The 72,089-nt window shown below is 47.2% G+C and overlaps 1 protein-coding gene across 2 annotated transcripts; it reads left to right on the forward strand.

Moving 5' to 3' along the window:
- The first annotated feature begins 8,537 nt into the window (after positions 1–8,537).
- On the forward strand, positions 8,538–60,160 carry YDJC (YdjC chitooligosaccharide deacetylase homolog). Of its 2 annotated transcripts, XM_069756692.1 has the most exons (7): positions 8,538–8,618; positions 14,121–14,306; positions 15,746–15,905; positions 18,037–18,136; positions 24,375–24,552; positions 25,201–25,235; positions 60,058–60,160. In XM_069756692.1, exons 2-7 carry the CDS (start codon positions 14,140–14,142, stop codon positions 60,117–60,119), a joined length of 702 nt encoding a protein of 233 aa, XP_069612793.1. In that variant the 5' UTR covers positions 8,538–8,618; positions 14,121–14,139; the 3' UTR covers positions 60,120–60,160. The 2 variants fall into 2 exon arrangements, with proteins under 2 accessions (XP_069612793.1, XP_069612782.1); XM_069756681.1 differs by lacking the exon at positions 60,058–60,160 and having other exon boundaries at positions 25,201–25,941.
- Positions 60,161–72,089: the final 11,929 nt, after the last annotated feature.

Here is a 72,089-nt window from a genome sequence, read left to right on the forward strand (position 1 = left end):
CTGAGGATCTGCCTATAGGAGAGGGAGTGCTGCCTTATATACAGGATCTGCCTATAGGGGGGAGTGCTGCCTTATTCTACAGGATCTGCCTATAGGGGGGAGTGCTGCCTTATTCTACAGGATCTGCCTATTGGGGGGGGGGAGTGCTGCCTTATTCTACAGGATCTGCCTATGGGGGGTGCTGCCTTATTCTACAGGATCTGCCTATGGGGGGTGCTGCCTTATTCTACAGGATCTGCCTATGGGGAGTGCTGCCTTATACTACAGGGTCTGCCTTAGGGGGGTGCTTTAAACTACAGGGTCTGCCTATAGGGGTGCTGCCTTATGCTATATTGAGGACTATCTGGCACATTATACTATATGACGGTTATCTATGGAGCCATCATACAGTGTGGGGATTAACAAACAGTCAAACAGTTTGAAGGCTACTAAGGGGTCAGTATACTGTGTGGGTGGTACTATACAGTTAGGGGGCATTATACTGTGTATAGGGGAGCTGTACGGGGGGGGAGACTCGGGACATTATTAAATGTAAAGTGGGCACTTATTGTAATAGGGGAACTCAGGTTACTGTGACTATCAAAGGGGCACACAGAGGGCATTATTACTTTCTAGGGGGCAAAATGTGGGCTCTGCTTTCTAGGGCACTTGCACCCGGCATTACTATATTAGGCTACGTTCACACTAGCGTTCTGCGTCGGCGACGCGACGCACAATGCACCGAAAAACGCGTGCAAACGCATGCAAAAACGCTGCGTTTTTCGACGCGTGCGTCGTTTTTTGACGAAAATCGGACGCAAGAAAAGTGCAACTTGTTGCATTTTCTTGGTCCGACGCTAGCGTCAAAAAAGACGCACGTGTCGGAAAACGCAACAAGCAAAAACGCATGCGTCCCCCATGTTAAACATAGGGGCGCATGACGCGTGCGTCGCCGCTGCGTCGCCCGACGCTAAGGCGACGCACACTAGCAGAACGCTAGTGTGAACGTAGCCTTATAGAGGGGTGCTTAAGAATTTAGAGAGTACAGAGAACCACAGAGTAGGTGCAATAATAGGGTCACATACGGCAGCATAGGCTCAGTATCGGGGTATCAGGTGGAGTAATAGGGACACATACAGCAACAGCGGCTCAGTATCGGGGTATCAGGTGCAGTAATGGGATCACATATGGCAGCAGCAGCTCAGTATTGGGGTATCAGGTGCAGTAATAGGGATACATACGGCAGCAGCGGCTCAGTATTGGGATATCAAGGGCAGTAATAGGGACACATACGGCAGCAGCGGCTCAGTATTGGGTATCAGGGGCAGTAATAGGGACACATACGGCAGCAGGGGCTCAGTATTGGGGTATCAAGGGCAGTAATAGGGACATATACGGCAGCAGTGGCTCAGTATTGGGGTATCAGGTGCAGTAATAGGGATACATACGGCAGCAGCAGCTCAGTATTGGGGTATCAGGGGCAGTAATAGGGACACATACGGCAGCAGGGGCTCAGTATTGGGGTATCAAGGGCAGTAATAGGGAAACATACAGCAGCAGTGGCTCAGTATTGGGGTATCAGGGGCAGTAATGGGGTCACATACGGCAGCAGGGGCTCAGTATTGGGGTATCAGGTGCAGTAATAGGGATACATACGGCAGCAGCGGCTCAGTATTGGGGTATCGGGCAGTAATAGGGACACATACGGCAGCAGCGGCTCAGTATTGGGGTATCAAGGGCAGTAATAGGGACACATACGGCAGCAGCGGCTCAGTATTGGGGTATCAGGTGCAGTAATAGGGACACATACGGCAGCAGTGGCTCAGTATTGGTGTATCAGGTGCAGTAATAGGGACACATACGGCAGCAACGGCTCAGTATTGGGGTATCAGGGGCAGTAATAGGGACACATACGGCAGCAGTGGCTCAGTATTGGTGTATCAGGTGCAGTAATAGGGACACATACGGCAGCAACGGCTCAGTATTGGGGTATCAGGGGCAGTAATAGGGACACATACGGCAGCAGCGGCTTAGTATTGGGATATCAGGTGCAGTAATAGGGACACATACGGCAGCAGCGGCCCAGTATTGGGGTATCAGGTGCAGTAATAGGGACACATACGGCAGCAACGGCTCAGTATTGGGATATCAGTTGCAGTAATAGGGACACATACGCCAGCAGCGGCTCAGTATTGGGGTATCAGGTGCAGTAATAGGGACACATGCGGCAGCAGCGGCTCAGTATTGGGGAATCAGGTGTAGTAATAGGGACACATACGGCAGCGGCTCAGTATTGGGGTGTCAGGTGCAGTAATAGGGACACATACGGCAGCAGCGGCTCAGTATCGGGGTATCAGGTGCAGTAATAGGGACACATACGGCAGCAGCGGCTCAGTATTGGGGTATCAGGTGTAGTAATAGGGACACATACGGCAGCAGCGGCTCAGTATTGGGGTATCAGGTGCAGTAATAGGGACACATACGGCAGCAGAGGCTCAGTATTGGGGTATCAGGTGCAGTAATAGGGGCACATACGGCAGCGGCTCAGTATTGGGGTGTCAGGTGCAGTAATAGGGACACATACGGCAGCAGCGGCTCAGTATTGGGGTATCAGGTGTAGTAATAGGGACACATACGGCAGCGGCTCCGTATTGGGGTGTCAGCTGCAGTAATAGGGACACATACGGCAGCAGCGGCTCGGTATTGGGATATCAGGGGCAGTAATAGGGACACATACGGCAGCAGTGGCTCAGTATTGGGGTATCAGGTGCAGTAATAGTGACACATACGGCAGCAGCGGCTCAGTATTGGGGTATCAGGTGCAGTAATAGGGACACATACGGCAGCAGCGGCTCAGTATTGGGATATCAGGGGTAGTAATAGGGACACATACGGCAGCAGTGGCTCAGTATTGGGGTATCAGGTGCAGTAATAGTGACACATACGGCAGCAGCGGCTCAGTATTGGGGTATCAGGTGCAGTAAAAGCGACACATACGGCAGCAGCGGCTCAGTATTGGGGTGTCAGGTGCAGTAATAGGGAGACATATACGGCAGCAGCGGCTCAGTATCGGGGTATCAGATGCAGTAATAGGGACACATACGGCAGCATAAGCTCAGTATTGGGGTATCAGGTGCAGTAATAAGGACACATACGGCAGCAGCGGCTCAGTATTGGGGTATCAGGTGTAGTAATAGGGATACATATGGCAGCAGCGGCTCAGTATTGGGGTATCAGGGGCAGTAATAGGGTCACATACGGCAGCATCGGCTCAGTATTGGGGTATCAGGAGCAGTAATAGGGACACATACGGCAGCAGTGGCTCAGTATTGGGGTATCAGGTGTAGTAATAGATATACATATGGCAGCAGCGGCTCAGTATTGGGGTATCAGGGGCAGTAATAGGGTCACATACGGCAGCATTGGCTCAGTGTTGGGATATCAGGGGCAGTAATAGGGACACATACGGCAGCAGGGGCTCAGTATTGGGGTATCAGGGGCAGTAATAGGGACACATACGGCAGCAGGGGCTCAGTATTGGGGTATCAGGGGCAGTAATAGGGACACATACGGCAGCAGCGGCTCAGTATTGGGGTATCAGGTGCAGTAATAGGGACACATACGGCAGCAGCAGCTCAGTATTGGGATATCAGGTGCAGTAATAGGGACACATACAGCAGCAGCAGCTCAGTATTGGGATATCAGGTGCAGTAATAGGGACACATACGGCAGCAGCAGCTCAGTATTGGGATATCAGGTGCAGTAATAGGGACACATACGGCAGCAGCAGCTCAGTATTGGGATATCAGGGGCAGTAATAGGGACACATACGGCAGCAGCGGCTCAGTATTGGGGCATCAGTTGCAGTAATAGGGACACATAAGGCAGCAGCGGCTCAGTACTGGGGTATCAGGGGCAGTAATAGGGACACATATGGCAGCAGCGGCTCAGTATTGGGGTATCAGGGGTAGTAATAGGGACACATACGGCAGCAGCGGCTCAGTATTGGGGGATCAGCAGGATGAGGAGTTTGTGCAGGTTGGGAATAGATGGTGATGGGGCTGGAATGTGAGAAGTGAAACGTGTCTTTGCTGTAATCTCTGCAGACGAGTTGTAGCTGGAAGAAGTTGTCATGTCGGTCTGGGCCAGATGGAAAAGACGTGAAAAGTGAACGATTCCATCATAAAGAACGTCAGCGGTAAGTTATTATCTGTAACTGTGCTGTGATCTCTTATATGTTCTGTAGGACTGGTATCTACCACTGACCATATGGCGGTAATATCCATGTTGGTCGTTACATAGAGATTATCTTCAGTAACAGCGCTGTTATCTGCTGAGATTCTCCTCCACTATTAGGGGGCGTCAGCGAGTTGTAATCAAGGTTACCTGGTTAGGGGCCCACTCAGAAGCTTCGTCCCCATTGGACCTAAACCCTAGCTACGCCTCTGATATGAAGGTATAGCACCAGCAAACCGAATAAGATTTCTGAAATTTTATGCACATTCTGCCTATTTTCTCCTTTCTGATTTGAACCGTCAAAGCCTGTTTTCACATCTTCAGTATGTAAATTCTTTCAGCGTTTTTGCAAATGAATGACAAAAAAATGTGCATATGTTGGCATGTTTCCCACTAATACTCTAGTTTTTGGTGCAGAAAAATCTGCTACAAATACTCAATATGTGCACATACTGTAAGGTCACGTTCACACGTTCAGTATATGGTCAGTATTTTACATCAGTATTTGTAAGCCAAAACCAGGAGTGGGTGATAAATACAGAAGTGGTGCATATGTTTCTATTATACTTTTCCTCTGATTGTTCCACTCCTGATTTTGGCTTACAAATATTGAATGTGTGCACATACCGGACGCGTACGCTCCCATGATGAGCTTTTGATGAGTTTTTCTGCACCCATTAAGTAAAGGTTACTACCATTTTATTTAAAAGACGCAGTGTGCAAAACTCACCAAAAATTAATCGGGGGAACGTAGGCTTTGAGCTCATTCACACTGGCGTGTTGCCAGCGTATAAATCGGATGAGTGCTGTCCGAAGTTTCAGGCTGTTATACTATGGAGCAGTGCCGAGTAGCGTTTAATTTCTCATGCTGAGTCGACATGAGAAAAAAATTGCTGCATGTTGTGATTGGCATCATATAATGGAGAGTGCGCACCTGTACAAGTCTGTGGGTGCGTGCAAAAGATTGGACTGCACTCTGATGTCATCTGAATGCAGTCCAATATACGCTGACTCACAGTATGGAGAAATTCAGTTATCCATCTTCTCCGCACCTGTGATCTGATTTTTGCATGCGAGGAATCGGATCACAGTATAATGACACCCGGCTCACGCTCACTGCAGAGTTGGAGCCGAGGGTCATTTGCATATAGTATCCAATTCTCTCAAATCAGGGAATCATCGGATGCTACTCGCCAGTGTGAACGAGCCCTAAGTGTGATATTCAGTTTATATGTCAGGTTTTCTCAGGGCGGCCACCAGGAATTTCAGGGCCCCACACTGGCAAAATTTTCGGGCCCCCTTGAGACTCCACCCAGGCTCCACCCCTTCCCCAGTCCCACTGTTTTCTCATGGAAAAACTCCACTTCTGCACCACGTCCTCAACAGTCACACAGTAAAAGTTCCCATTGAACACCAGATTATATACAGAGCCATCAGCTTTTGTTGTGGCCAAACGATTATTTAAGCCTCCACCACGACAAAGTAGACTCTTCTGGCCAGGCCCTACTCTACTCTAACCTATAGATATGGACATTAGACGTGTGCATGTACTGTATCATAAGACATTATAGGGGACTCTATGTATTTCCTTGGGAGAGTTTTCTATACATGTTCTCATGTTTAGCGAAATGCAGATGTCATTTTGCAGAAAGGGGGAAAAGGTGAGCTGTGACACTACCTACTGTGAATGGTGGATTCGGAAAATCTCTCATTTCAATCCCGCTTGTTATGATAATATAATGAGGTGACTGCTGAAAAGAAGTCTTTTCTGGACGTGTCAGTCTCTTAGAAAAGCAGTTTATTATTTTATGATAATGGCAATGGGAGGTCGGACGGATGAGTGGACCTGCACGTGCACCTCATCACTTTTTGCGCCCTCAACTCCAGCATATAATATGCTGCAAGGGCCGCAGCTTAGGGACAGAGGGCGGGCCAGCAGCATCTGACGTCACTGATGTCAGACGCCGTCGGTCCCCTCTCCTGCTGCCATATAATGTAAGTAGCTGTGGCTTTGAGTGAATGGGGCCCCGGGGCTTATTAAAGTAAAGCAAAGTAATTAGTACGGGCTCCAACCTGCTACGCAGTCTGCCTGGCTGTTTTTACAGTGGCTCGGCTGTGCTGCCTCAACGCAAGCTGCACAGTGTGTCTCACCCAATCCGGGCCCCCCTCTTTGCTTCTGCTCACTGGGCCCCATACACCAGTAATAGCAGTAATGCCCTGATGGGAGCCCTAGGTAGGCTAGGTTCACACTTCATCTGTGTGCTGACATTTACTGTAATATGACACCTGACACTGTAACCTATCATTATTTAGTTATATAGCACCACTAATTCCATGGTGCTGTACATGAGAAGGGGTTAGATACAAAGTAATAGATATCGTTTACAGTAAACAAATTTACAATGACAGACTGGTACAGAGGGGAGAGGACCCTGTCCTTGCGGGCTTACATTCTACGGTACCCTGACATATAATGTAACCTGACATCAGGTACGGACTGGGGCTGAATTTCAGCCCTGGCATTGAAGTCACACAGGCCCATGCTGTCCCTGTCCCCAATAACCAGATGGGATATATTACTCATATTACCCTGGATGAGGAAAGCAGGATTTACTACAAGACCAATATTTCTAATGATCCCCATGGCTGCCGGGGCAAGTGAGTTTGTGCAGTCACAACTCTTAACAGTATGGGGGTCTTGAGAACACGGATTCAGCTAACAACGTAGCAGACAGGCGGCCCGTGACCAGACCGGCCCTGCCTGACATATATATGTAGCCTGACCAGAAGCTCCACACAGCTGAGCTAGAATGTTCTCTCGGCCTCTGGCAGGTCGCTCTGCGGCAGCGTACATTATTACTATGTAGGATGTGCCGCAGACTGTGCTTTCCTAAAGAGGGCCGCTGCTAGGAACCTCGAACGTGTGCTACACGCTGCTTGATAACATTGCTCTACGGCTGACAGAGCCATCCTGATAGTGGCACCGATGGGCACATGCACCCGACACTGGGCACAAACACAGCCCAACTGGGACAGCAATGGCAGAATCATGCCCTCACATACAGGTGCAACTCACAAGATTAGAATAGCATCAAAAAGGTCATTTATTTCTGTTCTTCAATACAAAAAGTGAATCTCATATATTATTTAGAGTCATTACAGAGTGATCTATATCACGTGTTTATTTCTGTTAAAGGGAACCTGTCACCCCGTTTTTTGAGATTGAGCTATAAATACTGTTAAATAGGGCCTGCGCTGTGTGTTCCTATAGTGTATGTAGTGTACCCCGATTCCCTATGTATGCTGAGAAATAACTTACCAAAGTCGCCGTTTTCGCCTGTCAATCAGGCTGGTCAGGTCGGGAGGGCGTGGTGACATCGGTGGTTCTTCCTCAGCTTTACGTTGGTGGCGTAGTGGTGAAGACACAGCGCGCGATCTGCGCTGTAATCCCTTGCATCGGTGGGGGCGGCCATCTTCCTGGGGCCGCGCGTGCGCAGATCGAGTGCTCTGCTGCACGGGGCTTCAGGAAAATGGCCGCGGGATGCCGCGCGTGCGCATTAGAGATCGCGGCGGCCATTTTCCCAAAGCCGAGATGCAAACTCGGCTTTGGGAAAATGGCCGCCGCGATCTCTAATGCGCACGCGCGGCATCCCGCGGCCATTTTCCTGAAGCCCCGTGCAGCAGAGCACTCGATCTGCGCACGCGCGGCCCCAGGAAGATGGCCGCCCCCACCGATGCAAGGGATTACAGCGCAGATCGCGCGCTGTGTCTTCACCACTACACCACTACACCACCAACGTAAAGCTGAGGAAGAACCACCGATGTCACCACGCCCTCCCGACCTGACCAGCCTGATTGACAGGCGAAAACGGCGACTTTGGTAAGTTATTTCTCAGCATACATAGGGAATCAGGGTACACTACATACACTATAGGAACACACAGCGCAGGCCCTATTTAACAGTATTTATAGCTCAATCTCAAAAAACGGGGTGACAGGTTCCCTTTAATGTTGATGATTATTGCTTACAGCCAATGAAAACCTAAAGTCATGATCTCAGTAAATTAGAATACTTTATAGCAGCAGCTTGTGCTCCGCCCTCTCCCGTCAGGCACGGACCGCCATATCGCTGTCATCCCAGCACTGACATTGTGATCGGAACCTTTGCTGTTCTGTGTAGGTTACATGGCTGGGTACAGACCGCGACCTCAGCAAGGAGATCACTGACTGCGCGCACTGCCGCCCGGGAGCTGACAGCACAGAACGTCGGCGTGCCGAGGGCGGGGCAACGGGTGACGTCAGCGACAGGGGCGGGCCCTATACAGATACAGTCCTGTCGTGAAGGAAATGAAGCATTCGAAGAGAGCGGACCAAGTGCCGGCAGCGCGGTAGTGCACCGGGAGGTGAGCAGCGGCGGGGACAGCGGGCGGGAGGCTCCAATCTCACTCCCTGATCTCCCCCTTGTGTTTTGGTATCTTCCACCCTCACTACATTACATGCCGCTATCTCCTGGGCTTCTGCGCCCGCGCTGCTGCCTCCCTATAGCAGCTCTGTGCTACATTGCACCACTGTGCGCCCGTACGTATGGCATGCTGTGTGCCACTGGCCCCAGGGTCATGCCTGGCACTGCCCTGCTGGGTGTGCAACTTCAGCCATGAACATTGCTCTCTGGCATGGATACATGTGCAGGCTGTTATGTAACTTGTTATAAGTGGCCCAGCTGCTGGGTCCCACCTTATTTACCAGCCAAGTAACTGTGCCAGCCTGTGAGAGGATTAATAAATCCACCCTGTGTGCTATACAACTGCCCTGTATAATATACAACCGCTATACTGTACAACCACCCTGTATACTATACAACCGCAATACTATACTACCACCCTGTGTAATATACAACCGCTATACTATAAAACAGCCCTATATAACATACAACCGCCCTGTATAATATACAACCGCCCTGTATAATATACAACCGCTATACAATACAACCGCCCTGTATAATATACAACCGCTATACAATACAACCGCCCTGTATAATATACAACCGCTATACTATACTACCGCCCTGTGTAATATACAACCGCCCTGTATAATATACAACCGCCCTGTATAATATACAACCGCTATACTATACAACCGCCCTGTATAGTATACAACCGCTATACTGTACAACCGCCCTGTATAATATACAACCGCTATACTGTACAACCGCCCTGTATAATATACAACCGCTATACTGTACAACCGCCCTGTATAATATACAACCGCTATACAATACAACCGCCCTGTATAATATACAACCGCTATACTGTACAACCGCCCTGTATAATATACAACCGCTATACAGTACAACCGCCCTGTATAATATACAACCGCTATACTGTACAACCGCCCTGTATAATATACAACCGCTATACTGTACAACCGCCCTGTATAATATACAACCGCTATACTGTACAACCGCCCTGTATAATATACAACCGCTATACTGTACAACCGCCCTGTATAATATACAACCGCTATACAATACAACCGCCCTGTATAATATACAACCGCTATACTGTACAACCGCCCTGTATAATATACAACCGCTATACAGTACAACCGCCCTGTATAATATACAACCGCTATACTGTACAACCGCCCTGTATAATATACAACCGCTATACTGTACAACCGCCCTGTATAATATACAACCGCTATACTGTACAACCGCCCTGTATAATATACAACCGCTATACTGTACAACCGCCCTGTATAATATACAACCGCTATACTGTACAACCGCCCTGTATAATATACAACCGCTATACTGTACAACCGCCCTGTATAATATACAACCGCTATACTGTACAACCGCCCTGTATAATATACAACCGCTATACTGTACAACCGCCCTGTATAATATACAACCGCTATACTGTACAACCGCCCTGTATAATATACAACCGCTATACTGTACAACCGCCCTGTATAATATACAACCGCTAAACTGTACAACCGCCCTGTATACTATACAACCGCTATACTATACAACCGCCCTGTATAATATACAACCGCCCTGTATAATATACAACCGCCCTGTATAATATACAACCGCTATACTATAAAACAGCCCTATATAATATACAACCGCCCTGTATACTATACAACCGCTATACTGTACAACCGCCCTGTATAGTATACAACCGCTATACTGTACAACCGCCCTGTATACTATACAACCACTATACTATACAACCGCCCTGTATAATATACAACCGCTATACTATAAAACAGCCCTATATAATATACAACCGCCCTGTATAATATACAACCGCTATACTATAAAACAGCTCTGAATAATATACAACCGCCCTGTATAATATACAACCGCTATACTATAAAACAGCTCTGAATAATATACAACGGTTATAATGTAGAACAGCCCTGTATAATATACAACCGCTATACTACCGCCCTTGTACTATACAACCGCTATAATATAGAACCCCCCTGTGTAATATACAACCGCAATACTATAGAACTGCCCTGTGTCATAGAGAACCGCCGTGTCATATACAACCGCTATACTATACAACTGCCCTGTACTATCGGTCTATTACCAGCCGTGTAACATTGTGCCTATAAGAGGATTAATAAATCCGCCCTGTATAATATAGAACTGCTATACTATAGAACCGCCTTAACTTTGAATATTGACTTAGAGTTTTCCCAATTCAGAAATAACTTGCTGATTGCGGGGAGATTGACCAAGTACAGTTCCTGGCTATTTCCGGCAGTCCCGTTGACCCTATGGAAAGGGAATAACTTGAAAACCCCTTTAAGTAAAATGTAGAATATCATTTCAGATCTCGCTATTGTCGTCACATTTCAGAGGATAACTGTCCTCAGACGTCCTCAGCATACGCCTGTGGTGACTGCTGGTGTAATGTCGCACTGATGGAGAGCGCACAAGAAGGACACGTCTGGCCTCAGATTTCCCACAGTTACTTATCTGCTGTTGTGTGTAATCAGCTGTCAGAGAAGAACCCGTGTGATGCAGAGCACGTGAATGATGCGTAACAGCGGGTTCCACACTGGTCTCTGCCCAGTATGTGAGCGTTGTCCCTGCCATTACACTGTGTAATGTAAAGTATAGGAATGCTGCCAGATCCAGACAGGTCTGCCGCTGGCTACAGTACAGTAATGGTTAAATTCTGTGTAGTTTAATGTGATAATTATAGGGCGGTCTATCTGCAGCTTTCCGGGGTCAAGCGCTAGACAGGGAGCTGTAAAGGCGAATAAACATGCCGTACTGTACTGTTAGCCGCAACATTAGTAAAAAAAAAAAATTAAAAAAAATCAGTTTGATATTTGGTTGGCCGCTCTCACAAGCGCTCTAGATAGTCCTTTAAAGGGGAAATGCCACCAGCTTTTGCTCTCACTTTAGATCTTCTGGTCCCGAGTGTTCCATTTTTTTTATCTGTTTTTTTTTTTTGTTTGTTTGTGTTTTTTAAATCTGCTCCACAATGTCAGAGATATGGGCCTTTCTATTTTGTGCTAATTTTTATTTTTTACCAAGGGGTCGTTACTCACAGGGTAATACAGAGTAGCCTAAATGCATGCCCCCTTGGTAAAGACATGTAAAATTAACACTAAATTAAAAGGCCCATATTGGTGGAACCGTATGGCGGAATTAAATAAATATACTGAATGCTAACTTGAGAAATGGGAATAAAATAAGAATAGAAAAAAACTGATCAGTTTTGAACTCGTTACAGGTCCCCTTTTAAATAGCTGTTGACTAATACACTTTTGGCTGACCGCTATGTTTCCCAGCTCCCCCATACACATGAATGCTAGACTTGACCTTAATGGAGAGAAAGTTGGAATATATTCACAGAGTACAAAAGGATCAGGCAGTTAAATTCTAATTGTCTTCTCCTTGTATCCCCCAATATCATCTGACAGGTAAGAGTTGTGAAGCCCCCATACAGATGGCCAGCTGGTCCTGCAGAACTTGGTTGGTTTTGCTGTAGTGTCCCAGCAGGAACCTTCTACAGCCAGAGGGAAGGGAGCACTCCAGAGTTAGCGATATTCATTGCAAAAACATTGCACAGCAGAATCCACATTCATTTTCTTGTGTATGAGGTCTTTCCATCCCGGCCATGCATGACTGAGGTGGGACAGTCTCCCTACAGCCTGAGGTGGGTGGGATTGCAGAAACCAGCAGATCAGGCTACGTTGTTTCCATAACTCCAAGAAGAGTAAATATTTCAAGTGACTTAAGATGTTTGCATAATTGGGTCCTTTCTGTAACTCTTGATCACCCTCCACTCGGCTGTTCCCATAGTCCTGGCCACCACATATAAAGGTATTTGCATTTAACCTTCAGTAAACTGTGTGAAAACCATTACTTATTTGATCCTGAAAACTGCTGAACAACTTGGATCTTTATTTCTATTTTATAGAGCTCAAAATCCACCTGCTTCCTTTTGCCTGTTGAGAAAGCTCCGTCATCTCTACGTGTGTAACTACTGTTTCTGCCCCATTAATGTTGTCTCTTGTCACTTCTGCCCTGGTGCCTCACGACTGGTATCTGCCCTATAAAAATCTTCTCCTGTCACCTCTGTCCTTATTTGTCATAATTCTGATATCTTTTTTATGGGACAAATAGTGATTTAAAGGGAATCTGTCAGTAGGATCAACCCTCCTAAGTGGTCTGTATGGGCATGTAGGCCATAGGAAGCGGAATAACATGATACCTTGATAACTGCTATCCAATGTCTGATTCTAGAGAAATCCACATTTTTCTTAATATGTAAATGATCTGTTAAGCTCTATTGGCTCGACATAGATTTCCCTGAGACTTTTCCTCCAGAGCTTATTTTAAATGAAAGGGGGCATTGCCAGTGTGAGACATGTAACGACTGACAGTCTGCTCTCCTGATCTACAGGTCTGACACTGGTGACTCCCCCTTTCATTTAAAGCAAGCTCTGGAGGCAGATTCCCATCCCGATCCGTGTCGCCCATACATCTTATCTGCTCATTTACATATAAGAAACCCATGGATTTATCTGGAATAAGACATTGGATCACAGATAGCAGGTCTCATTTTATTCCTCTTCCTATGACCTACATGCCCATATAGACGGCTTAGGAGGGTTAGTCCTGGAGCTACTGTAAATGTGCATCTTTTGATCATATTAGTTCCCACAATCCCTGCTGTACCCGTGGGTCTGACGACCCACACTAACTGTATAGGGTCCTGGTACTAAGTCTGCAGCTTGAGATAAAGGGGACAATCAACTTAAGGTACCGTCACACTCAGCAACTTTGCAACGAGAACGACAACGATCCGTGACGTTGCAGCGTCCTGGATAGCGATATCGTTGTGTTTGACACGCAGCAACGATCAGGATCCTGCTGTGCCATCGCTGGTCGGAGCTAGAAGTCCAGAACTTTATTTGGTCGTCAGGTCGGCGTGTATCGTCAGGTTTGACATCAAAAGCAACGACGCCAGCATCGTTTTACATGGAGCTAACAACCAGCGAGAACGAGAAGTGAGTCGCCGTTACGTCACTGGATCGCTCCAGCATCGTTCTGATGTTGCCGTGTTTGACGTCTCTACAGCGACCTAGACAGCGACGCTCCAGCGATCGGCTCGTTGTCTATATCGCTGCAGTGTCGCTGAGTGTGACGGTACCTTAAGTGTCTGTAACATATCTGCATTGACTTTACCCTTTGTCTTTCCCATTAACCCCATCTGCGGTAGGACATAAACCTGGTGACTTGTGCTTGTGGGCTCCATTGATGGTCTGTCAGCAGGTTATATTGTGGAGCAGGCCCATGACACAACCTGCTGCAGGGTAAAGATGAGTGATGTTAATGCACAGTCTCCACTTTTCTCTCCTCTTTCCAGTCACGCCGGGCTGCAGGTAATGTCTGTGAACACCAGGATCAAGCTGGTGGTGACAGGAGATGACTTTGGTTACTGCCCTCGCAGAGATGTTGGCATTGTCGAATGTTTCCACACTGGCGCCATAACGAATGTTTCTCTGCTGGTGAATGGCGTCTCGGCAGCTTGTGCGGCAGAACTAGCTCGTAGGTAAGAGACCTGGACGCGAAGTGTGATGGGAGGCACACCCTTAGAGGCCAACGAGTTCATATGTTTACACGTCTGCAGGTCACTTTGTCATCCGCAAACGTGTGCCACTGGTGACGATACTTGTATGCTCGCAGTGATCCCACGCCCTGCTCATCATAGTTTCCAGCGTCTTATTCGACTGCATGTATTTCGGGTGTGAACTGCACATTTTGAGTCCTTTATTTGTTAATGGAGCCAAAATGTAAACTAGTTTTCTCTCATTGCTCCGTGTGACATAATTTCTGACTGTAAGGCTATGTGCACACGTTCAGGTTTTTTCGCGTCCTATCATTTAGAATGCATTCTGCATGTTTTGTGCACATGATGCGTTTTTTTCTGTGAAAAAAACGCATCGCGGTAAAAAAAAAGCAGCATGTTCATTAATTTTGCGGATTTTCTGCATTTTTCCCGCTATTCTATGCATTTGGGAAAAACGCATAAAAAACGCGGTAAAAACGCATGCGGATTTCTGGCAGAAATGTCCGGTTTTTGTCAGGAAAATTTCTGCAAGAAATCCTGAACGTGTGCATATACCTTAAGGCTTCATTCACACTGCCATATTATGTCTCTATGCTGTATGGAGGCATAACAAGACTCCTGTTCTACTGCATGGAGCCATTACTGTGCCTTCAAATGCTCCCCCGTATACCTTCTAGTGGAGAACGGCCCTCTACACCTGAAGCCTGTGCGGCAGTATGTGGGGGCTTTATGGACTTTATACTCTGCTGTGTGGGCTCTGCTTTAGGGGTTATTCTACTCTCAGCCATTTATGAGATGGGAATTCTCTTATTTAGGCTATGTGCACACGTTCAAGATTTCTTGCAGAAATTTCATGAGCAAAACCGGACATTTTCTGCAAGAAATCTGCATGCCTTTTTATCGTGTTTTTGGTGCGTTTTTTTTTTCTTTCAGATTTTTCCAGAGGTTCCCAATGCAATAATATAGTGGGAAATCCGCATAAAATCTGCAAAATTAATGAACATGCTGCATTTTTTACCGCGCAAAAATGTTCACAAAAATTGCGGAATGCATTCTAAATGATGGGATGCATAATGTATGCGTTTTTATAGCGAAAAATCGCACACAGCTTTATTCTCGCGACAAAGAAGGGCAAGTTCTGAATTGTGGAAACGGCATGTTGTGCAGTCTCCATAACTGCCATCCACTTCTATGGGGATTTTAGAAATCACACAATGCAGACCACGTGGCTGTTTCTGGAGTCCTGACCTCTTCCGGCCATCACATAGATGCTTAGATTCTTATATTCCCATGAATGGCTGAGAAGGGAATAACCCTTTAAAGGCATGAAGTGTAAATTTGGTATATGGCTTGTCTTTACAGCTCTGAATGTGAAATGTGCTCAGTAGTTCTCACTGTTTTGGATTTATTTTGTTTGAAAGGTACAATATCCCAATTGGCTTGCATGCGAACCTCTCAGAAGGAATACCAGTATGTAGAGAACTTCGGCAGAACTCCACTCTAACAAATGACCGAGGAGTGTTTCTTGGGAAAATGGGTATCCGAAAAGCACTCGCACAAGGACTGCTTAGCATGTCGGAGGTGAGTCCATGACCGGATGCAACATCAGTCAGGATTTACAGACCAGACCTAACATTTAGTAATAATTTACAACTGCAAATTATCATGTTTATTAGACTAATGTGTACTTTATTGATGAATATATTCTTCGCTCATACATGTTTATAAAGCACATGACATCACAGGATGTTTAGAAGGAATGGCCGACCGTGTAATGTATGGATGACAAGGGTCCACCACAGCACCCTGCATTCTGTCCTTAGGTCTCCCCATTGTTTTATGGGTTTACTCTGGTTTCCGCCCATACAGCAAAAACAAGTTTGAATGAAATGGGGCTTGTTGTGTATAGATGTGTCGAAGATAGGAAATTAGATCTTCGAGTCTGATATTTCCCTTTACAATATGGGTGTAGTATTTTTACTTCTGCAATTGTGGTGAAGAAATATGACCAGTTTTTGCCCTCTGAATTCAAGGCGGCAACAGATATTTCCCAGGACACCCTCCTAGACATGCTCACTTAGGCTGATTGCTCCTATGTGCCTTTAGGTGAGAGTGACTGTGTCCTGCATGTGTGACCATGGCTCCATCCACTGTCTATGGGAGCGATGGTCGCACACGTGCAATATTGCTTCTGCACTCCGATAGAAGTGAATAGCACAAAGGCCATGCGTGCGCACTACCACGTCTGTAGACCCATAGAAGTGAATAGAGTGGCAATCTTGCATGCCCTCCACCACTCTCTTCACATGGCTTTGGGACCTCTTATCAGGATCAATGAAGGTCCCAGCAGTTAGATCCCTAACAAGCATACTTGTATCGCCTATCTTTTTTAATAGCTGAGGAAAGTATTTAGTCCACCACCTTTTTAACTTGACTTTTTTTAAGGCAGATGTTTTTTTTTTTCTTTTTTCTTTTTTCTCTTCATGGTTGATCTATGGCCCCTAATAATTGTAGAGAGAGTATGGACATAACCGCAAACCTGCACATAGGAAGAGCTGATGTTTCAGTGTGAAATTGTTTTCCATTGCACAACAAAGTCCCCATGTAGCACTATCCTGGAGCAATATCTGTACTCAGATGTAAATTATGCACACATGCGATTACGCATGCAAAGTAAACTAGAAGCCAATTCTATATTTTACTGTTGACTTAAACACGTGGGAAGTCCAATTGAAGAACTAAGCAGATCTTCCTGCTAAGTGTGCAGTTTATTAGGAGATTCTGCTTTTTTATTTATCGAGCTACAGGTGTATGGCGCCATCTTTTATAACATATGTATGCTGCTTGTGACCTCTGTTCAGAGATCCTTGTAGCTGCAGCTTTGTTGTTTTGTGTTGGAAGGGTTTGTTCGGCCTTCGGCTACAAGTCAACAATCACTCTGACTAAAGAATTGCGAATCCTCACCACGCAGGTTAGGATTCTTGGGTGCCAGCGCATGACTGCAAGTACGCGATTTGCATACATGCGGTCATGTGCTGACTAGACGTGCGCAGCCTCACTCAATGCAAGAGTATTGAGCAAGGCCTGACACGTCTATTCGGAATGTGGCCAGAAGTATGTAAATCGCATATTTGCCATTACATGACCACCTGGCGCCAGCACCGGAGAATCCTCACAGCATGCAGTGCGCACGCTGTGAGGATTCACAAGTCTGCAGTCACATTGTGACTTCAGACTTGTAGTCTAAGTCCAGACGAACCCTTTAATTAGGTGTAAGGAGGAAGACCGGACAGGCTGTTCTCCTCTTAGCATGCGGCTGGCTGCAGTGCCCAGGAGGGGAATATGGGAAGGGAGACCAGGTCTTTCTGCCACATGGAGTCCAGAAAATGACAGGTTCCGTTCAGGGTGGGGAACGTATGTTACGGCAATTAAGGCTGTATTCTTTTCAGAATATCGGGAGCTCTGTTCCAGTGCGACCGCTCGGCCCAGCTGCATAGCCATAAATGACAATTGTTAAACTATAATTTAGATAGCTGGTGCCATATTATGCTGAGGAGTTTCTGCATGTAAATATGCAACATGTGAACACGCCCTGAGCGGCCTAGCACCAGCCATACAGATGAGCTATTCATTCTGCTTAGTAACTTATCCTAATTATGTGTATTCAAAGACTGAAGCAACATGTACAAAACATTGCCCATCTGATCATTAGGTTCGCCAAGAATTGAATGCCCAGGTTGAGCGGTTTCGTGAGTTGACTGGACAGAACCCCCAACACATGGATGGACATCAGCATGTTCATGTTCTACCAAGTAAGATTGCTTTTTTTTTTTTATTATCATTATTATTTTTTATTTTTGTCCTTCTCAGTTTTTGCAGGTTTTCTCCCACACTCCATAGAAATACTGATTGGGGCTTCCAATCTAAATTCCCTATTAAGCGCTGTGGTATATGTGAATGCTGCATAAGAAGAATACAAGGCTTGAAATAATAGTGTACATGTTATAGCGGCATATTCTATGAAAAACACTAATCTGTCATTTAACTTGACCTCTTTATTCTAATATGAAAGCTTATGAAAGATGTATAGTTTTCTAACATAAGGTAAGGTATGGAAAAAGTACTAGCGCACAGCAGCCAATCTGAACAAGCTGAGCTGTAGTGTAAAGCAGGGAGAACGGCTACCAAAATGAAACCAGATTGAGACATTCTGAATCTGGTCCACTGTTCTTACTTCTACAGAAAAAAACAAGTTACAGATTAGAAATGTGTCCTAATGGAGCAGAGATGAAAGAATTGTTGTTTTGGTAAAGACTGAAGAGAAAAAAAAAAAAAAGAATATTGGATAATCGACATCTGATTGAATTATAGATATTGTAAAAGTTCTCATACAACCCCTGAGGGTAACTTTAGATGAGCGGAGGATGCTGAGCTCATACATGAATGCCAGCCTGTTACATATGCAAACCCATACTGGAAAAGTTGTCACTATGTACAAAATATTGATTTCAACAATGCAAAACTATGTATAACCCCACTTACCGCCTCCTCTGCCACAAATGGGGTAGTTTAGGAGACATTGCAATTTTTAAAGGTAATCTGTAAGCAGATTTGTTTTAGTCAATCTGAAATTAGCATAATGTAGAGGCAGAGAACTGGATTACATTGATGTGTCACTTGCTCAGTAAAATCAGTGTTTTATCAGCAGGAGATTATCACTGCAGGCTAGGTGTCTTGTGTCACAGTCCTGCTAATCTGTCACTCCGCCCCCACTACTGATTGGCAGCTTCCAGTGTACATAATCAGTGGTGTGGACAGGGTTATACACAGCTCAGCATTCATAGCACTTCTACATCTAAAATAGGGATTTTTGTGTACTCACCGTAAAATCCTTTTCTCCGAGCCATTCATTGGGGGACACAGACCGTGGGTGTATGCTGCTGCCAATAGGAGGCTGACACTAAGTGATACAAAAAAAAAAGTTAGCTCCTCCCCTGCAGTATACACCTTCCTGCTGGCTCTCAGCTAACCAGTTCGGTGCAAAAGCAGTAGGAGATCAAAATATATGAGCGTATAGCATGTCATATTCTAAAAAACAAGCATAAGCTTCCTCGGGGAAAAGAATTTTACGGTGAGTACACAAAAATCCCTCTTTCTCCTTCGCCTCATTGGGGGACACAGACCGTGGGACGTCCCAAAGCAGTCCCTGGGTGGGGACAACAATAGATCAGGCCCTGTGTAACCGCTACTTACAAGTGCGCCACCGCGGCCTGCAGAGTCCGCCTGCCCAGACTCACATCTGTGGAAGTGTGGGAATTATAGTGCTTCAAGAATGCATGCGGACTGGACGAATCCGCAAGCTTGCAGGCGTGCCTTGCTGACGCCTGGTACCTAGAACTCTTGATAGACAGGGAGATAGGCTGACATCTAGCACGGAAGGACTCCTGGATGGTGAAAAGAATTCACCATGTTATCATGGTCGATGAAACGGCTAAACCCTTCCTGAAAATGTCAGGAAGCCTTCCTCTACCGTCAGGAAGCCCAAATAAAACGTCCAACCTTCAGAAGGACGCCGTCCTCAAGATGTACCTACTCAGAGCACTCACTTCGTCCAGAATATGGGGGATCTTATTCCATTTTGTGGACTGGAGCCAAAAGAGATGAGGGAAGAACTATGCCCTCATAACAGTGGTAATACAGTACCACCTTGGTAACAAGGGATGGAGATGGCCTGAGGACAACCTTGCCTCGAAGGTAATAAGGGAAAAAAGTCTGAAAGAGCAGAGAAGCTAGCTCCGAAGACTCGTCAGAGTGAGAATATCGCAGAGGAGAACGGGATGACTTTCCCTGATAGTAAAGTCTGCCCGGATGAAAAAGGAGCCTACTGTAAGGCTCCTAGGAATAATAAGGTCCCAATGATCTAACGGTATGCGATAGGGAAGAACTACGTGTGAAAACTCCCTGTGAGAAAGTCCCTACTTGCAGTTGTGCTGCGATAAGGCGAGAAGATACTAGCTCCGCAAACAAAAAACGGACGTGGTCAGTGCGGATCTCTGAGGATTACTGGGGCCCCTTTCAGCTTCCGAAAGGCTTTCGGAAGCAATGGAAGGGGAGTTATGGAAACTGGTACCACGGCAGAACCAGAGCATGGAGAGCGATGGCTCTTGGATCTCGAGGCCGAACCACAAACTCGAGTACATTGGCCTTCAGTCTGGATGTCATCCCACCTACAACTGGAGAGCTCCAGTAAGGACAGATCTGATGGAAGACTTCGGGGTGAAGTTCCCACTGACTTGAGGCGGAACCCTGACGGCTGAATTTGTTTGCCGTTCAGAGTTCTACTTCTGGGATATATACTGCCGAGATCACCAAATAATAGACTTCGGCCCATCAGAGAAAGTGAGGTACCTCGTCATGGCGCCTGACCATGGGTACCTGCTAGATGACTGACGTAAGGCACCGCCGTGGCATTATCCAATTGAATTCGGATAGGGTGACCCGCCAGAAGGCAGTGGACCTGCTGTAAGACTACTGTTCGGATCTCCAGAACAATGATGGGGAGAAGAAGACTGGCATTGGTAGTTACTAATAACCATTGAACCGGGAGAAAGGCCCTGGATGAAGAAGGAGCTCAGAGACTATTGTCTGAAAGTCTGTATGACTTGCTGAAAACGAGCAGAGCGAAGGAAACCGCTTCCATTGTCGTCACCATTTTTCCTCAGAACTCTCTTAGCAAATCGAATGAAATGAGGGGGTGAGTAATCAAGTCCTCAGAACTCTCCTTGCGCGAGCTCCCTGTTGAAGGGCCATGACCTTGTCTCGAGGAAGAATTACCATCCTTCTAGATGTGTGCAGGATCAAAAAGGATATCTGCTGGGCTGGAAATTAGGAGAACTTGTCTAAGTGTAGCTGCCAGCCCAGGAGAGAAGGTATTGCAAGAGAAAGATGACTCAGCGTAGTCCTGGAAGGGCGGCTAGACAGACCAAACAGGGCAGGACGAGCACGCCTCTAGAGTGCAAGAGAAACATGACATCCGCCATGACCCGAGCGAACACTCTGGGTGCGGAAGCAAGGCCGAAGGACAAGGTTGTGACTTGAAAATGCTGCTGACGAATGGAAAGGCGAAGGAATTTTTGCAGAGGGCAAGCAACCAGAATGTCGATGGATGCCGGAAACTGCACCTTTTTCTGTTGAAGTAATGGCTGAGCGGAGGAACTCCATCCAAAGAAGGAGGACCATGTCAAAGGTTGTTAGAAGTTTGAGGTCCAGGGTCGATCTTACTTTTCGTTCCCCTGTTTGGAACCAAGATCCCTTAGATCTAGACTGTGCTGGACAATCCTTATACAATCCTTTGTCAGTCTCCCGCTCAAAGGATTTGATTGGCCAGTTGTTGCTGGTGTGAATCAAGGTAGCTAAGGTCTCCAGCCAGGAGACCATTGCTCTAGCAATCCATGCGGCCGCTAGGGAGGATAGAGCGCTGGACCCGAAGCCGCAAGACGGAACGAACCAGATTTGCTATCTGACAGTCCGTGGTATTTTTAATTGATGACCCATCAGGTAGGGATACTGGTAGGTATACCACAGGAGATTCTACCCGGTTAATCTGCCCCATGGCAGAATGTGTGGCTGCATCCAGCAGGTCATAGTCTCTTGCCATCTCCTCTTTTCACGGTGCAGAGATAAAAATTAGGAACCCTTGATCCATCAACCTCTTAACAGGGAAGTGGAGAGGAATTGTCCGCCTTCTTGCATCATCCACTAAATAGTGGTGATGCAGAGGGGGGAGCTCGTACGCCAAAAAGGGTGCCTCTATATGTCCACAGAGTTCAGGTCTCCAGGTGGACAGGACAGGTTGTCTGGCGTTAGGCCTGGATGCAGAAGAGGAAACATGGAGACGACACTCCGTGTGCTCGTCTGTTGATGGTGTGGGGAGATCGGTGCCCTTTAAAGGACCCGTCGCCCTTAAAAAACAGGCCAGGCATGGGATCCCACGTAGAGGCTTATCCGAATTGAATGGCAAATGCTCTCGAGGGAGTTTAGTCTCTGAAGCTCTGGCAAGCTCAGGCAATATCCAATCCATATTCAGAGCCTTGTTGTCATCAAATCATTGGTGAGGGAGCAGGAAACGAAAAACTTCCGTTTTCTAGATGCCTGTATGTTTCTAGACGCCTGCACGTTTCTAGAATACTTGCGGCCCCTGCTAGCCGACGGCTCCCATGTAGGATAGGGACCATGTATATTGGTCCTGCGAGCACTCCAAACACAGAGGGCACACAGAGGGATTCAATCTCTTGGTCAGAGAACCATGGATTGGTCAGTGAAGAAGTCCACTGAGGGGAACTAGAGGATAAAGCTGGGGTCAGCGGCGGAGGGCTCTTCGGACTGATCAAGCGCCTTTAAGACCAGGGAATACTGGTCATGCGCCTTTAAGACCAGGGAATACTGGTCGTGCGCCTTTAAGACCAGGAGGTACTTCCTTACCCGGGTACTGATGTAGAGTCGATGGGCCCCTTTAATGCAAAAATACTGTCACCCCAGTGTGAGCTGGCCGGGTGGACCGAGATGGCCACCGGGAGCTGCAGAGTTGCTAAAATCTCGCAGAGAGCGAGAAGCGCCAATTTGGGGGGCGGAGCCACAGACACGATATTGAATAGGCCTAAGCCGGGGCCTAAATTTCTGTAGCCGGCGGACGTCACCAGTGGGTCGTTCCAGGCAAGACTTCCAGGATGCGGCCTACAAATCGGCCGAAGCTGGGGACTAAATTTTTGCAGCCATCCAGAGCGTTACCTCAGAGAGGTGGGCCACAGGGAAGTGGCTGAGGCTGCCTGTCAGCATGTGACTATCCCTCTGAAGATGGATCCACTCACCATTGGTGCACGCCCCGGCATGGAGCCGCCACGGATGTGGGTTTCAGCGCTGTTCTGTGCAGCCTGGACGGTGCAGGGATAAGCCTCAATCCATCATCCGTTTGTTAGGGAGGTGGAGATGAACCGTCCGCCTCCTTGTGCCATCCGCTTTCACAGTGGTGGGACAGTGGGGGCTGCTTGGACGCCATAGAGAGGGGCCTCTGTACAGCCACGGAGTTCAGTCCGGGTGGACAGGGCCAGTTGTCCGGCATTAGGCCTGGCTCCAGGAGAGGATACATGGAGGCGACACTCCATGTGGTCGCCTGCTGCTGGTGTGGGGAGATCGTGACCATGAAAGGAACCGTCGCCCCTGAAGTGAGCTCAGGCATGGCTTCCCACGTCGCAGGAAAGGGTACGGGGAGGTATACTCGCCTGTTGATGGTTCGGGGGAGATCGGAACCTTGAAAGGAACCGTCGCCCCCTTCACTCCGTTAATTAAAAAATAAAAATTTACAGAAAAGTAAACAATAAAATAAAAACGTTGGGGTCTGAAACAGACCCATGTGCCTCCTACAGACACTAAGCAAGAACTGGTTAGCTGGGAGCCGGCAGGAGGGTGTATACTGCAGGGGAGGAGCCGAGAGCCGGCAGGAGGGTGTATACTGCAGGGGAGGAGCCGAGAGCCGGCAGGAGGGTGTATACTGCAGGGGAGGAGCCGAGAGCCGGCAGGAGGGTGTATACTGCAGGGGAGGAGCCGAGAGCCGGCAGGCGGGTGTATACTGCAGGGGAGGAGCCGAGAGCCGGCAGGATGGTGTATACTGCAGGGGAGGAGCTGAGAGCCGGCAGGAGGGTGTATACTGCAGGGGAGGAGCCGAGAGCCGGCAGGAGGGTGTATACTGCAGGGGAGGAGCTGAGAGCCAGCAGGAGGGTGTATACTGCAGGGGAGGAGAGAACTTTTTTTGTATCACTTAGTGTCAGCCTCCTATTGGCAGCAGCATACACCCACGGTCTGTGTCCCCCAATGAGGCGAAGGAGAAACAGAGAATTCAGGGAATTGCTGGAATCAGGATTTCTGCCTCTACATTATTGTCTATATCTGATTCCAGAGCAAAAACATGGAGACAGACTCCCTTTAGACTGCACAATTTGCTTTAAAATGCCGCTTAGTTATTTTATTTCCTTTTTTTTATTCTCCCCTTATCAGAAATTCGGGAGGAGTTTGCACAAGTGCTGAGAGAACATGGTATTTGTTACACACGTGTTCCAATAGAAGTAGGACTGCCCAGATGTACCTGGATCAAAGAGGAAGTAATGGCGTTTTATAGAAGTGTGGCGGAAGATGCTTTAAATACAGTGGAAATCTTCAGTAGCTATGGGATTCGGTGAGTTCATTAAACTTCGAGTAACATGGACTGACCAGCAGCACTAACCTATCGCTAATCAGTAAACCTTTACCGATCGGCAGTCGTGTGATCATTTTACACAGGCAGGCTACAGTAAGCCATGCACACCAAGGCTGCTTTCACACATCAGGTTTTCGCCGTCATGCCGATTCCATGTAAAATGTGAAAAACTGATTAAATGGATCCAGAAGCCAAGAGGTGGGTGGGGGGTGAGTGGTGTTCTCCTGAAGATGTGCTCTGATCATTAAAGGGATCTCGGGATACTAAATTTGGTCTTCATTCTGTGCCTGATGCCCAAAGCAGCAGCCAGGACATTGAGATTGTGGCTCCGTACACTGCAGTCTTCAGAAATGCTGGTGCATAAAGAAGTACCCTAACTGCTGCTGAAAAAAAAAAACAGTATACACGGACTGTAGAGGGGTTAATTGTAATTATTTACTGCCACGTTGACTTAGTAGTATCATCCATCAGGAGTGGGTCCAGGACATGAAACTTGTTCCAGTCTTTCTAGTACGCTCTTTCACTGTATAAGTTCCACTCCCAAATACTGATGTGAAATTGTAACACAATGACGAATTGTAAAATGGTCGCTTTTTATAATCGTTATTATTTTTGTGTTTTATACAGGTGGCCTGATGTATATATTGGTCTGAGTACCATGGGTGAGAACATGACCATAAAGAATATTCAGCGAGCAGTAGATTACAGCATTCAGTCTCTTCACAACTGCCTAACGCCCCAGCGCTCCCCACACAGTCCAGCTTCACATTCCAGTACCAGTATTGAACTTATGACCCACCCAGGCTACCCCAGTGTATTATCTGAAGGGGGCTGCGGTGAGGGTCCAGATGACTTTTCTCAGTCTTGGGAAAGAGTACATGAAATGAAAATTCTTAAAGACCCTTTATTACATAGTTATTACAATGAAAGAGGTATACAATTGTGTGCATTTCGTGATCTTTGATGAAGGTTAAAGGGGCTGTCCACCACGTGGACATCCTCTTCCTAAATACAACAGAGCCCTATGTAAAATAAAAACCTCATTCATCTCCCGACCCGGCACCATTCCAGCAATATTACCGTTGTCTGCCGGTGCTAACGTGATGGTGTTGATCACTGATGGGTAGCAGCGGTCACACTTTAATCATCTAAAACAGTTTGGGCTGAGGTAAGTAAGAGCCCGTTAGCAGCTGCAGTGCTTGCGTGACATAACATCATGTGAGCTCTGGCATCTCTGGAACTGCACCTGTTCATATATTGTGTTATTATTTTATATGGGGCACTGTGGTATATAAAAACGGGTTGTCCAAGGAGTGGGCAAACCCTTTTAACGATGTGCCTGCTGTTGAACAGGGAATGCTATCCTGTAAAAAAAAAAAAAAAAAAGTTTGGAATCCGAAAGAAATGTCTTATTGAACTTTTAAGGCACCATTGCAGAAATAATTTGTTAATTTTTGGCAGAAGTGCAAATATTCTGTACAGCATGCTTCCCAGTCACTACAGTGTAGCTTATCATACCAAAATTCCAATAGTTTGATATTTGCCAAGCCGTATGCCAACTAGTCCATCAACCTGTAATGATCTGGCTCCATGATGGAATAGATTTTATATATCCAGTATGGACCATGGCATGGTGTTGATATGACATATTTGTCACTAACTCTTACTCAAAAAGCCCATCCCTTTTAAAGCATATAGATGTCATGGAGAGGTGGAATAGGAGCAGAGACCCCTGTTTTGATACATCTTCCTCTTGCACCTTATTAAAAAATAAATAAATTAGTTGGGACCATTACATAGCAATAGATGACGGGAATGTGGGGGGGGGGTAAGCAGCTCATTTAATTTTAGTAAAAGCCTGAGGATTAGTATCAGCGCTCGACAGAAGACGTACGTATGCTTCAGTGCTGCTCAGCAGTGATATATAGAAAGTCCAGGGGATCATTGCAGAACATGTATTAAGAGATGAATTGGCAGCACACATGAGCTACCCGTCAGGGCAGTGGGGTTCTCGGTATCGGGTCCGGTGCTTAGTGACTTGTCACGGTGGCAGCGACCCGGTCCGTGTCCCTGGGCGCCCATGTTAAAGGAAATGTCTTTAAAGGGATTTGTTGAAATAAGGAAAGTTCGTGACGCCACCTGTGGTATTTAGTCAGGTATGACCAACGCTGCTTAAAGGGGTCTTCTGGTGTGATGTTATGGCAGCCAGATGGTATAACTTCACACAGGTGAAGTGGGTCCCCAGGGCTCCCGGTGAATAGATGGAAGATGGTGAGTGGTGCAGTAAAGAACAAAGGACACAGTTGTGCAGTCTTTTTACCTGGTTTACTGATGGTAGCAGGCAACCACAGTCCAGGGCACCAGATTACAGGTACAGGCAGGGTCCGGCTGGCTTGGAAACGTGTTCAGAATTCAGCTTTATCAGGTGGAGTTAAAAGCCTTCCTTCTAGAGCTGTGTTGTTATAGTCCCTTACTGCCTATAGCTTTGTAGCAAGGTCCTCTCCGTTATCTCTGTCCTTTGTTGAACTGGGACACAAACCGGTATGACACGTGACTCGAGCCTTTTTACAGGGCCTCTATCACGACCCAGGTTCTATGTGTTACTGTGTCTCCTGGGTGTTAGGGCGAACAGGTGATGTATAATCCAGCTGTCCTGACAGTTTCTGCTATGTGTCTTAGAGTCCCACAAAAGCCTCGGTCTTCCGGCTAGCGGTGTCTGTGCTCTATCAGGGATGTAGCCCAGTCGCAGCTACTCTCCCTTGTTGTCACTCTCCTGTGCTTCGCTCTCCGGCACTTTAGCTAAAGGCTGTTCTTCCTTCTGTATCGCCATCTAGGCGCTACAGCACCTCAGGCTGTACGGCCCCTCACCCGTCCTTCTGCCTCAGACTGCTCCAGTCTGCTGTCTGGCACCAACTGTCTAATTCTTCCCAACTGCCTAGCAACTCCTCCTCCTGACCAGAGAGAGCAGCTCCCCCAAAGTCTGGTGTAGAGCTCCCCCTTCTGGCCTGGAGTCAGAACTGTGTTGTATGTGCTAATTACCTGTTAAAAGGAATCCTCCAATGCTTCCAAGCGTGACATCACTCTCCCCGTGAGGAAAACAATGCCACTGTGACAACCAGGACCCTGGGGAGTCACACACACCAGTACGTTAAAATTTGGCAAACTTTATTCCAAATGCATTAAAATAAAGAGAGGAGGTATGTGGAACATTCAAAGTAGACGAACAATAGCCATTTCACGCGTGATACGCACTTACGCTAGTATTGAAATTCATCACTAAATATAGAGTTGAAACCAGAAGTTTATATACGCTATATAAAAAGACACATCTGCATGTTTTCTCAATATCTGAATAAACCTTTCCCATTTTTGGTCATTTAGGATTACCATAATTATTAATATTTGCCAAATGCTAGAATGAGAGAACACATCTTAAGGCATACTGGCTGATCCGGAAGAGGGAGACAGGAGCCCAGTGCTAAAAAAAAAAAAAATAAATATATATAATTTTTTTTTTTTTTTTTTATTCCCACATTTGTGCATGTTAGTGTGTGATTGATTAACCCCTTCATGACCCAGCCTATTTTGACCTTAATGACCTGGCCGTTTTTTGCAATTCTGACCAGTGTCCCTTTATGAGATAATAACTCAGGATCGCTTCAACGGATCCTAGCGGTTCTGAGATTGTTTTTTCGTGACATATTGGGCTTCATGTTAGTGGTAAATTTAGGTCAATAAATTCTGCGTTTATTTGTGATAAAAACGGAAATTTGGCGAAAATTTTGAAAATTTTGCAATTTTCACATTTTGAATTTTTATTCTGTTAAACCAGAGAGTTGTGTGACACAAAATAGTTAATAAATAACATTTCCCACATGTCTACTTTACATAAGCACAATTTTGGAAACAAAATTTTTTTTTTGCTAGGAAGTTATAAGGGTTAAAATTTGACCAGCGATTTCTCATTTTTACAACGAAATTTACAAAACCATTTTTTTAGGGACCACCTCACATTTTAAGTCAATTTGAGGGGTCTATATGGCTGAAAATACCCAAAAGTGACACCATTCTAAAAACTGCACCCCTCAAGCTGCACAAAACCACATTCAAGAAGTTTATTAACCCTTCAGGTGCTTCACAGCAGCAGAAGCAACATGGAAGGAAAAAATGAACATTTAACTTTTTAGTCACAAAAATGATCTTTTAGCAACAATATTTTTATTTTCCCAATGGTAAAAGGAGAAACTGAACCACGAAAGTTGTTGTCCTATTTGTCCTGAGTACGCTGATACCTCATATGTTGGGGGTAAACCACTGTTTGGGCGCACGGCAGGGCTTGGAAGGGAAGGAGCGCCATTTGACTTTTTGAATGAAAAATTGGCTCCACTCTTTAGCGGACACCATGTCACGTTTGGAGAGCCCCCGTGTGCCTAAAAATTGGGGCTCCCCCACAAGTGACCCCATTTTGGAAACTAGACGCCCCAAGGAACTTATCTAGATGCCTAGTGAGCACTTTAAACCCTCAGGTGCTTCACAAATTGATCCGTAAAAATGAAAATTCTTTTTTTCACAAATTTCTTTTCGCCTCAATTTTTTCATTTTCACATGGGCAATAGGATAAAATGGATCCTAAAATTTGTTGGGCAATTTCTCCTGAGTACGTCGATACCTCATATGTGGAGGTAAACCACTGTTCGGGCACACGGCAGGGCTCGGAAGGGAAGGCACGCCATTTGACTTTTTGAATGGAAAATTAGCTCCAATTGTTAGCGGACACCATGTCACCTTTGGAGAGCCCCTGTGTGCCTAAACATTGGAGCTCCCCCACAAATGACCCCATTTTGGAAACTAGACCCCCAAAGGAACTAATCTAGATGTGTGGTGAGCACTTTGAACCCCCAAGTGCTTCACAGAAGTTTATAACGCAGAGCCATGAAAAAAAAAAAAATTATTTTCTCAAAAATGATTTTTTAGCCCGCAATTTTTTATTTTCCCAAGGGTAACAGGAGAAATTTGACCCCAAAAGTTGTTGTCCAGTTTCTCCTGAGTACGCTGATACCCAATGTGTGGGGGTAAACCACTGTTTGGGCACACGTCGGGGCTCAGAAGGGAAGTAGTGACTTTTGAAATGCAGACTTTGATGGAATGGTCTGCGGGCGTCACATTGCGTTTGCAGAGCCCCTGGTGTGCCTAAACAGTAGAAACCCCCAAGTGCTTCACAGACGTTTACAACGCAGAGCCGTGAAAATAAATAATCATTTTTCTTTCCTCAAAAATGATGTTTTAGCAAGCAATTTTTTATTTTCACAAGGGTAACAGGAGAAATTGGACCCCAGTAATTGTTGCGCAGTTTGTCCTGAGTATGCTGGTACCCCATATGTGGGGGTAAACCACTGTTTGGGCACACGTCTGGGCTCGGAAGTGAGGGAGCACCATTTGACTTTTTGAATACAAGATTGGCTGGAATCAATGGTGGCGCCATGTTGCGTTTGGAGACCCCTGATGTGCCTAAACAGTGGAAGCCCCTCAATTCTACCTCCAACACTAACCCCAACACACCCCTAACCCTTATCCCAACCCTAACCATAATCCTAATCGCAACCCTAACCCCAACACACCCCTAACCACAACCCTAACCCCAACACACCCGTAACCCTAATCCCAACACACCCCTAACCACAACCCTAATTCCAACCCTAAGGCTATGTGCCCACGTTGCGGATACGTGGTGAGATTTTTCCGCACCATTTTTGAAAAATCCGCAGGTAAAAGGCACTGCGCTTTACCTGCGGATTTACCGCGGATTTCCAGTGTTTTTTGTGCGGATTTCACCTGCAGGTTCCTATTGAGGAACAGGTGTAAAACGCTGCGGAATCCGCACAAAGAATTGACATGCTGCGCTGTATTTTCCGCACCATGGGCACAGCGGATTTGGTTTTCCATAGGTTTACATGGTAAACCTGATAGAACACTGCTGCGCAGCCAAATCCGCACCGTGTGCACATAGCCTAGTTCTAAAGGTATGTGCACACGCTGCGGATCCGCAGCAGTTTCCCATGAGTTTACAATTCAATGTAAACCTATGGGAAACAAAAATCGCTGTACACATGCTGCAGAAAAACTGCACGGAAACGCAGCGGTTTACATTCCGCAGCATGTCACTTTCTGCGGATTCTGCAGCGGATTTACAACTGCTCCAATAGAAAATCGCAGTTGTAAAACCGCAGTGAAATGCGCAGAAAAACCGCGATAAATCCGCTGCGGAAAAATCCACAGAGGACCAGAATACGTGTGCACATACCGAAACCCTAACCCTAACGCACCCCAACCCCAACCTTAGTGGAAAAAAAAATTCTTTATTTCATTACTGTCCCTACCTATGGGGGTGATAAAGGGGGGGGGGGGGGTCATTTACTTTTTTTTTAGGTTTTATCACAGTGATCAAAATTATCACAGTGATCAAAATGCACATTGGAACGAATCTGCCTGCCGGCAGATTCGGCGGGCGCACTGCGCATGCGCCCGCCATTTTGGAAGATGGCGGCGCCCATGGAGAAGACGGACGGACCCCGGGAGGCTCGGTAAGTATGATGGGGTAGGGGGGAGCACGGGGGGTGGATCGGAGCATGGGGGAGTGGATTGGAGCGCGGGGTGGTGGATTGGAGCGCGGGGTGGTGGATTGGAGCGCGGGGGTGTGGATTGGAGCACCGGGGTGTGGATTGGAGCATGGGGGGTGGATCGGAGTGCAGGGGGGTTGGATTGGAGCACGGGGGGGGAGTGGACAAGAGCACGGGGGGGAACGGACAGGAGGACTGATCGGAGGACTGCTGGGGGGGATCGTGGGGGGGGGGGGGCAGACCAGTGTTTCCAGCCATGGCCGATGATATTGCAGCGTCGGCCATGGCTGGATTGTAATATTTCACCAATTTTAATAGGTGAAATATTACAAATCGCTCTGATTGCCTGTTGATAATAATAATCTTTATTTTTATATAGCGCTAACATATTCCGCAGCGCTTTACAGGTTGCACACATTATCATCACTGTCCCCGATGGGGCTCACAATCTAAATTAAGTGAAACTGCCAATCAGAGCAATCGTAGCCACGGAAGGGGGGGGGGGGGGGGTGAAGCCACCGCTCCCCCTGGGCTGTACTACCGCTCCCCTTGTCCCTGCAGATCGGATGAAATTGGAGTTAACCCTTTCACCCGATCTGCAGGGACGTGATCATTCTGTGACACAGCATATTCGTCACAGGTCGGATTGGCACCGACTTTCATGACGCATACGCTGTCACAGGTCGGGAAGGGGTTAATATGGACTGCAAATGCTGATGATTTAAACTAAATTATCTGCTTAAATATCTTAGATATTATTAAATGCCAAGCAAAATATTCAAAATCATAACTATTCCTTGTGTAATTCAGTATCTATGAAGTTTTGCATTTATCAATCTACATCATAGAAGTAAATTAAAAAAAAGGTTTTTCTATTCCAGATAAGTCCTTGTATATGTGGAATTAAAATTAACTGTGGTATGTCAGGTATGTAAAAAAAATAATCTAGGATCCAAAGCACCACTTTATTAATTAGAGTATACATGGAAAAAAACAACATGCAACATTTGTCACATAGGGCATTTATCAAGCGATAAATGAAAAGAAGTGTACACAATTTGGCAACACTGGAGAGTTGAACCAAGATTTCATGGACTACGGAGTAATGCACAGGCCCATACCATTTATGCGTGTCATACATGCGGTGCACAACGCATACCATATGTTTCGGACTACAAGACGCACTTTTTAGGAAGAAAATCTCTTGATAAGAAGTGTATGCGTCCTATAGCTCGGAGCGAGCTTCTTCTTATTGACAAAAACGCTGACACAGCGTCCTTCTTGATCAGAGAACTGCTCTCCTCCTGCCCGCTGTAGAGTTGGCTCTCTCCTTCACCCTGATTTATATGCAAAGCAGGAGAGGAAGCCACTGTGACCTGCACATAGACTGCACATCCTGTGCCGCTGAAGGACCTCTCCACCTGAATACCGCCAGGACCTTTCAGGTCATGTGATCAGGAAAAATATACAATAACTCTAAAATGTGTCCTCAGTATTGCAAGAGTCCAACAATAAACTCTTTATTTTAGGCTGGTTTCACATTTGCATTCGGGAGGGCTGCGGATGGCTGAGTACTTGCTCCCTGAAGCTCCGCCTACTTCTGTATGCGTCCTGTGTTTCCCTGTGTACCTATCTTTAGCATTGAGTATGCAGGGACATGCGATGTATGCGGTTGCATCCACATGCAACGATTTGACGTGTGCGGCGACCGCACGGAAAAGCAAAATTTTGCATTTTCGTGCGGTTGCTGCACACGTCAAATTGCCGCATGCTTACAACGCATGTCCCTGTGTACCCAATGTTAAAGATAGGTACACAGGGAAACACAGGACGCGTACAGCAGTAGGCGGAGCTTCAGGGAGGAAGTACTTCGCCAGCCGCAGCCCTCCTGAATGCAAATGTGAAACCAGCCTTTTTCATTTAGCACACAATCTAGACTTACTGGTTTTCTCATCCAATCTTTATTTGGTCAGAGCTGGCATGGGACTTTTAATACTGTGCCGACATCTTTCATGGTCTCTACATTAAGGCTATGTTCACATGCAGCATTTTTGCTGCAGATTTTTCTGCACCCAAAACTAGTGTTGGCAGGAAAAATGTTGCATACGATACATGTGTTTTTGTGAAAGTATTAACATGCTGCTGAATTAAAATTAAAAAAGAAAATAAACACATGTGAATGTGATTGTAGAAATCTCTTTGCTGCTACTATAAAAATGCATGAGTATTTTTCAAAAGGTGCGACGGGAGGGATATAAGGTGTACATGTAATAGAGATGACTGTGACAATAGTGTCTATTAGAAATAGAGTGTGTGTGTATATATAGGGTGGTAGTGATGAGCGAGTATACTTGTTGCTCGGGTTTTTATGACTGCTCGGAAATTTAGTTTTCATCGCGGCAGCTGAATGATTTACAGCTACTACCCAGCCTGAGTACATGTGGGGGTTGCCTGGTTGCTAGGGAATTCCCACATGTACTCAGCCTGGCTAGTAGTTGTAAATCATTCAGCTGCCATGATGAAAATTAAATCTCCGAACAGTCATAAATATTTGGAGGTCACCCGAGTGTGCTCGGGAAAATCCGATCAACGAGTGCACTCGCTCATCACTACTCTGTGGTCCTGCTGATAGCAGGATAAGTGCTATTCCGTGTGCTGAACTGTCTGCTGGCATCGTGGACAGAGATTCATAATGAAAGAAATCACTGTCCAAAATATGATGTGAATAAACAAAAACAGTCAGTTTACATGCTGTCAGAAAAACACCGCAGCGGACCACCTAGATGGTTAGTCAGGGTCCTGACAGCACGGAATGTAAGGCTGAGGCCAGAGACGTAGTTTGCGGGAGCCTTAGTGAGGTCTTATGGTCTGTTGGAGATATGCTACGGAGATCTCGTGGAATCCTAAAGTGTCTTATAACCCTCCAAAGGGAGGATAAATGACAGGTGCAGGAGTACCTGCTTCCAGGAGTATACAGACTGCCAGTGGTCCAAATCACTCCAAGGGGAGGGTAGGTATACGGGCTGATGTACCTGCTTCCAGGAATATGCAAACTGTTCGTTGGTCAAGAACACTCCCCATGCCGGTGGCACACATTGGAACAATCCCTGCCGCTTGAACTCCAGTTTCATAAAGTTAAAGGTGAACGGCTAGTTGACAGTTGTGAGGTGCTGTGAAGACCCTGTGTGGCGTCACTGTGCTCCAGAATAGAGCCAAATCCGACGCGTTTCAAAAGCTTTCTTCCTTGGAAGTTTTTGGACAGTCATTTCTTTCACTACAAATCTGTCCACTATCACAGCATACAGCGCCACACACCGAGTAGCACTGATCCTGCCCCACTGCCCACACTATCAGCAGGACCACAGAGGTGTTTGCGACTGGCTTCACAACACTTCTGAAATAAATTAGTTCATACTGCAAGTACACAAGCTATATATTGTTTCCCCCCTCTATATATACTATCTCTAAGGCCGGTTTCACACATCAGTGTCTCCGGTACGTGAGGTGACAGTTTCCCCATGTACCGGAGACACTGACACACGTAGACACATAAAAATCACTGCATCTGTTCAGATGTCTGATTTTTTGCGGACCGTATCTCCGTGTGCCAAACACGGAGACATGTCAGTGTTCGTGGGAGCGCACGTATTACACGGACCCATTAAAGTCAATGGGTCCGTGTAAAACACGTACCCCACACGGACGTTGTCCGTGTGCAGTCTGTGTGCCGTGCAGGGGACAGCGCTACATTAAGCGCTGTCCCCCCCACTGGTGTTGAATCCGCGATTCATATCTTCCCTGCAGCAGCGTTTGCTGCAGAGAAAATATGAATAATAGTGTTTAAAATAAAGATCTATGTGTCCCCCGCCCTCCCATCCCCTGTGCACCCCCAGTTGTTCTGAAAATACTCACCCGGCTCCCTCGCTGGCTGTCGCTGCTTCCTGGTCTGGCCGCATCTTCTCCTGTATGCGGTCACGTGGGGCCGCTCATTTACAGTAATGAATATGCGGCTCCACCTCCCATAGGGGTGGAGCCGCATATTCATTACTGTAATCGGCGGCCCCACGTGACTGCATACAGGAGAAGATGCGGCCAGACCAGGAACCAACACATAGATCTTTATTTTAAACACTATTATTCATATCTTCTCTGCAGCAAACGCTGCTGCAGGGAAGATATGAATCGCGGATTCAGCACGATGCAGGGGACAGCGCTAAACTTTAGCGCTGTCTCCTGCACGGTGCGTGTGGTACCCAGTGGGCACACGGGCGGCACACGTGTGCCGCACGTGTGCCACACTGATGTGTCACGTGAGTACACGGATAACTCCAGTACCGATTTTATACGGTACTGGAATTATCTGGACGTGTGAAACCGGCCTAATACAGACACTACTGTCGCAGTCCTCTCTATTACATGTACACCTTATATCCATGCCGTTTGAAAACTCATACATATATCACCATCTTATCCTTTGGCAACAAGTGGTAGCTGCCAATCAAACTAGGCAGCTGTGTGGGATAGTAGTACCAGGCGCCAGTGCACCCATCTTTGTTTTTAAAGTGTTTTTTACTTTAAAACCAAGGTTTTTTTGCACAGAACCCCCCCATCCCACATATGAACATACTCTAATAGCGCTTATGGGCACAGCAGGTCTCGTCATTCAGCAATATTGGCCCACTTTCTGTTTCCCAGGTTCAGTATACAGCAACAAATGGAATGATTGTTTTTCCCGTCTCCCATGACAGCACACATGAGAGAGGGGATCCGCCCAGTCAGGACAGGAAACCTACTGAAATAAAAGGGCGGTACCTCTCCCTCGCTTCAGTTGGGTTTCTGTCCTGAGGGAAACCCTTGTACTGAATGTACGGCGGTACGTTGATGGAAGATTCCACTCACCCACTCCTGTCCCGGCTCTGGAAGAACAGGCAGAATGCCTGTAGGCCGGCCTTCAGGGTGTGGAAGCGCCGTTCGCAGGTCCTGGGGCCTTAGCGCACGTGCGGGCGTTTGGCAGTGCAGTCCGGAGTCCTGTGGCTCTTCTGCGGCTGCCACGCCGCTCTCTTCCACCTCTGCGGCCGCCGGCTCTGGTTTCCGGGTGCGCGGCGGTGATGCGCGCGGGGCATGCTGGGAGTAGGCGCGGCCTCGTGACGTCGCCGCTGCGCGCCGGATCCAAGATGGCGGCGCCCACGAACAAGCGCTGCGGCGTCTCAGGAATCCCCTGGCGGTCTCCGGTGGGCGCAGAGGCGGGGGAGGGGCAGTAATTGGTACCGGAGGAGGCGGTGAGCAGAGTGGATCACCCTTTAACCCCTTCCCGACCTGTGACACAGCGTATGCGTCATGAAAGTCGGTGCCAATCCGACCTGTGACGCATATGCTGTGTCACAGAAAGATCGCGTCCCTGCAGATCGGGTGAAAGGGTTAACTCCCATTTCACCCGATCTGCAGGGACAGGGGGAGTGGTAGTTTAGCCCAGGGGGGGTGGCTTCACCCCCTCGTGGCTACGATCGCTCTGATTGGCTGTTGAAAGTGAAACTGCCAATCAGAGCGATTTGTAATATTTCACCTAAAAAAATGGTGAAATATTACAATCCAGCCATGGCCGATGCTGCAATATCATCGGCCATGGCTGGAAATACTAATGTGCCCCCACCCCACCCCTCCGATCGCCCCCCCAGCCCCCCGATCTGTGGCCCGCTCCCCTCCGTCCTGTGCTCCGCTCCCCCGTCCTCCTGTCCGCTCCCCCGTGCTCCAATCACACCCCCCCGTGCTCCAATCAAACCCCCCCGCACTCCGATCCCCCCCCGTGCTCCGAACCACCCCCCCTGCACACCGATCCCCCCCCCTGCACACCGATCCACCCGCCCGCACACCGATCACTCTCCCCCTTGCTCCGATCCCTCCCCCCCGTGCTCCGACGCCCCCCCGTGCCCTGATCTCCCCCCCCTGTGCCCTGATCTCCCCCCCTTATACTTACCGATCCTGGCGGGGTCCGTCAGTCTTCTTCCCCGAGCGCCGCCATGTTCCAAAATGGCGGGCGCATGCGCAGTGCGCCCGCCGAATCTGCCGGCCGGCAGATTCGTTCCAATGTGAATTTTGATCACTGTGATATAATCTATCACAGTGGTCAAAATAAAAAAACAGTAAATGACCCCCCCCCATTTGTCCCCCATAGATAGGGACAATAATAAAATAAAGAATTTTTTTTTTTTTTCACTAAGGTTGGAGTTAGAACTAGGGTTAGGGTTAGGGGTAGGGTTAGGGGTAGGGTTAGGGTTAGGGTTAGGGTTAGGGGTAGGGGTAGGGGTAGGGTTAGGGGTAGGGTTAGGGGTAGGGGTAGGGGTAGGGTTAGGGGTAGGGTTAGGGTTAGGGTTAGGGTTAGGGTTTCGGTATGTGCACACGTATTCTGGTCCTCTGCGGATTTTTCTGCAGCGGATTTGATAAATCCGCAGTGCTAAACCGCTGCGGATTTATGGCAGATTTACCGCGGTTTTTCTGCGCATTTCACTGCGGTTTTACAACTGCGATTTTCTATTGGAGCAGTTGTAAAACCGCTGTGGAATCCGCAGAAAGAAGTGACATGCTGCAGAATGTAAACCGCTGCGTTTCCGTGCAGTTTTTCGGCAGCATGTGTACAGCGATTTTTGTTTCCCATAGGTTTACATTGAAATGTAAACTCATGGGAAACTGCTGCGGATCCGCAGCGTTTTCCAAAGCGTGTGCACATACCTTTAGAATTAGGCTATGTGCACACGGTGCGGATTTGGCTGCGGATCCGCAGCGGATTGGTCGCTGCGGATCCGCAGCAGTGTTCCATCAGGTTTACAGTACCATGTAAACCTATGGAAAACCAAATCCGCTGTGCCCATGGTGCGGAAAATACCGCACGGAAACGCTGCGTTGTATTTTCCGCAGCATGTCAATTCTTTGTGCGGATTCCGCAGCGTTTTACACCTATTCCTCAATAGGAATCCGCAGGTGAAATCCGCAGGTAAAACGCAGTGCCTTTTACCCGCGGATTTTTCAAAAATGGTGCGGAAAAATCTCACACGAATCCGCAACGTGGGTACATAGCCTTAGGGTTAGGGTTGGGTTGGAATTAGGGTTGTGGTTAGGGTTAGGGGTGTGTTGGGGTTAGGGTTGTGGTTAGGGGTGTGTTGCGGTTAGGGTTGTGGTTAGGGTTACGGCTACAGTTGGGATAAGGGTTAGGGGTGTGTTGGCGTAAGAATTGAGGGGTTTCCACTGTTTAGGCACATCAGGGGGTCTCCAAACGCAACATGGCGCCACCATTGATTCCAGCCAATCTTTTATTCAAAAAGTCAAATGGTGCTCCTTCCCTTCCGAGCCCCGACGTGTGCCCAAACAGTGGTTTACCCCCACATATGGGGTATCAGTGTACTCAGGACAAACTGGGCAACAATTACTGGGGTCCAATTTCTCCTGTTACCCTTGAGAAAATAAAAAATTGCTTGCTAAAACATCATTTTTGAGGAAAGTAAAATGATTTTTTATTTTCACGGCTCTGCGTTGTAAACGTCTGTGAAGCACTTGGGGGTTCAAAGTGCTCACCACATATCTAGATAAGTTCCTTGGGGGGTCTAGTTTCCAAAATGGGGTCACTTGTGGGGGGTTTCTACTGTTTAGGCACACCAGGGGCTCTGCAAACGCAACGTGACGCCCGCAGACCATTCCATCAAAGTCTGCATTTCAAAACGTCACTACTTGACTTCCGAGCCCCGACATGTGCCCAAACAGTGGTTTACCCCCACATATGGGGTATCAGCGTACTCAGGACAAACTGGGCAACAATTACTGGGGTCCAATTTCTCCTGTTACCCTTGAGAAAATAAAAAATTGCTTGCTAAAACATCATTTTTGAGGAAAGTAAAATGATTTTTTATTTTCACGGCTCTGCGTTGTAAACGTCTGTGAAGCACTTGGGGGTTCAAAGTGCTCACCACATATCTAGATAAGTTCCTTGGGGGGTCTAGTTTCCAAAATGGGGTCACTTGTGGGGGGTTTCTACTGTTTAGGCACACCAGGGGCTCTGCAAACGCAACGTGACGCCCGCAGACCATTCCATCAAAGTCTGCATTTCAAAACGTCACTACTTGACTTCCGAGCCCCGACATGTGCCCAAACAGTGGTTTACCCCCACATATGGGGTATCAGCGTACTCAGGACAAACTGGGCAACAATTACTGGGGTCCAATTTCTCCTGTTACCCTTGAGAAAATAAAAAATTGCTTGCTAAAACATCATTTTTGAGGAAAGAAAAATGATTTTTTATTTTCACGGCTCTGCGTTGTAAACGTCTGTGAAGCACTTGGGGGTTCAAAGTGCTCACCACATATCTAGATAAGTTCCTTGGGGGGTCTAGTTTCCAAAATGGGGTCACTTGTGGGGGGTTTCTACTGTTTAGGCACACCAGGGGCTCTGCAAACGCAACGTGACGCCCGCAGACCATTCCATCAAAGTCTGCATTTCAAAAGTCACTACTTCCCTTCTGAGCCCCGACGTGTGCCCAAACAGTGGTTTACCCCCACATATGGGGTATCAGCGTACTCAGGAGAAACTGGACAACAACTTTTGGGGTCCAATTTCTCCTGTAACCCTTGGGAAAATAAAAAATTCTGGGCTAAAAAATTATTTTTGAGGAAAGAAAACGTATTTATTATTTTCACTGCTCTGTGTTATAAACTTCTGTGAAGCACTTGGGGGTTCAAAGTGCTCACCTCACATCTAGATAAGTTCCTTTCGGGGTCTAGTTTCTAAAATGGGGTCACTTGTGGGGGGTTTCTACTGTTTAGCCACATCAGGGGCTCTGCAAACGCAACGTAACGCCCGCAGAGCATTCCATCAAAGTCTGCATTTCAAAATGTCACTACTTGACTTTCGAGCCCCGACATGTGCCCAAACTGTGGTTTACCCCCACATATGGGGTATCAGCGTACTCAGGAGAAACTGTACAACAACTTTTGGGGTCAAATTTCTCCTGTTACCCTTGGGAAAATAATAAATTGCAGGCTAAAAGATCATTTTAGAGAAAATAAAATTTTTATTTTATTTTCATGGCTCTGCGTTATAAACTTCTGTGAAGCACTTGGAAGTTCAAAGTCCTCACCACACATCTAGATTAGTTCCTTTGGGGGTCTAGTTTCCAAAATGGGGTCATATGTGGGGGATCTCCAATGTTTAGGCACACAGGGGCTCTCCAAACGTGACATGGTGTCCGCTAATGATTGGAGCTAATTTTCCATTTAAAAAGCCAATTGGCGTGCCTTCCCTTCCGAGCCCTGCCGTGCGCCCAAACAGTGGTTTACCCCCACATATGGGGTATCAGCGTACTCAGGACAAACTGGACAACAACATTTGCGGTCCAATTTCTCCTATTACCCTTGGCAAAATAGGAAATTCCAGGCTAAAAATCATTTTTGAGGAAAGAAAAATTATTTTTTATTTTCATGGCTCTGCATTATAAACTTCTGTGAAGCACCTGGGGGTTTAAAGTGCTCAATATGCATCTAGATAAGTTCCTTGGGGGGTCTAGTTTCCAAAATGGGGTCACTTGTGGGGGAGCTCCAATGCATAGGCACACAGGGGCTCTCTAAACGCGACATGGTGTCCGCTAACAATTGGAGCTAATTTTCCATTCAAAAAGTCAAATGGCGCGCCTTCCCTTCCGAGCCCTGCCGTGTGCCCAAACAGTGGTTTACCCCCACATATGAGGTATCGGCGTACTCGGGAGAAATTGCCCAACAAATTTTAGGATTCATTTTATCCTATTGCCCATGTGAAAATGAAAAACTGAGGCGAAAAGAATTTTTTTGTGAAAAAAAAAAGTACTTTTTCATTTTTACAGATCAATTTGTGAAGCACCTGAGGGTTTAAAGTGCTCAATATGCATCTAGATAAGTTCCTTGGGGGGTCTAGTTTCCAAAATGGGGTCATTTGTGGGGGAGCTCCAATGTTTAGGCACACGGGGGCTCTCCAAACACGACATGGTGTCCGCTAACGATGGAGATAATTTTTCATTCAAAGAGTCAAATGGCGCTCCTTCCCTTCCGAACCTTACCATGTGCCCAAACAGTGGTTTACCTCCACATGTGAGGTATCGGTGTACTCATGAGAAATTGCCCAACAAATTTTAGGATCCATTTTATCCTGTTGCCCATGTGAAAATGAAAAAAATTGAGGCTAAAAGAATTTGTGAAGCACCTGAGGGTTCAAAGTTCTCACTATGCATCTAGATAAGTTCCTTGGGGCGTCTAGTTTCCAAAATGGGGTCACGTGTGGGGGAGCTCCAATTTTTAGGCACACGGGGGCTCTCCAAACGTGACATGGTGTCCGCTAAAGAGTGGAGCCAATTTTTCATTCAAAAAGTCAAATGGCGCTCCTTCCCTTCCAAGCCCTGCCGTGCGCCCAAACATTGGTTTACCCCCACATATGAGGTATCAGCGTACTCAGGACAAATTGGACAACAACTTTCGTGGTTCAGTTTCTCCTTGTACCATTGGGAAAATAAAAAAAATGTTGCTAAAAGATAATTTTTGTGACTAAAAAGTTAAATGTTCATTTTTTCCTTCCATGTTGCTTCTGCTGCTGTGAAGCACCTGAAGGGTTAAAAAACTTCTGGAATGTGGGTTTGAGTACCTTGAGGGGTGCATTTTTTAGAATGGTGTCACTTTTGGGTATTTTCATCCATATAGACCCCTCAAACTGACTTCAAATGTGAGGTGGTCCCTAAAAAAAAGGGTTTTGTAAATTTCGTTGTAAAAATGAGAAATCGCTGGTCAAATTTTAACTCTTATAACTTCCTAGCAAAAAAAAATGTTGTTTCCAAAATTGTGCTGGTGTAAAGTATACATGTGGGAAATGTTATTTATTAACTATTTTGTGTCACATAACTCTCTGGTTTAACAGAATAAAAATTCAAAATGTGAAAATTGCGAAATTTTCAAAATTTTCGCCAAATTTCCGTTTTTATCACAAATAAACGCAGAATTTATTGACCTAAATTTACCACTAACATGAAGCCCAATATGTCACGAAAAAACAATCTCAGAACCGCTAGGATCCGTTGAAGCGTTCCTGAGTTATTACCTCATAAAGGGACACTGGTCAGAATTGCAAAAAACGGCCAGGTCATTAAGGTCAAAATAGGCTGGGTCATGAAGGGGTTAAAAGGGTGTGAATCCACAAGAAAAGTGCTCACATATACAGAGCTCCACTATGGAAGACTGTATGGAGCAACACTCAAACTCTTCACCACAGCAGCAGCAGCAACAGCAGCAGGAAAACTTATCAGGAGTTATGTCTGCTCACCAGCATGCTAGGAGAAGAAGCGGCAGCCGTCCGGATCGGAAATCACAGGACTCCTCAGCTTCTAGGAGAGACGTTATCCGTACTCCAGATCAGCCTCAAAAGCCGGTACCCTTGAGTGTCAGCGGGTGGTGAGTGATCTTCGTGAATGTCACATGGTATTAATGGGCTACATATCTCTGCTTGTTTATCAGACGCCGAGGAAGGCTAGTGCCAAGTCCAAGAATAAAGAATGTGCCCTCTGCAAAGCCCCGCTAGCAGTCCAATGGCAGAAATGCCTCTGTGCGGACTGCATTCAAAAAACTATTCAAGATGAAACCCCTGACTTTGCCGCTAGCCTCAGGGCCATGATTAGAGCAGCGGTTAAAGGGTCTTTAAAATCAGCCCTTAAAAAGAGAAGTGGCAAGGCCTTAGAGACTGTTCCAGATTCTGATACCCCTCAATCTGATGAGGAATATCAAGAAAGACCTCTGTCTCCTTGTCCATCCTCTTCTGTACTCTCGGGCTCCTCTTCGGATAGTGATGTTGGGGGCCGACCATGCTTCCTAACTGAAAACACAGATAAACTAGTTAAGTCTGTTAGGGCTACAATGGGCCTTAAGGACGAGAAGGAATCCAGATCTGTAGAGGACGTTATGTTCGGTGGTTTGGAGGAGAAGAGGAAGCGTACCTTCCCTGTAAATAATAGAATTAAAACCCTTATAGAAAAGGAGTGGAAGAAGCCTGAAAAGTCGGGTAGTCTTCCCTCAGCTTCCAAGAGACGTTATCCTTTTGATGATAAGGATTCAGAAATATGGGACAAAGCCCCCAAAATTGATGGTGCAGTGGCCAGATCTTCTAAGAGGTCTTCCCTTCCCTTGGATGATTCAGGCGTCCTTAGAGACCCTCTGGATAAAAAGGCCGATGCTTTTTTAAAACATGCCTGGGAGGCAGCCGCAGGGGGTTTAAAGCCGGCAATAGCTGGTACATGTGTCGCCCGCTCCCTTATAGTCTGGCTGCAACAATTAGAAGATCAATTAAAATCTAGAGTGCCGAGAGATGAAATTCTAGCCAATATGGCAATGGCACAAGGAGCAGCGGCCTTTATAGCAGATTCCTCAGCCGACTCTGTTAGACTTGCAGCTAGGGCAGCGGGATTGTCTAACGCGGCAAGACGTGCCTTGTGGTTGAAGGGGTGCCCAGGGGACTTACCCTCAAAAAATAGACTCTGTTCCATTCCGTGCGACGGCAAATTCCTCTTCGGTCAGAAACTGGAGGACATTTTAGAGAAAGCTGGCGACAAGAAAAAAGGTTTCCCCCGTTTTCCAGTGGATATTAGACGGCCTTATTTTCGGAGAGGAAAATTTAATAGAGGTCGCCCTCCAGGGGATAGAAGAAACTGGGATTATAGAGATAGAAAAGGATCGGGGTATATGTTTAAGGGTCCCTCCACATCCACAAAAAAGCCCACCCCCCCCAATGACGCCATGCTAGAAGTAGGGGGAAGGCTTTCTTTCTATCGTCACGCCTGGTTGAATATTTCCCCCAGTCATTGGGCGTTGAATGTTGTCAGCAACGGACTAAAAATAAAGTTTATCCATCCACCTCGACAGACTTTTGTGTTAACACCTTGCAGGAAGCTTCCAGAAGAACAACTAGCTCTGGAAACAGAGGTATTGGGGCTAGTTCTAAAAAAGGTCCTAGTAGAAGTTCCAAAAGTAGAGGAAGGAGAAGGGTTTTATTCCCCTCTCTTCTTGATACGAAAACCAGATGGCTCACTAAGGACTATTGTCAACCTAAAAAAACTGAATCGGTCAATACAAAATGACTCCTTCAAGATGGAGTCGGTAAGCTCAGCAATAAAAATGCTGTTTCCAGACTGCATCATGGCAGCTATAGACTTAAAGGACGCGTACTACCATGTCCCAATTCATCAAGACTATCAAAAATTTCTGAGGGTAGCGCTGTTCGTCCAAGGTCCGCTCAAACACTACCAGTATGCTGCCCTTCCATTTGGTCTATCAATAGCGCCAAGGATATTTACAAAGTTAATGTCAGAGGTTATGTCCTTCCTCCGTTCCCGGGACATAATCATCGTCCCGTACCTAGACGACTTCCTAATAATAGGCAGAACAGTGGATCACTGTCTTGCGCAGATAGAAGAAGTGACTACGACCCTAGCAGTATTAGGTTGGGAAGTAAATGTCACCAAGTCAAGATTAACACCAGTGAGGGTTCAATCCTTCCTGGGGTTGGTTCTGGACTCCACCCGTCAACTCTGTCTCCTGCCGGAGAACAAAATATCAAAAATACAAAGTCTTGTGGAATTGGCGATACATCACCCTGTAATGACACTGAGAAAGGCAATGTCCCTGCTAGGGTCACTAACATCCTGTATTCCTGCTGTAAAATGGGCACAACTTCACCTGAGGCAATTACAGTGGGAGGTCCTGTCAACACAGAGGTTGTTAGACGGGCATTTAGAGGGGAAAATTCACCTCTCAATACGCGTCAGAGATTCCCTAGTCTGGTGGTCAGTAAGGGATCACTTGAGCTCAGGGGTTCAGTGGCTGACTCCAATAGAGGATGTGATCACAACAGACGCGAGTGGTACAGGATGGGGTGCATCTCTGAGGTCCCTTTCCGTTCAGGGGTCCTGGTCCCATACAGAAAAACTTCAAACATCCAATATAAGAGAGTTATGGGCTGTAGAAAGGGCAGTAAAACATTTCCTCCCAATTCTTCAGGGTCGTCATACCATAGTAATGTCCGACAATTACGCGGTAGTAGCATATATCAACCATCAGGGGGGAACGAGATCCTTTTCACTCATGAAAGCAACATCGGCGCTCCTTCAGTTAGCAGAATCTCACCTACTGTCCATCACAGCTCTACACATAAAGGGGGTCGAAAACACGAAGGCGGACTACTTAAGTCGAAAAAAGCTAAGACAGGGAGAATGGTCACTGAATCCCAGGGTATTCCAACAAATAGTACAGGCCTGGGGAGAACCAGTAATAGACTTGTTTGCCACGCTTCAAAACAGGAAGGTGAAGAGGTTCTGTTCGCTAGACCCGAGGGGGAACCCGGTTGCAGTAGATGCCCTCCGCATTCCATGGAAGTTCAGCCTCGCTTACGTGTTTCCCCCAATAGCGTTAATACCGGTTGTAGTGAGGAAGATCAGGTCGGAGCAGGCAAGAGTGATTCTGATTGCTCCATTCTGGCTGAAAAGGCCATGGTTTTCTCTCTTAAGACAAATGTCGGTAACCGATCCATGGATCCTACCAGAGGTCCCGGACCTGCTTACCCAGGGTCCAGTATGCCACTCTCAAGTGAAGGGCTTCCATCTGGCAGCCTGGAATTTGAGAGGGCATTACTGAGCCGACAGGGATTCTCGCCAGGGTTAGTCTCCACCCTGTTGAAAAGCAGGAAGCCGGTTACATCAAGAATTTATGGTAGGACATGGAAGAGATTTCTAGAGTTTTTAGGACAACCTTTGACAGACGAGGCTCCTGTGGGTGCTATTTTAGAGTTTCTGCAAGCAGGCTTACAGCTAGGACTGGCTACCAATACACTTAAGGTTCAAGTGTCAACATGTTAGGGCATGTTAGGTTAGGCTATAGGTTGAAATAGTCTTCCTTCAACCTTAATAACTGTGTTACTATGTAATTCTGGTGTTTTTACTTTTTTTTTCTTGTTACACCGTTTAACGATTGGGTTTTTAAATTGATGGATCAGGCGATTCTGAGCGTGGTGAGACCAAATATGTGCATATATTTGATTTTTTTAATGTTTTATTTTGAATGGGGCAAAAGGGGGGTGATTTCAACGTTTATATTTTTTTAAATATTTTTTTAAAACCTTTTTTTTTACTTTTTGCATGCTTCAATAGTCTCCAGGTAGACTAGAAACTGCAGTTCTCTGGTTGGCTCTGCTACATACAGCGATGATTAGATTGCCTCTATGTAGCAGAAATACTCACTTGCTATGAGTGCTGACCACCGGGCGACGCTCATAGCAATCTGGCAATGACAACCATAGAGGTCTAATGGAGACCGGTCATGTGACGGGGTCACCAATGAGCGGGTTTAGTGACGTGTTTCTGGTAAGTTAAAAGCCGCTGTCAGAGATTGACAGCAGCATTTAACTAGGTAACAGCCACGGGTGAATCACGACTCCACCCACAGCTGTTGCGGGCACATGTCAGTTGTATATATCACCTGTCATATACCTTGAAACGTGCAGGCTCAGCACAGGTTCCTGCATCAAACAGGGGGAGTCCGACATCGGAAAGGGGTTAGACAGATGGTCATACCACTAAAAATAATTCATAAATAATATTTGTCACATGTCTACATGTTTACATTAACAGAAGTTTTGAAACTTTGTTTTTGTTAGAAATGTTTAAAAATTTAGCAACAATTTTTAATTTTTCCAACAAAATTAAAAAATATATCTTATTAGGAACTACTTCACATGTGAAGTGACTTTTAGGGATCTATATGTAAAAAAAATGTCCAAAAGTTACCTCATTTTAAAAACTGCACCATTCAAAGTATTCAAAACCAAATATAGGAAGTTTAATCCTTCAGGTGCTTCACAGGAAAAAGACAAAGTGCAAACAATAAATGAAAAATTTATTTTACACAAATTTTTGTGCTCCATTTTTTTTAGCTTCAAATTTTTCATTTTCACAAGGGTAACAAAAGAAAATGGACCACACAATTTGTTGTGCAATTTTTCCTAAGCACAATGAAACTTTTATATGTATATGTCAGAAACTACTGTTCAGGCACAGAGCAAGGCTCGGAAGGGAAGAAGCGTTATTTGAACTTTTGAGCAAAATGTTGGCTGGCATAGATTGTGGATGCCATGTCGCATTTGTGAAGCCGTAGATGTGCCAAAACAGTAAAAAAAACACAAGTGACCCTATTTTGGATACTACCCAAGTCAAGGAGTTAAATAAGCCGTGTGGTGAGCATATTCTATTAAAACCACAGGTGGTTCACAGATTTTTGTTACATTGGGATGTGAAAATGACAACAATTATTTTGTCCTCAAAATGTTACTGTAGCCCCAAATTTTTCATTTTCACGAGCGACTGGAAAAAATGTACCATACAGTTTCTTGTGATATTTCTTTTGAGTACCATAATACCACATACTGTTTGAGCAGAAGATAAAAAGTTCTATTTGAATTCTGCCGTGAAATTTTAGCTGGAATGGACTGTGGATGCCATACCAGATTTGAAGAGTCCCCATTTTGGAAACTATACTCCTCAAATAATTTAACTAGGGGCAGGGCTGCCACTAGAAATTTTTGGGGCCCCATACTGGCAAAATTTTCGGGGCCCCCTTGAGACTCTGCCCAGGCTCCACCCCAGCCCCGCCTCCAGGCTCCACCCCTCGAACTGTCCACAGTCCCACCGCTCTCTCTTGGAAAATCTCCACTTCTCACCTATCACACATTAACAGTTCCCATCACCAGATCACACATATAGCCGGCAGCTTTTGTTTTGGCCAAAAGATTTTTTAAGCCGCCACCAGAACACGGTAGACACTTTTGGCCGGGCCCTACTGTACTGTAACCTACTAAATATTTGTTAAAATATGCAATACAATTTAGGTATATTTTTATTTATTTTTCAATTTTTAAAATGACCTATAATACTACATACAAGGAACAAATACCACAACACTATGACCAGATGACATATTACCACCACAGTGATCGAATAATATAAAATACAAGGAACAAATACCACAACACCATGACCAGACCGCATATTACCACCACATAGTGACTGAATACTACAATACTGATCAGTAATAAAAAAAAACAACCACAATACTATCACCATCAGTGCCATTATACACAGGAGATCTGTAATTAGTAAGCAGTGTCTGTGTACAGGTAATACAGTGATCACCGGTGACATTATACACAGGAGCTCTGTATATAGTATACAGTGTATAGTGTCAGTGTATAGTTAACACTGACTCACCAGTGACGTCTCTAGGTGAAGTCCTTCATCTTTCATCCAGCACAGACCGCCATCATTTCTTCCAGCCAGGACTCGTCTCTGCAGGAAATAACACAGTTATCTCGAGTTCCACTTGCAGAATACATTACTTAATTTTCACAGCCTCTACATTACACCACATAAAGAAGGTGACATAGTATCACTCTGCACAGTAACAGGACCTCCCCCCATTTAAAACAGTATACTCAAAAAATAAAATAAATACATCACTGCAATAATAATATCCCTTAATTAGCCCCTATGATAATATTCGCCATCCTAGCCCCCGTGTGTCTCATTGCAGGCTCCAGCCATATGTTCTCCCATCCTGCCCTCATGAGTATCCATTCTGCCCCATATGATCTCCCCATCCTGCCCCATCTGTCTCCATCGTATCCATCCTGCCCCATCTGTCTCCAATCCTGCCCCATCTGTCTCCATTCTGCCCCATCTGTCTCCATTCTGCCCCATCTGTTTCCAATCCTGCCCCATCTGTGTCCAGCACTCTGCCCCATCTGTGTCCAGCACTCTGCCCCATCTGTTTCCAATCCTGCCCCATCTGTGTCCAGCACTCTGCCCCATCTGTGTTCAGCACTCTGCCCCATCTGTGTCCAATCCTGCCCCATCTGTGTTTAGCGCTCTGCCCCATCTCTGTCCAGCGCTCTGCCCCATCTCTGTCCAGCGCTCTGCCCCATCTCTGTCCAGCGCTCTGCCCCATCTCTGTCCAGCGCTCTGCCCCATCTCTGTCCAGCGCTGTGCCCCATCTCTGTCCAGCGCTCTGCCCCATCTCTGTCCAGCGCTCTGCCCCATCTCTGTCCAGCGCTCTGCCCCATCTCTGTCCAGCGCTCTGCCCCATCTCTGTCCAGCGCTCTGCCCCATCTCTGTCCAGCGCTCTGCCCCATCTCTGTCCAGCGCTCTGCCCCATCTCTGTCCAGCGCTCTGCCCCATCTCTGTCCAGCGCTCTGCCCCATCTCTGTCCAGCGCTCTGCCCCATCTCTGTCCAGCGCTCTGCCCCATCTCTGTCCAGCGCTCTGCCCCATCTCTGTCCAGCGCTCTGCCCCATCTCTGTCCAGCGCTCTGCCCCATCTCTGTCCAGCGCTCTGCCCCATCTCTGTCCAGCGCTCTGCCCAGCACTCTGCCCCATCTCTGTCCAGCACTCTGCCCCATCTCTGTCCAGCACTCTGCCCAGCACTCTGCCCAGCACTCTGCCCCATCTCTGTCCAGCACTCTGCCCCATCTCTGTCCAGCACTCTGCCCCATCTCTGTCCAGCACTCTGCCCCATCTCTTCCCAGCACTCTGCCCAGCACTCTGCCCCATCTCTGCCCCATCTCTGCCCCATCTCTTCCCAGCACTCTGCCCAGCACTCTGCCCCATCTCTGTCCAGCACTCTGCCCCATCTCTGTCCAGCACTCTGCCCCATCTCTGTCCAGCACTCTGCCCCATCTCTGTCCAGCACTCTGCCCCATCTCTGTCCAGCACTCTGCCCAGCACTCTGCCCCATCTCTTCCCAGCACTCTGCCCCATCTCTTCCCAGCACTCTGCCCCATCTCTGTCCAGCGTTCTTCCTTGGGCCCCCGGATCGCCGCTCTAAAAAAAAAAAAAAGAAGTTCTTCTTACCTGCCGCGCTCCTGCGGCGGGCGAAGTCTCCACGCAGCTGCAGCGTGCATGCACTCGCCGGCGACTGACAATGATGTCAGACGCCGGCGACATGCACGCACGCTGCGGCTGACGTCAGCGCCTGCCAGCCTGAGATTGGCTGGCGGCGCCGCGGCTGTTAACTATTGAAGTGCAGGCCCGCACGTCAATAGCTTTAAACAGCTGCAGCGTCGGCGCTAAGGGCCCGGTTAGCCTGCGGCTGCCGGTAGGGGCCCGGTGAGCAGATAAGAGGGGGCCCGATGCGGGCCCCCTCTGCTCACCGGGCCCCATACGCCAGTTACGGCCGTCATGCCCTGACGGCCCTGACTAGGGGTGTAGTGAGCATTTAGGTTTCAAAGGTGCTTTATGTAAATTTATAACATTGGGGTGTGAAAATAAAGAAATATTCATTTTTTCCACAAAAATGTTACTTTCGCCTCAAATTTTTAATTTTCTCAAAAGAAGCAGGACTAATTGGACCACACAATTTGTTATGAAATTTCTCCTTAGTACGATGATACTCCACATGTGGTCGCAAACTGCTGTTTGGGCACGCGGCAAGGCTCGGAAGGGAAGGAGCGCTATTTGAAATTTGGAGCACCATTTTGGCTGGAATAGATCGTTGATGTCACATTTGAAGAGCCCCTGACATGCCAAAACAGCAGAAACGCCCACAAATGAATCCATTTCGGAAACTACACCTCTAAAGGAATTCATTTAGGAGCGTTGTGAGCATTTTTAACCCTCAGGTCATTCACAGAACTGTATAACATTGGGCGGAGTAAATTTTGTCCCCAAGTTTTTAATTTACAAAAAGGGTTAATAGGAGAAAATGAACAGTACAATTTGTAATGCAATTTCTCTTGAGTACGCCAATACTCCATATGTGGTCAAAAACTACTTTTGAGGCACAATACAATGCTCAGAAGGGAAGGAGCACCATATTTGAGTTCAGTTTATGCTGGAATGATTTGAGGGTGCCACAGAGGCATAGACAGGGGTTCAGCTCAGGGCGGCAAAAAGTCTGAGTGGGCCCCTAACCCAGACCTGGGCAAGATGCGGCCCGCGGGCCGCATCCGGCCCGCCTGATGATTTTAAACGGCCCGCCAGCTAGCTGTCACTTCTGACAGCCGCCCCCGGCACCGCTCGGCCAGCCGCTTCTGAAGACCACTGGCGGCTGGAGTGAAGGCGACACGCTGTCGGAACTGCGCTTGCAGAGCTGAGGGTGATGAGGAGCCATGTTCCCCTGTGCTGTGTGAGCAGAGCTGCGGGTGATGAGAAGCCATGTTCCCTTGTGCAGGAGGATGCAGCAGCAGCGCCGCCAGGTTCCTGTTTCCTTCTCAATCTTCTGCCCTCCCCCCGCATCCCAGAAGTCAACATGTCGAGTCTGCACACAAGAGCAAGTAAGAGCTGCAGAAGAGGGGAGTCCTGGGCCGGTCATGGGGGCTGCAGGTGGGAGAGGAGGGGTGCATGCAAGGCTCGGGGCAGCCTGCCAGCAGGGGTGACTGGGGGGCAGTTGCTGTCTCTGTGTGGGGGGATAGGAGGGCTCCATGCCTGTGCACCTGTATAGAAAGCTCCTGCTTTGTATCATGCATTGTGTGTTCTATATAACAGATACAAACTCTGTACATCTAGTGCTGCGTGGGGTGCGGAGACCCCATTTCAGTGTTTGGGTGGTCCCCCAGGACACTATGAGGCTGTTACAGATACCTCAGCACTTGGGGCTCCTGTCAGCCCCATAGCCATTGCACATACAGTATGTGTTCCACCACTTGGGCGCAGGATCTTGTGAGCAGACGATCCCTCCTGTGATCAGACAGACAGCTCTTTTCCTGTAGAGGGGTCATAATTGCTCTTCACGGGCCAACCCCTTTAAAAGGGAACTTCCTGGATGTTTTTTCTTTTAAATACGGAAGCAGTGGTGTAAATGTGTCAGTGCTTGTCCCCCCATAAAAAATGAGACTTTTTTTGTAATGATCCAACGTGCTAATCTTGAGAAATCTTGCATAGAAACCATATGCAAATCATGCAAAAAGTGCACTGTGGAATGTCAATGCACTTAAAAGACAATACTGCTGCAGTGACACGCCCCCAGTGCACGTCCAGCCTGATTTGCATGTGACGTCTATACTAGATTTCTCAATATTGGTCCGTTGGATTGCTATACAAAAGGTGTATTGTTATTGGGGACAAAAAGCTCCTCCACAGCAATATTCCTACTGCCAGCTGTAAAGACGCGCTGACGGGCCCCTTTAAGCATTTTACCTTGTCATCCAGTCACTGGGGGTAGGTTTCCCTTTTTTAAGCAGTGATCAGACCCCAACTGGAAAATCCATAGTGCTTTTATGTTACAGTGGGTGGATTTGCTGTTTTAGTACAGTCTTAGGCCGCCGTCACACATGCGAGTTTTACGGACGTAAGAGCGCAGAATCTACGTCCGTAAAACTCGCAAAAAATACGGCACAATTATTCTCTATGCCCCTGCTCCTATTTGCCGTATTTTACTGATCAGTATTATACGGCTTTCTACGGCCGTACAAAATCGCAGCATGCTGCGTTTGTCACCGTACTGCGCAAGAAATACGCCAATGAAAGTCTATGGAAGCGTGAAAAATACGGATTACACACGGACAAGCAGTGTGACTTGCGAGAAATACGCAGCGCTGTTAGAGAGAAAAGCCGGTAATTCAGTGCGGTGTACAGTAAAATCACACTGACAGCTTACAGTAGAATAGGTAGAATAAATGTGTACACATAGAATAGGTATATATATATATATATCAGTGAGACACATATATGTATATATATTAATATTTATTCCAGCGCTAGACAGCTTGAAAGCCGGTAATTCAATTACCGGCTTTTTCCTTCTCCTTCCTAAAACCCGACATGATTTGAGACATGGTTTACATACAGTAAACCATGTCTTCTCTCCATTTTTTTGCAGATTCCACACTACTAATGTCAGTAGTGTGTATCTGCAAAATTTGGCCGTTCTAGCTCTTAAAATAAAGGGTTAAATGGCGGAAAAAATTGGCGTGGGCTCCCGCACAATTTTCTCCGCCAGAGTAGTAAAGCCAGTGACTGAGGGCAGATATTAATAGCCTGGAGAGGGTCCACGGTTATTGGCCCCCCCTGGCTAAAAATATCTGCCCCCAGCCACCCCAGAACAGGCACATCTGGAAGATGCGCCTATTCTGGCACTTGGCCACTCTCTTCCCATTCCCGTGTAGCGGTGGGATATGGGGTAATGAAGGGTTAATGCCACCTTGCTATTGTAAGGTGACATTAAGCCTAATTAATAATGGAGAGGTGTCAATTATGACACCTATCCATTATTAATCCAATACTAGTAAAGGGTTAAATAAAACACAAACACATTTTTTAAAATTATTTTAATGAAATAAAAACAATGGTTGTTGCAGTATTTTATTCAACGCCCAATCCAGTCACTGAAGACCCTCGTTCTGTGAGTAAAAAAACATAATAAACCAACAATATACTTACCCTCCGCAGATCTGTAACGTCCAACGATGTAAATCCTTCTGAAGGGGTTAAAACATTTTGCAGCAAGGAGCTGTGCTAATGCAGGCTGCTCCTCGCTGCAAAACCCCGGAGAATGAGTCTAAATATAGATCAATGAGCTATATTTAGCTTCATTTGCGGTGAGGCGCCCTCTGCTGGCTGTTCATAGATCGTGGGAAATTACCTAGAAAGCTCCCTGGCTTTCTAGGTAATTTCCCACGATCTATGAACAGCCAGCAGAGGGCGCCTCACCGCAAATGAAGCTAAATATAGATCATTGATCTATTTTTAGCCTCATTCCCTGGGGTTTTGCAGCGAGGAGCAGCCTGCATTAGCACAGCTCCTTGCTGCAAAATGTTTTAACCCCTTCAGAAGGATTTACATCGTTGGACGTTACAGATCTGCGGAGGGTAAGTATATTGTTGGTTTATTATGTTTTTTTACTCACAGAACGAGGGTCTTCAGTGACTGGATTGGGCGTTGAATAAAATACTGCAACAACCATTGTTTTTATTTCATTAAAATAATTTTAAAAAATGTGTTTGTGTTTTATTTAACCCTTTACTAGTATTGGATTAATAATGGATAGGTGTCATAATTGACGCCTCTCCATTATTAATTAGGCTTAATGTCACCTTACAATAGCAAGGTGGCATTAACCCTTCATTACCCCATATCCCACCGCTACACGGGAATGGGAAGAGAGTGGCCAAGTGCCAGAATAGGCGCATCTTCCAGATGTGCCTGTTCTGGGGTGGCTGGGGGCAGATATTTTTAGCCAGGGGGGGGCCAATAACCGTGGACCCTCTCCAGGCTATTAATATCTGCCCTCAGTCACTGGCTTTACTACTCTGGCGGAGAAAATTGTGCGGGAGCCCACGCCAATTTTTTCCGCCATTTAACCCTTTATTTTAAGAGCTAGAACGGCCAAATTTTGCAGATACACACTACTGACATTAGTAGTGTGGAATCTGCAAAAAAAATGGAGAGAAGACATGGTTTAATGTATGTAAACCATGTCTCAAATCATGTCGGGTTTTAGGAAGGAGAAAGAAAAAGCCGGTAATTGAATTACCGGCTTTCAAGCTGTATAGCGCTGGAATAAATATTAATATATATACATATATGTGTCTCACTGACATATATATATATATATATACCTATTCTGTGTGTACACATTTATTCTACCTATTCTACTGTAAGCTGTCAGTGTGATTTTACTGTACACCGCACTGAATTACCGGCTTTTCTCTCTAATATATGTGTCTACTGACATATATATATATATATATATATATATATATATATATATATAGACAGTATATATATATTTTCTTTTCTTTTTGGGACACATGGATCACTTCTATAGCGGTATGTTGGTTTTGCTAGCCTGCGAGAAAACCACGCAGTACGGATGCCATACGGATTACATACGGAGGATGCCATGCGCAAAAAACGCTGACACACCCTGCCTACGGAGGAGCTACGGACCACTTTTTTCGGGACTTTTCAGCGTATTACGGCCGTAATATACGGGCTGTATTGTTTTACGCTAAGTGTGACGCCGGCCATAAAGGGGTTTTCCAAGATTAGGAAAACATGGCTGCATTACTCCAAAAACAGAGCCATCCCTGTCTGTTTGTTTATGAAAAGATAGCATATGTATACTACAGTATGGGTGAAAATGAGTTAATTATATTAGTCCGGCCCTCTAAAACCATCCCAATTTCTCATGCGGCCCCATGGCAAAATTAATTGCCCACCCCTGCCCTAACCGGTAACCTTGATTTACAACTATGTTGGCATACAGATATTACCATTATACAGTGCCCATTTAGTGGTAGACACCAGTCCTGCAGGACATACAAGAGATTACAGTAGTTATATATAGTAACTTACAGCTGACGTTCTTTCTGATGGAATTGTTTACTTTTTCCATCTGGGCCAGACTGACACGACAACTTCTTCAGCTAAGACTCATCTTCAGAGATAACAGCAAAGACATATATGACTTCTCACATTTCCAGCACCCTCCCCATCTATCCACAACCTGCAAACCCCCCTCACCCTGCTAATACCCCAATGCTGAGCCGCTGCTGCCGTATGTGTCCCTATTGCTGCACCTACTGCTCCACTGTTCTAATGCAGAGTTGCCCTATATCAATAATGCAGCTTAAGTGCCCACTAAACGTTTAATAATGTCCCCCAAGTCCCCCATGCACAGTAATAATGGCTCATGAGTCCCCAATATCATCAGTGTGATCTAGTGGTCATGTGACCACGATTGCTATTTGCATGTGTCGATTAGACTCTTTTGGCTTATCTCTATTCTCTTCTATTGAAAGATGCCAAACTTATCTCGTCGACGCATGCAAATAGAAAATGTGGTCACATGACCGTCTGATCACACTGATGATATTGGGGACTCATGACAGCAGGCCCACCGCACCATGTCATGATTTTGCAGTCTGCAGTCACAAAGAGTGACTGTAGACTTTTAGCCCTGACAACTCCTTTAATAACTTTATACAAATAATAAGCTGCTTATTATAAAATTATTAAAGTGATTGTCTGCTCTTAAGCTACAAGTCTGCAGTTACTCTATATGACCACAGACTTGTGAATCCTCACATTGTGCGCACAGCACTCTGTCAGGATTCTCTGGTGTGGGGAGTGGGTTGTCATGTGACCTCAAGTATGTGATTTGCATATTCCTGGCCACATTCTAGACTGTTTCTGGTCTCGCTAGGTGGTGCACATTTAGTCGGAATATGGTCAGGAGTATGTAAATCGCATATTTACCACTCCAGACAATGGAAAATTCTCACAGTGCGCGAGATGTGAGTACTCACAAGTATGCAGCCACATAGAGTAACTGCAGACTTGTATGTTTAGACCAGACAACCGAGATATCAGGGACTTTGAAAAAAAAAAAGCACCTAAACACTAACCGGCAGGTTGTCGCTACCTACCTGCCTGTTGTGCACAGTGCCGTTCTCTTATTTAGCGACTTCCACTTATATCACATGGATCCCCGATACCTGTCAGAGCCAGCTGTCAGTCAGCATGTCTGCAGCAGTCTCGCCCTGTCAGCAGAACATCCTGGAAGATGATGTACTGCTCTGTTGGCCGAGAGCAGCTGAATCGCCAGCTGGAGCGGTCTGTGACCGCACTGTGCCAGCGGAGAATGCCACCAGGCGGAACAGGCAGGTAAGTTGCAACCACCTGCCTTGTTAGTGCTTAGGATTTTTTTTCAAAGTCCTGGATATACCCTTTAAATACAGTGCAGCTCATGCCATGGTTCCGGGGGGGCCAAGTCACATTTGCCGAGCCCCTGAGGTGCCAGAACAGCAAAACCCCTCATAAGTGATCTCATTTTACAAACTGTCAATGAATTCATCTAAGGGTGCAGTGATCATACTGACACCATAAGGGTGTCACAGAAATTTACTATAATAGTTTGTGGACGCCACATACAGAGCCCCTAAGTACTAGAAGAGCATTTCCTTCCTCTCCCAAAAGACCTCATTTTGGAAATTATACCCCTTTGGGAATTTATAGGTGTAGTGATAATTTTGTCTCCATGGGAGTTTTCCAGAAACAAGCAGCAATGGATTTTTGCTAAGTGAAAATTTCAAATCGGTCATTGTAATGCCTGTAGATTATCCTCAACTCGTGCTTCTAGAGACATACACCTGTAAATTAAATGGGCTCTCATTGCTACAAAAATGCCAAACAAGTGGACACTAAATGTGGCTTAGGCACACTGAGGCTCAGAAGGGAGAGGGGCATTTGGATGCGCAGAATTTGCTAGATTTCTTTGGGGGCGAGGAGCCATTTTGCTCTTCTAAAGCCTTTGAGATCCCAGTAATGTGCAATCCCTTATACTTCCTTTAAAGGGGACACGTCAGGGCCGGACTGGGACAAAAAAGCAGCCCTGCCACACATACCCCACCAGCCCACATACTATAACACTCCTCACCCCGATCAGTGAATTTTGCTTTACTTAGTCGTGCCCCTCACTCTCCTAAAAGGAGATATTTGAAGACCCACATGTGAATGCTGCCACAGTGCGTATTATCAACCACTGCTGTATTTACATGGTGCTCTACAGACCTCCGATTTTCAGGATCATGGGGGTCCCAGCAGTTGGCATGTTATCCCCTATCCAGAGGAGAGTGGATTACTTGAGATAATCCATTTAAACAACTTTTCCAATATTTTATTTTAATTTGGCCATAGTAATATTGAAAATACTAAACCAATATTGACCCTCTCAAAGTCCAATGTCGCCTCTTCGATAACAGGACAGGAGAAGTGGTACTGTGCAGTGCATACATGGCCGGCTCTAGGTTTTTGTGGGCCCAGATTAAAGAGTCTCAGTTGCCCATTTACCGTAACACACACCACAATTCATAATGCACAGATGCAGCAGATAAATATAGGTAGAGTACAATGCCAAAGATTTCACTTTTTACATTACATGAGTGATATCTATTGTACAATAGGTCAGAAACTAGACAGTATATTGCTCCATACAGAATAATGAGCACCATATATTGCTCATACAGAATAATGAGCCCCATATATTGCTTCATACGGAATAATGAGCCCCATATAATGCTCCATCCAGTATAATGGGCTCCATATAATGCTCCATCCAGTATATGATGGGCCCTATATATTGCTCCAAAGAGAATGGGCCCCATATAATGCTCCATAAACACTGCTCAAAAAAAGGAAACACTAAAATCCCACATCCTAGATATCACTGAATTAAATATTCCAGTTGTAAATTTTATTCACTACATAATGGAATGTGTGGAGAACAATAAAATCTAAAAATTATCAACGTAAATCACAACTAATATCCCACGGAGGTCTGGAGTTGGAATGATGCTCAAAATCAAAGTGGAAAATGAAGTTTCAGGCTGATCCAACTTCAGTGGAAATGCCTCAAGACAAGGAAATGACGCTCAGTAGTGTGTGTGGCCTCCACGTTCCTGTATGACCTCCCTACAACGTCTGGGCATGCTCCTGATGAGGCAGCGGATGGTCTCCTGAGGGATCTCCTCCCAGAACTGGACTAAAGCATCCACCAACTCCTGGGCAGTCTGTGGTGCAACGTGATGTTGGTGGATGGTGCGAGACATGATGTCCCAGATGTGTTCAATCGAATTCAGGTCTGGGGAATGCGGGGGCCATTCAATCGCTTCAATGCCTTCACCTTGCAGGAACTGCTGACACTCCAGCCACATGAGGTCTGGCATTGTCCTGCATTAGGAGGAACCCAGGGCCAACCGCACCAGCATATGGCCTCACAAGGGGTCTGAAGATCTCATCTTGGTACCTAATGGCAGTCAGGCTACCTCTGGTGAGCACATAGAGGGCTGTGCGGCCCTCCAAAGAAATGCCACCCCACACCATTACTGACCTACTGCCAAACTGGTCATGCTGAAGGATGTTGCAGGCAGCAGATTGCTCTCCACGACGTCTCCAGACTCTGTCACATGTGCTCAGTGTGAACCTGCTTTCATTTGTGAAGAGGACAGGGCTCCAGTGGTGAATTTACCAAACCTGGTGTTCTGTGGCAAATGCAAAGCATCCTGCACGGTGTTGGGCTGTGAGCACAACCCCCATTTGTGGATGTCGGGCACTCAGACCATTCTCATAGAGTCAGTTTCTAACCATTTGTGCAGACACATGCACATTTGTGGCCTGTTGGAGGTTATTTTGCAGGGCTCTGGCAGTGCTTCTCCTGTTTCTCCTTGCACAAAGACTGAGGTAGCGTTCCTGCTGCTGGGTTGTTGCCCTCCTACAGCCCCCTCCACATCTCCTGGTGTACTGGCCTGTCTCCTGGTAGTGCCTCCAGCCTCTAGACACTACGCTGATAGACACAGCAAACCTTCTTGCTACAGCTCGCATTGATGTGCCATCCTTGATGAACTGCATTATCTGAGCCACTTGTGTGGGTTGTAGAGTCCGTCTCATGTTACCACGAGTGTGAAAGCACAACCAACATTCAAAAGTGACCAAAACATTAGCCAGAAAGCATTGGTACTGAGATATGGTCTGTGGTCCCCACCTGCACAACCACTCCTTTATTGAGTGTGTCTTGATAATAGCCAATAATTTCCATCTGTTGCCAATTCCATTTGCACAACAGCATGTGAAATTGGTTGTCAAACAGTGTTGCTTCCTAGGTGGACAGTTTGATTTCACAAAAGTTTGATTTACTTGGAGTTTTATTCTGTTGTTTAAGTGTTCCCTTTATTTGTTTTTAGCAGTGCATCTATTGCCTTGTAAACTAGATTTTTATATTTATGTGTGCATATTTTAATCATTCCTTTCCTTTTGACTCTTCTAATCTTTGCCTTCCTTTATAGGCAAATGGATGCATGAGTGCAGCAACTTATGTAATACTGTAAATGTTGTACCTGCAGAATGAGACGACCATCAACCTTTACGATCATAAGTAATTAATAAAGGCATAAATTTTACACATAGTTTGAGCATAAAATGTGTAGCAATTTACAGGGGAAGCCAACCACTCAATACAGTGGAACAGATCAATACAAGCCTACATAACCTGCAGATAAGCATTAGAGCTGGCTGGCAGTCAGTTACAGGTGTCGCTCTCTATACACAGAGTAATGACTGAACCCGCGCTGGCGCCACCCTGTGACTGAAACACAATCGCCTACGGAGGTAATAAAGTTAATTTCCTCCAGGCAGCGGGGTCTAAAGGTACCGTCACACTGAACGATATCGCTAGCGATCCGTGACGTTGCAGCGTCCTGGCTAGCGATATCGTTGAGTTTGAGAGGCAGTGCGATCAGGATCCTGCTGTGCCATCGTTGGTCGGCGCAGAAAGTCCAGAACTTTATTTCGTCGCTGGATCTCCCGCAGACATCGCTGAATTGGCGTGTGTGACGCCGATTCAGCGATGTCTTCACTGGTAACCAGGGTAAACATCGGGTTACTAAGCGCAGGGCCGCGCTTAGTAACCCGATGTTTACCCTGGTTACCAGCGCAAATGTAAAAAACAAACAAACACTACATACTTACATTCCGGTGTCTGTCCCCCGGCGCTGTGCTTTCCTGCACTGGCTGTGAGCGCCGGCCAGCCGTAAAGCACAGCGGTGACGTCACCGCTCTGCTTTACGTCTGGCCGGCGCTGACAGTGCAGGAAAGCACAGCGCCGGGGGACAGACACCGGAATGTAAGTATGTAGTGTTTTTTTTTTTTTAACGTTTACGCTGGTAACCAGGGTAAACATCGGGTTACTAAGCGCTGCCCTGCGCTTAGTAACCCGATGTTTACCCTGGTTACCCGGGGACCGGCATCGTTGGTCGCTGGAGAGCTGTCTGTGTGACAGCTCTCCAGCGACCAAACAGCGACGCTGCAGCGATCGGGATCGTTGTCTAGATCGCTGCAGCGTCGCTAAATGTGACGGTACCTTAAGTGCAGGCACAGGGCAAGTTTTCAACGCTATTAACCTGCATATTAACCCCATATCTACAGGTTAATAGTATTTTTTCAAGTGACAGATTCCTTTTAAGATATCTGCCAAGTGCTGGAGATGCTACTAGCACAAAGGACATTAAGAAAATAAAATTATTCGACGGTTTGCGGCCCTGGAGTGCGCCGCACCTTGGCGGCTTTGGAGAAGAGCGGGCCGTCTGCTTCACGGGCGCGCTCTTTGCCCCGGTTTGCCTCCCCTTCGGACTACCGCTCCTCAACCTGGATCCCTCCGCGGTCTGGCGATCGCTTCTAGGTACATCGCTACTGTGTCCCGACCGCAGCGCTCTGCCAGGGTACCTGTGGGACTGATCCTGCACATCTACCGGTTCCTGTGCTGGGTGGGCTCATCGTCCTGGGTGGCGCTCTGAGTACCCCACTGACCCAGCGGATGTCTTAAGTGGGACAGAGAGCCCGGAGAGCGGTGTGACAGATTTGGGGATCTTCACCTACGCCATCTTAGATCCACCGTTGTGCGCTGGGAAAGGCCCCTATCAGACAAGCAGGGACCGCTTCAGCTCTGGAGTATTCTATCAGCCCCTCTCTCCTGCTGCTACCTGGGGGTGCGGGTTGGTGACCACTGATACATGCATAATATTTAGGTCACTTCAGATCTGCCTCAGTATAGGCGACCTTGCATTGCTTCCCCCCCTCCTCTCCTCACTTCTGTGAACAGTGGGGCTCAGGACGGCCGCACAGCAACTAAGAGCAAATCCACAGCTGGGGGTCCTGCGATTTACAGTCCCTTGTCTGAGACCCCTACATTCAGACCATCTCCGAGCATATTATTTTATTTTATTTAGTTTTTTCTTCTTATTTCTACCTTTTATTCATTTTTTACTAAGAGCCGAGAGTGACACCTAGTGCTCAATCTGTTATACTTCACCTCACATATTAATAGTGAGGAAAGCCTCCTCTGAGAGTGGGTCCTTTGACAACTTGCAATAACAGAGATTCTGTGGTACTGCTACGCCACCTGCTGGTGACATAAAAAACTTCAGTATTCCTCTCTTCTTAATTGAACAACATAGACAGATTGGCGACAACTTTCTTCTTTACTAAACCTATGACAATGTTCACCTCGCTCCAACCACAATCACAGATATGCAGATCTAAAAATAATACTGGCGCACAAGTGGTGATCTCCTAAGCAAGCGCTATATTTTGCTAGAATGGTTAAAATTAATAAAGAGCGCTGCAAATCTTCTCTACCTGTTACAAAACAAGACAAGCAAAGTGACATGGAGAAATTCCTAAAACATAAGCCTTCGCCGGCCCGGTCTGCTCACAAATCTTCTCGCTCCATTACCAAATCTGATGACCCTGTCGACGATCTAGATTCTAGCGACGAAGCTTCAGGTAGCGATACCACTCAGATAGACTCTGGAGGAATTTCAAAATCGTTCCTCAAAAAGGCACTAATCCAAGCAATGAAACCACTAATCGCAGAGGTCTCTGGCCTACGAGAAGATATACAACAAATCGGCAATAGGGTTGAATCCCTAGAAACCACCCAGTCTTCTATTATAAGTCACTCTAACAAAATAAAAGATCACCTGGACTTTCACAAATCCCAACTAAACATGGCATCCTTAGCTATAGAGGATCAAGAAAACAGGAGTCGCCGTAAAAACATTAGAATTAAAGGGATCCCCGAAAGCGTCTCCAACGAAATACTTGAAAAATCAACCAGAGAAATATTTGCTTCCCTACTGCCTCAGGAACGATGCGACCAAATGGTCATTGAGAGAATTCATCGCTCGCTCAGACCTAGACCTAAACCAACGGATCCCCCAAGGGATGTGATATGTGGTCTTCTGAATTACTTGGATACTTCTGCAATTTTAAATGCTTCTAGAGACAACAAAAACCTATCTTACGAAGGTTCATCAATCCAGCTTTATCAAGACCTAGCACCGTCGACTCTCGCCAAGCGTAGAGTCTTAAAACCTCTTCTTGACACACTACGTGCAAATAAGATACTATATAAATGGCTATTTCCCTTCGGCCTTGCTGCATATGATGGAGGAAAGCAAGTTGTAATTCGTCATCCAGATGATCTCGCCAAAGTTTGGACCATGTTTGACATTGACGCAGTAGATGTCCCTTCTTGGCTGCCTTTGGACATGACACTTAATGTCCCTTCAAGTCTTCACCCCTTGCCGGATCATGGCGAATGGTCCCCAGCCAAGAGGTCTGCATCTCCGAGACAGAGCAAGGCTGGAACTAAAAAGAAGCCACCCCCTTGAGTCACTTATGTCACTTATGGGACGATACCTCTTTTTGATTGTCAGATAATCCCGATCTCACCGTTGAGTTCAGTTCGGGTATTGCTTAAAACCTGTTAGGTCACTGGAATTTTCTCTTTAACGATGCTTTTGTTACAGGTTTCATTGGTAATAAATGCTCATACCTTGTTTACCACTTGGGCGCCTACAATGGACTGTCCTGTCTGTTTGGGGGGATGTTTGTGGCCCCAGCCTCTGCCACAGATGGGATTTTTCTTTGTTTTATGTTACACTTTTTTCTCAAAAATGTTCTTATTGCATTTATAGTTTTTATGTTTGTTCAGTACATGTATACAGATGATACTCTATTTTCTTTTGCAGTCCATGATCGGTAGCGTCTCAAAATCAGCCACTGTGGTTGTGGCTTCCTATAACGTGAAGGGCATGCGCTCACCAAGGAAAAGAGGGCAATTGATGAGATTCTTGAAATCCAAAAATTCTAGTGTCGCTTTTCTCCAGGAAACCTACTTCAAAAAAGATAGGACCCCTGATATGTCAAGGACACAATTCCCTACATGGTACCATAGTACTGGCACCACAGCTTCGAGAGGAGTCAGTATAGCCTTTAAAAGAAATGTCCCTTTTACCCTGAAAGATACCCTTTCGGATGCCGACGGGAGATACATAATGATAAAAGGTCTATTAGCTAACACGAAGGTTACCTTTTGCAATATTTATTCCCCAAACCAAAACCAAATTAGTTGGCTATGCCAGGTATTAAATACCCTTAGACTATTTAAAGAAGGAATTTTAATATTAGGTGGGGACTTCAATGTCACTCTCAACCCAGCAATAGATTCCTCTTCAGGTAAATCATCTATACCACAAAAAGCTCTAAGAAAATTACACATCAATTTACAATCTTTAAATTTAATTGATCCATGGAGAACATTATACCCGACAACTAAAGACTTCACTTTTTTCTCCTCGCCTCATAATAACTATCACAGATTAGACTACCTTTTAATCCAATCTTGTCATCTTCAACTAGTGAAATCTGCAAAAATAGACGTTATATCCCTTTCAGATCATGCCCCGATTTTCCTAGAGATGAACATTAAATCACTCCCTCCTACTCCCTTTACCTGGACACTAAATGAGACCCTTCTTGGTACCAGCTCTTATGTGACTAGATTCTCTACTTCCCTTAACCTCTTTTTTAACCCTCCGTCACATACAATATTCGGACTAACGAGTTCACATACAATGTGCCTGTCAGGCGCCTGCTGGAAAAATACCTATAATATCTAATGTTTGCAATTTCAGTGCTCTAAAAGTGATCAGTGACCTTCATAGGGATGTAATAAAAGAGACTACACATAATCAGTTGCAAAAAAAACAGGATTTTTGGTTGCTTACCGTAAAATCTGTTTCTTGAAGCCTCCATTGGGGGACACAGGAACCATGGGTGTATGCTGCTGCCACTAGGAGGCTGACACTATGCAAATAAAAAAGTTAGCTCCTCCTCTGCAGTGTACACCCCACCGACTGGCATTATACTCTTCAGTTAGTGAGAAAGCAGTAGGAGAAAAGAACAAGGTTGAAAAACCATAACCACAAACTTGAGAACTGTAAACGTGAGAACAGTCATAAAACAGATAACAGAAACATTGGGAGGGAGCTGTGTCCCCCAATGGAGGCTTCAAGAAACAGATTTTACGGTAAGCAACCAAAAATCCTGTTTTCTTTATCGCCTCTCATTGGGGGACACAGGAACCATGGGACGACCCAAAGCAGTCCCACGGGTGGGAAAGACAGACTTCCATCAGGTCAGAGGACTCACCACTGCCGCCTGCAAGATCCTTCTGCCTAGGCCGGCGTCCGCCGAAGCGTAGGTATGGACCTTGTAAAATTTGGCGAACGTGTGGATGGAAGACCAAGTTGCCGCTTTGCAAAGCTGTAAGGCGGAAGCCCTGTGGTGCACCGCCCAGGAGGCGCCGACTGCTCGGGTAGAGTGAGCCTTAATCCCAGGAGGGGGCACTCTGTTCTTGACCCGGTAAGCCTCCAAAATTGCCAATCTGATCCAGCGAGCAATAGTCGCTTTAGAAGCCGGTTGGCCTCTGCGCGTGCCATCAGGAATGACGAAAAAGGAATCCGTCTTCCGGAAAGTGGACGTTCTGTCCAGATAGATCCTCACTGCCCTGACGAGGTCCAGCTTGTTCAATGATCGCTCCAGAGGATGAGTCGGAACTGGACAAAAGGAAGGTAGAACGATGTCTTCGTTGAGGTGGAAGGTGGAAACCACCTTAGGAAGAAATGAAGGTGGGAGCCGGAAGACCACCTTGTCCTGGTGAATGACCAAAAACGGAGGGTGGCAAGACAGGGCCGCCAACTCGGAAACGCGGCGAATAGACGTGATGGCCACAAGAAAGGTCACCTTCCAAGATAGAACTGATAGAGGAATCTACCTAAGAGGTTCAAAGGGGGAAACCCTCAGAACGTCCAGTACCAGGTTTAAGTCCCATGCCTCCACAGGGGCCCTGTACGGCGGGACAGCATGGGCTACCCCTTGAAAGAAGGTCTTAACTTGTGGCCGAGAGGCCAAGGTCTTCTGAAAGAGGATGGAAAGCGCAGAGACCTGACCCTTCAGGGAGCTAAGCGCCAGGCCCGAATCCAGTCCTGCCTGAAGGAAGGCCAAAAGAGAAGGCAGGGAAAAAACCATAGGCGGAACGCGGTTGGACTCGCACCAACGGAAGTAAGCCTTCCAGGTGCGGTAGTAGATCCTGGAAGACGAAGGCTTCCGAGCCTGAATCATGGTGTGAATCACCCGGTCCGAGAGGCCGGACGCTCTTAAAACCGCGGTCTCAACAGCCACGCCGTTAAACTGAGCGACCGAGAATTCGGGTGGCAGATCGGACCCTGGGACAGCAGATCGGGCCTGTCTGGAAGGCGCCAGGGAGCGTCCACGAGAAGGTTGACGAGCTCCGCGAACCAAGCTCTCCTGGGCCAATCCGGGGCGATCAGGATGACCGGCACCCCTTCCGCTTTGATTTTCTTCAACAGCTTGGGAAGTAATGGAAGGCGTGGGAACAGGTAGGGCAGCTCGAACTGTGACCAAGGAATGGCCAGAGCATCGGCGTCCACTGCGAGAGGATCGCGGGACCTGGAGACGAACTGCGGAACCTTCCTGTTGATTCGAGACGCCGTGAGATCCACATCCGGAGTCCCCCATCGAAGGCAAATCTGATGGAAGACCTCCGGATGCAAGGACCATTCCCCTGCCGCGAGGCCCTCGCGGCTGAGGAAGTCGGCGGCCCAGTTGTCCACGCCGGGGATATGCACCGCGGATATCACCGGAACCGTTGCCTCTGCCCAAAGGAGGATCTTGGATACCTCGGCAAGGGCCAAGGAGCTCCGGGTCCCCCCTGATGGTTGACATATGCCACAGCCGTGGCGTTGTCCGTCTGGATCCGGACTGGAAGGCCCCTGAGGATCCTTTCCCAGTGGCGGAGGGACAGAAAGATGGCCCGAATCTCGAGGACATTGATTGGCAGAGTTGACTCCTGCAACGACCAATGGCCCTGAACCGTCAGGTGGCGAAAAACCGCACCCCAGCCGATCAGGCTGGCGTCCGTTGTCACCACCTACCAGTGAACTGGAAGGAAGGACCTGCCCTGGGAGATGAGAGGTGACGTCAGCCACCAGTTGAGGGACCGCTTGACCCGAGAAGAGAGCCTGATCGGCCGATCCAGGGAGAAGACAGACCTGTCCCACTGAGACAGAATGGCTTGCTGAAGGGGTCGCGAATGAAATTGGGCGAAGGGAATCGCTTCCAAGGTAGCCACCATCCTCCCCAAAACCTTCATGGCCGATCGGAGGGAGGGAGGCCGAGGACCCTGGAGCAAGCGTATGTCCCGACAAAGAGTGGATCTCTTGTCCTTGGGAAGGAAGACTCTGCTCTGACGAGTGTCGAAAAGCATGCCCAGAAAGATGATGCGCTGAGAAGGAATAAGGCAGGACTTCTTCCGGTTGACCAGCCACCCGAAACGGGCTAAGGTGTCGAGAACAATGGACAGGCTTTCGTGGGCCTGAGCAAAGGACGGAGCCTTGATGAGAATGTCGTCGAGGTATGGAAATAGGACCAGGCCTCTGACTCTCAATATTGCCATCAGCGCCGCCATGATCTTCGTGAACACCCTTGAAGCGGTTGCGAGACCGAACGGCAGGGCGACGAATTGAAAGTGTTCCTGTTGTACTGCGAAGCGCAGGAAACGGCGATGTCCGGGAAATACCGGGACATGGAGGTAGGCGTCCTGGATATCTATTGAGCATAGAAATTCCTGGGCCTCCATGGAAGCAATTACTGAACGAAGGGATTCCATCCTGAAGTGTCTCAGGCGAACTCTCCTGTTCAGCAATTTGAGGTCCAGAATGGGGCGAACCTTGCCGTCTTTTTTCGGTACCACAAAAAGGTTCGAGTAGAAACCCGTGAACCGTTCTTTCTCTGGGACGGGAACGATTACCCCGGATTTGAGCAGAGAAGCGATGGCTGCGAAGAAGCCCGGAACTGGAGCGGGATCTCTTGGAGGACGGGATTGGAAGAAACGATCCCTGGGTCGGGAGGCGAACTCTATCTTGTATCCCGAGGATACAACTTCCCTGACCCATGCGTCCTCTACTGCGGAAATCCAGACGTCCCTGAAGAAGAGAAGACGGCCGCCCAACCTGGGAGGTGGGCTGGGGTCTTGCCGAGAGTCATGCCGAGGTGGATCTTCCAGTCCTGGGCCTGGAGGATCTACCCTGGGAATAGCGAGGACGCCAGGACGGAGTGGGCCTAAAGGACACCGCCTTCTTCTCCTGACGTGCCTGTGGCCTCTGTTGCTGCTGGGAAAAGGAGTTTGACGCAGCGAAGCGACGAAAGGGCCGAAAAGAGCGAAACTGCCGTCTAGGAGGAGGGCGACGAGGCTTAGCCTGGGGGAGAAGAGAACTTGTACCCCCGGTGGCGTCCTTAATGATTTGATCCAGCTGGGAACCAAAGAGACGAGAGCCCTGGAAGGGCAGACTAGTGAGGGACTTTTTAGAAGATAAATCCGCCTGCCAGGCCTTGAGCCAAACGGTGCGGCGGATGGCAACGGCATTGCTGGAAGCCTGAGCCGCACAAGACGCGACATCCAGGGAGGCAGAGACCAGGTATTCACCGGCGTGGGAAATCTGGTTGGCAAGCTCCGCTAGTTGCATGGGAGGCGCCCCGTCCAGGATACCTCGACGGAGTTCTTTGGTCCATTTGGAGATGGATTTAGAAACCCACGTGGAAGCAAAAGCTGGGCATATGGCCGCTGCAGCCGCTTCAAAAGCTGACTTCGCAAAGGATTCTATAGCCCTATCGTTAGAGTCCTTCAGAGATGCTCCGCCTGACAGAGGAAGCACCGTGTTGGTGGACAGCCTGGACACAGGTGGATCCACCGAGGGAGAGACCGTCCAATTGGCGGTAACTTCTGGAGAAAAGGGATATAGCACACCCAGGCGTTTTCCCCTCTGAAAACGCCTAGTGGGGTTCTCTCTCTCTCTGGACATGATTTCCTCGAATTCAGGATGAGGAGCAAAAAACTTGGAAGGTGGTTTGGCCCGTCTAAACGAAACCGCCTGATCTGCGGGTTCCGTAGAGGGATCCTTTATGCCACAAGATTGGTTTACTGCCACAATGAGATTCTGGACCATCTCCCTCATGGTGGCGATTTGGTTAGAATCCAGCTCCGAAATATCCTCCGAGGGCGCATCAGAGGGTGCCTCGCCTGACTCAGGGGAGGAGGGTCGAGGAGATGCCGACCGCAGGGGAGGGCCGAGTGGCGAGATGGAGCGCGAAGAAGACTCAGACCGACGTTCCTGTCTGGACCTTTTGTGGCTTATCAAGGAGGGCTCGGGCGGCGGTTCCTGCGACCCGCTGGCCACGGCAGGGGTCTGCAGGGGTAACCGATCCAGCGCGGACACCAGGGTTTGAGATACCCGTGTTAAATCCGCCACCGATTGTGACAGAGAGGCGGCCCAGCCTGGGATGGGGGGGTCAGTCTCGGGCGGAACAGCCGGGGGATCCTGGGCGGTGGGAACAATCGGGTTGCTGCAGGACTGACACAGCGGGGAGGACTGACCTGAGGGAAGTTTGCTGTTACAGGACGAACATGCAAAGTAGGTGACTAGGGCAGAAGATGAAGAAGTCGGAGGACGAGAGCGGCCCCCTTTAGAGTTAGACATTTTGAAGAGGTCCCTGAAGAAAATGCCAGCAGGTTAGGGGACAGTGGGGCAGAGGAGGGTGTCAGTCTGCAGTGCAGAACTACTCACGGCAGACGAAAAGCCCGGATACCAGGAGCTGCAGGAAGATGCTGTGGATCCCCGGCGCAGATGGCGTGCTGCGTCCCCGGACCGAGCGCTCTGCGAAGTTTCCCGGCGCAGGAGCGTGGCAGAATGAAGGAGACTCGTGCCCTAAGCGTCCAGCAGCGGCGTGGAGGAAGGGGCGGAGCCAGACGAGATGGCGCCGGTGGGAGGAGAATGCGGAGTTTGTCGGGCGGGAGAAAGCCCGCCCGATGATACCGGAAGTGGGCGAGCGCGTCACCGGAAGTAGGCCCCGGGGAAAGCCGGGGCCTAAATTAGGAGCCGGTGACCGCCGAAAAGGTGGTAATCGGCGGTGCGGCACAAAAAACAGTGCGGGCGCCGCCCGGCTGATAGGCGCGGCAGCCGCCGCAGGAAAGGGGGGAGCGCCGATGCCGGTGCCGGAAGTAGGCCCGGGAAGAGCCGGGGCCTGTATTAGAAGCCGGCGGCCGCTGGATAGGACCGCGGCCGCGCGTCACCTCCCAAGGTACGGCCGCCAGGGAAAATGGTGCGGCTGCCTGAAGGGGCCGCGCCGCAAAGATTAAAAGGATGCGGCCGCAGGTAAGGCAGTGCGACTGCCTGTGAAAACGCAGCCACGGTGGAAAACTGCGCAGTCGGTATCAAGGCCCCCAAAGATAGGGAAGGAATGGGGCCTAAGTGTCACCCAGATCGGTGGGTCTCGGAAAAAGGTGCGGCCGCAGGTGGAGAAGTGCGGCCGTAGAAATAGCAGTGCGGCTGCCAGTAAGGCACCGCGCTGCTCAAAAGGAAAACTGCGCAGGAAACGTAGGGGATCCACAGGGCCCCCTAACTGATAGGGACACAAATACTCACCTAACTTCCCACGCCGTCGGTACTAACCTTAAGAAGTGGAAGGTATTAGACGTCCGTGTAGGTGGTGACGGACGTCCTCGTCTCCTCCGACCGACAGGCTCTGGTGGGCGAGTGGGTGGGGGCCGGAGCCAGGACCGGACTTCTGAGCACGCTTCTGTGCCAGGATCTTGGTCCTGCTGTGGGATCTATGAGGATACGGGGTGGCAGTACACGCCGTACTCATAGTCCATAATGTGGGAGTACAGGTGTGACTGTTCACCCTGTATCCCTCCGGAAACCTGAAAAGGAACGACGCACATTGAGGTAGATAAGGGTCTAATGAAAGACCCGTGTCCACCTCCTACTGACACTAAGCTAAACTGAAGAGTATAATGCCAGTCGGTGGGGTGTACACTGCAGAGGAGGAGCTAACTTTTTTATTTGCATAGTGTCAGCCTCCTAGTGGCAGCAGCATACACCCATGGTTCCTGTGTCCCCCAATGAGAGGCGATAAAGAAAAACATTTACTTAACATAAAACTAATAACTTTGAAATACAAACTTTTCAAAACTCCCGCCAAATAGTCCCCAGTTCGACTCTCTCAAAAAAATGTACAAAGAAAATTTTTGAACACAAACTTAATTTTAAGGTACCTTAAGTACTATTAAAAACATATTCAATCAGAAGTAGATGCTGAGGTTTCCCCAGAAAAGTCACACTTGCAGAGCAAATAGCAAGAATTACACACCATTTTTTGCATGTGTCAGGCAAATTGCTTTATGACATTTGAGACATTCATAATTTGAAAGCCTTCTGGTTCCGCTTTCCGTTTGGCAGGTGGTGCATCTCCTTCTTTTGTGAGGTGGTGCAGATGGTGACTTTTCACCATCATCTTCTGGGCGGAACCTTTTGAGCTGAACTTGAAGGCAAGAGGGGATACCGATTGTTTTCACGCTTCTCCTGCGTAGCTCTCCAAGTACTAGTTCATGGGCCAATTTTTTCAGATACAATCATCTACGGAGTGGTTCAAGCTTGTTTTCAAGATAAATTACTTGTGATTTTATACCACCCAAATTCAACATAGCAAAAAATATGACCATTGGCCAGCGTTTGATGTTTCTGCTGACGTTGAAAGTGGAGCACATCTGATCTGCTGTATCCACACCCCCTTTGGTGGCATTGTAAAATGTAATTATCTCCGGTTTTTTTTCTGCCCCAGTCCCAGGATCGATGGCAGCATCATCATGAAGTGTTGATAGAAGAAGTACGATTTTTTTGGCATGTGGTACATAGGAAACTAAAGCCTTTCCATTATGGAATGCAAACATACTGCTGTACTGTTGTCTCTCTTTCACACTTACAAACTGTGGTGGCAATTCCCTTTTGTTTTTTCTTACAGTTCCCACATATGACAGCTTCTGAATTTTCAGATAATCAATCAGATCACAACTTGTAAACCAATTGTCAGCTGTAATATTGCGACCCGATCCAAATAA

This window comes from Ranitomeya imitator, chromosome 1, assembly GCF_032444005.1.
Source record: "Ranitomeya imitator isolate aRanImi1 chromosome 1, aRanImi1.pri, whole genome shotgun sequence".
Classification (NCBI taxonomy): domain Eukaryota; kingdom Metazoa; phylum Chordata; class Amphibia; order Anura; family Dendrobatidae; genus Ranitomeya; species Ranitomeya imitator.

Coding starts and splice junctions, on each gene's coding strand:
- YDJC (XM_069756681.1), top strand. CDS start 14,140: ATGTCTGTGAACACCAGGATCAAGCTGGTGGTGACAGGAGATGACTTT. Junction 15,906..18,036: donor GACTGCTTAGCATGTCGGAG/GTGAGTCCATGA, acceptor TCTGATCATTAG/GTTCGCCAAGAATTGAATGC. Junction 24,553..25,200: donor TTCAGTAGCTATGGGATTCG/GTGAGTTCATTA, acceptor TGTTTTATACAG/GTGGCCTGATGTATATATTG.